The sequence below is a fragment of the Amborella trichopoda genome, chromosome 1, assembly GCF_054954075.1.
Source record: "Amborella trichopoda isolate Santa Cruz 75 chromosome 1, AtrichopodaSantaCruz75HAP2 v2.0, whole genome shotgun sequence".
Taxonomy (NCBI): Eukaryota; Viridiplantae; Streptophyta; class Magnoliopsida; order Amborellales; family Amborellaceae; genus Amborella; species Amborella trichopoda.
The window spans coordinates 12805664-12877752 of record NC_142336.1 but is presented as its reverse complement, the minus strand read 5'-3'; the positions used below and the strand labels follow the sequence as shown (position 1 = coordinate 12877752).

The 72089-nt window shown below is 35.7% G+C and overlaps 2 protein-coding genes and 1 long non-coding RNA gene across 4 annotated transcripts; all 3 read left to right on the top strand.

Moving 5' to 3' along the window:
- The first annotated feature begins 20471 nt into the window (after nt 1–20471).
- LOC18444568 (ankyrin repeat family protein) lies at nt 20472–41350 on the top strand. 2 transcript variants are annotated; one of them, XM_006854735.4, is made up of 5 exons: nt 20472–20551; nt 36713–36800; nt 39505–39569; nt 40759–40877; nt 41053–41350. In XM_006854735.4, exons 1-5 carry the CDS (start codon nt 20507–20509, stop codon nt 41162–41164), a joined length of 429 nt encoding a protein of 142 aa, XP_006854797.1. In that variant the 5' UTR covers nt 20472–20506; the 3' UTR covers nt 41165–41350. The 2 variants fall into 2 exon arrangements, with proteins under 2 accessions (XP_006854797.1, XP_088708769.1); XM_088852643.1 differs by lacking the exon at nt 36713–36800.
- A 16568-nt stretch (nt 41351–57918) lies between these two features.
- LRP1 (Lateral root primordium (LRP) protein-like protein) lies at nt 57919–61048 on the top strand. The gene is made up of 2 exons (XM_088852649.1): nt 57919–59556; nt 60472–61048. The coding sequence occupies exons 1-2, from the start codon at nt 59046–59048 to the stop codon at nt 60783–60785; spliced, it is 825 nt and encodes a 274-aa protein (XP_088708775.1). The 5' UTR covers nt 57919–59045; the 3' UTR covers nt 60786–61048.
- A 425-nt stretch (nt 61049–61473) lies between these two features.
- Nucleotides 61474–62818, top strand: LOC148783559 (uncharacterized). Its single transcript, XR_016045108.1, has 2 exons — nt 61474–61524; nt 62548–62818. It is a non-coding gene; the product is annotated as an uncharacterized LOC148783559 (long non-coding RNA).
- The last annotated feature ends 9271 nt before the right edge of the window (nt 62819–72089 follow it).

Here is a 72089-nt window from a genome sequence, read left to right as displayed (position 1 = left end):
CTTACCGGATTGAACTTCCACTGCATATCTGTATTCACCCTACGTTTCGAATACAAACTCACGGACGAATTCTCTCGATTCCAGGGAAGATGATGCAGATCAACCTGAAACCCAAAAGTCCATTAGGATTATTAGTTCCTATAAGTTTGAACGGGAAAAGAGCTAACTAAAATTAATTTCTAGAATTGGGAGTGAGATTATACGTTTTTTTTTTTTAATAGAAAATTGGGTAGCTTTAAGAGAGCATTGAAAATGTAACATGCATAAAGGTTAGAGTGTGCCATTTTGAACTCATATTATTCCCTTTGTTTTAAAAAAGTAGAACGCTGGTACCTTTTGATAGAGCTTGCACCATTTTTTGTCTCTACATTATTTTCTGTGATTGTTTTCTCTCACTAGGTTGTTGTGCGTCTTTTTTTGTGATTGTATTCTCTCATTAACTTTTATGTCTATAACTTATCCGCGTAGAGTTTGGACAAGACTAGCTTTTATGTGCATATCTTACTTGGGTAGAGTTTGAAGAAGAGGGCATGGAAGGGAAATGAGAGTTGAGTGAAAAAGGGCTTTAGAATACGATTGAGTTTGATGAAGAGGAGTGGATATGTAACTGGGGATATTATTCCTTTATCTTTTATTTTACGTTCTTTTTCTGCATAACATAACGAATATAATAAATAAGAAAAAACACATTGAAATTACACCATAACCAATATAGTAAATAATAAGGAACAAAGTGAAATTTAACTATGGCTTGGCCCGCATGCCATCCATTCCAACATTTAAGAAAGGGCAGGATTGCCATCCCAATGTGACGCACGAAGAAATAATAATAAATTAAAAATAAATAAATAAATAAAATTTTTAGAGTAACAATAATCATATTGCTAACTTCCACTGACAAAAGTGATTTTTCCATACAAAACCAAAAAGTGAAAAAATAAAATAAAAAGTGAAACCATCTTGAATTTTGCAAGAAACCACAATAAACCAATGTTGTTAGGAACGGATTGGTGTTTTGAATGGTTGACCTAGATTGGTCCACTTATGTAAGAACTTAAATAATTAATTAAAATAATAAAAATAATAAAATAAGAAAATTCAGAAAGATAGAGAAAATATGAAAAACTAGAAAAATCCAAAAAAGAAAAAAAGAAATATCAAAATTTTAAGCAGTAAAGAAAAACTCATTAATAATACAATAACTCAAATGTGTAATGAAGACCCAAATACTCTTTTTTTTAGGTACATAACACAAATACTCATTAATAATACAATAACTCAATTTTAATTTTTTTTTTTGGAGTTTATTTAGGATTCATCTCTTAAGCCCTAACAAATTACAACATTAATGGTTAAAATTGTAAATCTTTATAAAAAGAACAAAAAATATTAACTTTTTCCTATTTTTATATTCCAAACATGAAAAGAATAAAGAAGTTGAAAAACAAAATCAAAACAAGAAAAAAACAAAAAGTCAACAAAAAAACAAAAAGTTTTTTTCTATTGTTCTACTACTACTACACTGTATATCTATATAAAAAGAACAAAAAATATTAACTTTTTCTTATTTTTTATATTCCAAACATGAAAAGAGTTAAGAAGTTTAAAAAATTTCAAAATTAAAAAAACAAAAAGTCAATAGAAAACAAAAAGCTTTTATATTTGTTCTACTGTTGTTGTTGTTGCTACTACTACTAATGCTGCTACTATTTCCATCTCCATCATCATCATCATTATTATTATTACTATTATTTATGTTATTGTATTTATTTTTATTTTTTGAATTTTCTAGTTTCTCTTTTGTGCATTTTCTATTAAAAAAAAAAGAAGAATTGGAAAAACAGCAAAACTTGCCCCATATATATTTCCCTTTGATTTTTTGCAGTTTTTTTTTTAACCTTTTAATGACGTTTATAGAACATAAACTAAAAGAGAAATTGCAATTTCAATTTTTCTTTGTTTCTTTTTTTTCCAGATTTTATTAGGATTCACCTTTTAAGCCCTTGCAAATTATGACATTAAAAGCAGTCTGCATAAATATTGTGTCCTTTATATATTCCAAATACGAAAAGGAAAAAAAATCAAGAAAGGAAATTCCAAAAATATAAAACTTAAAAAAAAAAAAAAAAAAAACAAAATGCACCAGTTTCTCTGTTTTTGTGTGTGTGTGTGTGTGTGGATTTTCTAGTTTCTTTTTTATGCATTTTCTATTTACCATACCAAAAATTGACAAAAAAAAGAGAGTAGAAAAACAAAAACAATGCCACATATATATTTCTATTCTTTTTGCATTTTAGAATTTTTGTTTTCGTTTTTAATGAATACAAACTAAAAGAGAAATTGCAATTTCAAATTTCTGTATTTTTTCTCCATATTTTATTTACGCTTTTTTGTATACATGGTTCACCAGAGATAGGCTACGTCCACGGGCAAGACGGCAAAGATGATTCACTATCAAGAGGAAAAATTTACAATATTGGGGTTATGTAGAGTTATCTCATACAATCTCAAGGAAAACTCAACCAAAAAAACTTCTTACCATAAAACCACCTACAATCGACTCCTTTCTTCCATTCACCCATGCCCGAAGAAATGCCGACAAAAATGGCCCAAGATGAGCCCCAAATAGTGGTGTTAGGGTTTTGTTGCAAAACCCCTAATTTTGAACCCCAGGCTTCTCTTGACAAGTTACCTTTTTTCTTTGCAATAACTCCCTCACTCTGCCACATGTTTCTCTCTCTAGAAAAACCTTTTATGAGCCTCCACTAAAAAAGCTTCCTTTTATTGAAAAAAATACCTCTCACCATAGTGAGAAATACCACATGGGGTGGTGATTTGGCATCACCTCCCAACAATCTCCACCTTGATATAAAATCACATACTTGCCTTGCCAAACCATTACTTCTTTCCTTTCTTGAGACCTAGAGAAGTTAAACTCCATTCTAACTTCTCTACTTGGATGGGCTTCGTAAGCATATCTGCAAGGTTGTCTTCAGTCTTGACCTTAACCAATCGAACTCTTCAATCTTCAATAACTTGTCGGATATAGTGATATTGAACCAATATGTATTTTGATCTCTTGTGGTGAACCGGGTTCTTGATCAAATGGATAACATTCATATTGTCACAAAATAGTTCCATTAGCTTGCACACAATGCACATCTCACATATCAATCCTTGAAGCCACACGACTTCTTTTGATGCCTCCGTTGCTGCCATGCACTCGGCTTTGGTAGTTGACAATGCTACCATGTCTTGGAGCCTTGACATCCAACTTACTGGTCCATTTGCAAACCAAAAAACAAATAAGGTAGTCGACCTACCTCTATCAAGATCACCAACAAAATTTGAATCCACAAAACCTTGCATTTGGGTAGAGCCCTTGCCAAATGTGATTGCATAACTAGTTGTGCCTCTTAAGTACCAAAGCACCCATTTTGTCGCTTGCCCATGAACCCTTCCGACGTTTGTCATAAACCGACTTAAAACACTAGCCACATGCGCGATATCCGGTCTTGTACATACTATGGAAAACATTAAAATTCCAATCATATTTGCATAAGGAACCTTAGCCATTTTTTTTCTTTCTTCTTCCGTCTTCGAACTTTGCATTGAAGACAATTTGAAGTGAGACGCTAAGGGTGTCTTCACCGGCTTTGCATCTTACATGCCAAATTTTTCAAGCACCCTTTATATATAATCCTTTTGAGAAAATGACAAAATTTCATTTTGTCTATCCCTTTCAATTTCAATCTCGTAGATTTTCCTTGCCAGCCCAAAATCCTTCATCTCAAATCTTTTGCTCAAAGAAGTCTTGAGTTCATCAATTTTTGCCTTATCTTTGCACACCAAAAGCATGCCATCCACATATAAGACTAAAATCAAGTATATATCATCATCAAAGAACTTTAAATAGATGTAATGGTCATACTTATTTCTTGTGTACCCAAGGTTCATCATGAACATATCAAATATTCTATACCATTATATTGATGCTTGCTTGAACCCATATAAGGACTTCTTCAATTTGCACACAAGTCCTTCTTTGCCCTTCTATATGAAGCCTTCCGGTTGTTGCATGTACACTTCCTCTTCAAGTTCTGCATGCAAAAAAGTTGTTTTTACAACTATTTGCTCAAACTCCAACTAACCCAAGCGCCAAGTGAATTGATACCAACTTGACAACTGGTGCAAAAATTTCATCAAAGTCAATACCTTGTTTTTGTAAAAAACATTTTGCCACCGATCTTGTCCTATATCTTTCATGCTTGCCATCAAAACCCTTCTTTATCTTGAACACCCATTTACAACTAACGGCCTTTCTACCTTTCGGTAGCTCCACCAAATTCCACGTCTTGTTTCTTTGAATAGGCAATATCTCTTCTTCCATTGCTATTGTCCAATGCTCTGTACCGTTGTTATCGATGGTTCACAAAATGATGTTGGCTCTTCATTTTCGACTATCAAAGCATGCAAAGTATTTGGATCCACATAATCTCTGTGTCACCCGGGTGCACGAGTTTCTCTAATAGAGCACTTATGTACCAAAGGCACAACTTCATCATGATGATCATGTGGTTCTTCATCTTGACTTCCTAATTCTTCATGCTTTCACTATGATCAATGGAGATATTCTCATAAGGCATAGTTGCAGTTGGTGGAAGCATTTCGAAGTTGCTTTCAAATTCTTGCCTCTCTTGTTGCACTTTTTGACCATTGTCCTTCATCATCATCCATTTTGCCAATACCTTGAATTCATCAAAATGTACATCATGGCTAGTGATTATTTTTCGGATACTTGGATCCCAGAACCAGTACCTTGCTATAACCTACAAAGATGTACTTCTTTGACCTTGGATCCAACTTGTTCCTTAGGCAACTTGGAATAAGTTCATACACATCATAACTAAAAAATTTTAAATCAAAGTAGTCACTCAGAGTTCCATTATCACAACCCCGCCCCCGATCCCCTTACCGTACGTGGCGGAGGGTGGCCGAGTGAGATCTCGTGATCCGAAGGTAGCGCATGTCCCTCAGGTCGGAGCGGACTCAACACTTTTATCTCGATAATCAAAGCAAACCATGAAAAGAACCAAAACAGTAATTCTAAGTTCAGATGAATATTTAAAAATTTAGAGAAATTCATACACTAATAAAAGTGTACAACATCAATTTCTTCCCAAAATATTACACTTGAGTATGGGGCATCAAGGCCCAATATTACACATTTCCAAAATAAACATTCAGGGCTAAACTACCCAACCATCTACAAGATCTGAGTTTCTTCTCAAGTGAAAAGAAAAGACTTCAACTCCCAATCGTAAAACATGAGCTTCTGGCCGTCGACTTGGCGCTATCAATCTACAAGAGGGGAAAATATAGGGTGATGAGCTATAAAGCTCAGTAAGTAGATCTAGGCATTATGCATCATTAATGAGTCGATTCATGTATCGTAAACAATTCTTTCAATTATAAGAGATCACAATGCAAGTATCATGTAAGTCAGAAAGTAGATCAGTGCAACAGTTACATGCATCATATTCAACTGTCATAGTTATCATTCAATCATTACAATCATTATCATTCTCATTCAATATTCAAGTATTACCCACTCATTCCTTAGTTCACCTACTCCCGAAATAGAAGCCCTAAGCCAATCTCATTGCTTAAGACCTCTACCATCTCTCAGGAGGGAGGACAATGACAAGTGGGTGAATCCACTTCGTAATGCCCTCATACTCACACATACGGTCCGCAACGTACATTGAGGTTTTTGATAGGCACTTATCTTATAAGGCATTAGTCACTAGTCTCATCTCATGAATTTCGGGGGGTGCGACCCCCCACTTTACTTTTCCCTAACTCCATCCTATCGTTCAACAAGTTATGGAACATAGCCAGCATCACTCTTCTCAGTATAGCAGTGCCTATTACCGATGGGTATGTCATCGAGTAGCAGGCAGTATTACAATATCATAACATAACAGTAACTACTACCAATGTGTGTCCCATTGCGTAATGGTCATTATCACAACATCATAACATGTTCAAGCATTAAATTCATTCATGCTAAATTAGTGTCTTACGACGGATAACTCAATTTTTCTCATGCAGAGTATGAGTCTTACTCAGAGCTATTCAGCAGTCACATAACACTATGACACTTGCCATGACATATTCATCATATGAGAGTTATCACATGGTATTTACGCTTGGCAATCAACATTAACATTACAACACTTATCATGTAATATTCTTCATGGAACTATCACATTAGTATTGCACTTATCGAATTTCACAGAATGTATAACTACATAGCATCATTCACATAATACTATGGCATTTAGTATTCATCACGTGAAAACTATCACTTATCAAAGATCACACAGCGCCACTTGAGTTGCTTAGTGAATGATCCAGTAAAAGGTAACATGATACGTACATAGAACTAAAATTTTAGTGACATGTAACTGTGGCATATCCCTCTTCTCGGAGGCATAACTCCCAATCTAAAGAGAATTTCAAAATAGTTCAAACATACAACTTCAAGCTTACACTTGGATCTTTAAAATGGCGGTGGTTTGAAGATATTTGGATGATGTTTGATAGGTCAAAAGCTGGGCACAATGTGAGTGAGTTGCTAGAATTTCCTGCAACTGCGAACAGTGACGTACCCTTATATTTCAAGGCATATCTCTCAATCTACAGGGAATTTCAAAATGCTTCAAACATGCAACTTTAAATTCATTCATGGATCTTTCAAATATTGGCACTTTGAAGGTGTTTGGACATCGTTTGGTCGGTCAAAATCTCGGCACAAAAGGCATGATAGTTGCTGAAAATTACAGCAACTGTGGACAGCAACATACCCCAACATTTTAGGGCATATCTCTTCATCCATACGGAATTTTAGCATGATGTAGAGAGAGAACTTAGAATAGACACGTATATCCTTCATTCAAGACTGATTTAAGCCCATTTGGACCTCGTTCGATCACTGAAAAGTTCAATACAAAAGCCTCACAGTTCCTGGAAATTTCCCCATTTTTCAAGTTTTAGCATGCTTTCAAATAAAACCCCTCACTTCACAAACCCAAACAAATTTCAGTGCAAAACCTCATTCATGTTAAACAAATTTTGTAAGTGAGCTGCATCATTAGCTTCTACAACTAACAATTCCATTTATAATACTCAATCAATCATTCAATCTCATTTTAATTCAATTACATCCATACTTTGCATCCTATCATTCTACTCATCTTCATTCCTTAAAATCGATGGCTACCAATTGCAAATAATGCATGACACCAAATCTACTTACATAATGTTCACGGTGTCTTTAAACCTCCTACTTGTGGGCGTCCTCAAGCTCCATGCGAAGGCTTCTCTAAGGACGGTAGTTCACCCTATCACTTTGCTTCTTAGAGAGAGAGGGTATGAGGCAAGTGAGGCAAATGAGGGAAAACAGTGCTGAAAGGGGAGGGGAGAGGCTTAAGTACCCACGGTTGGTGGGGGTTCACTGTGGCTGATGGGTAGGTGAAAGTCACTGTAGCTAACATGTACAGCACTGACAGGTGTCATGCTGACACATACGACACTGACAAGTACGGCGCTAGCAGCAGTCACATCTTCTCCTTATACCCAGAGCAGTGACACGCATGGCGCTACCCATTTTTCACCTTCACGCGCGGCGTTACTCCTCTTACACACGCGACGATACCTCCATATATGTGCGGCGATGCTCACTTCACGTGTGGTGATAGCCTCTTACACGCGTGCTGATACCTCCATTCACGCGCGACGATGCTCACTTCACGCACGGTGATAACCTCTTACAAGCATGGCGATACCTCCATTCGCGCGCGACGATGCTCACTTCACGCACAGTAATAACCTCTTACATGCGCAGCGGTTCCTCCATTTGTGCGCGGTGATTCTCACTTCGCGTGCGGCGATAGCCCTTTACACGCGTGGCAATAGCTCCATTCACAAGCGGCGATAGCCTCTTACACACACGGTAATAGCCCTTCCTCCTCTCTCTTCTATACACACAAGGTGCTAGGCCTCTTCTACACACACGGCTCTAGGCCTCTTCTACACGCTATTGTCGTGCGCGTACACTATTGCTGTGCGCGTCTCATGACTGGGAAAATTTGTGGTCCTTGCATCCATACCATACTTCAGTAGAAATTTTGCTTCCTAATGCTACCAAAGGTGATCGGTTGATAAGATAACAAGTCATTGACACGACTTCCGCCCATAATTCTTGTTCTAGTCGGCATTGCTTAACATGCACCTCGTACGCTCCATCAAATTGTGATTCATCCTCTCGGCCACACCATTCTATTGAGGATTGTAGGCATTTGTGTAATGCCTAGTAATTCCCTCGGCCTTGCAAAAATTTTCGAACTCCTTTGACACAAACTCTCCACCATTATCGGTCTGAAGAACTTTGATATGATGCCCTGTCGATTTTTCAACGTCAACTTTAAAATTATTGAATGCACAAAACAAATCACTTTTACACTTGAGAGTTTTAATATATAATTTTCTTGAAAGTCATCAACAAATGAAACAAAATATAATGCACCTCCATAAGATGTAGTTAATGAAGGACCCCATACATTTGAGTGAATGTAATTAAGTTTGCACTTGCTTGTATGCTTCCCAGTCTTGAAAGGTTGTCTATGTTGTTTCACATAGACACAATGCTCACAAAATTCGGATCCATTAATTTTAAGTGTAGGAATAAAATTCCTCTTCATCAAGACCTCTATACCCTTATCACTCATATACCCCAATTTTTTATGCCATAGGCGAAATGGAATTTTCTTACCTTCGACCACAGAATTCACTTCATCATTGATTATTGTGCTTCCCAATAACTTGTACAAGCTCTCAACTAGGACTCCTTTCATCACAATTAAAGCCTATTTTGATACTTTGATTGCTCCACCTTGACTGGTAAACTTATAACCTTCCAAATCTAGAGAAGAGAGGAAAATCAAGTTTTTTTTAGTTCCGGTACATGTCTAACATCCCTAATTGCCCGAATAGTCTTATCAAACGTCCTTAGGTGAACCAAACTCATTCTAACCACCTTGCTATTGGAATTATTACCCACGGATACCGATCCTCCTTCACATGACTCATATGAGTCAAACCATAATCTATGGGGGCACATGATAATGGGTAGCTCCACTATCAGGCATCCAATTTTGATAGAATATTGAATTATGTGTCACCATCAATACTTCATCTTTAATAAACCCGGATGTAGACTCTTCAACTTGATTTGCTTCATTCTTAGATTCACTTGGCTTTTCACCTCTCGTATTCGGAGCTTTGGAAGAATCCACTTCATTTCTTTTAAAACAATTATTCCTTATATGACCGGGTTTCCCACAATGACAACATACATTCTTATTATTGAGCCCTCTAGATTTTGATCGAAATCTTGAATTACTTCTTGAATGATTCATCGATGAATCACCATGTTCATTCGATCGACATCTTGCCACAAGAGCTTCCGCCTTTGATTCTATTGAAGTTTCCAAAGACGTCTTCTTTCGAAGTTCATCGGCAAGTAGGGCACTATACACTGAGCCCAAATCAAGAGAATCATCTTTATTACAACTCAATGTAGTAACAAGGTTATCATAGGATTCCAGCAATAAACAAAGTAAGATGACTGCCTTATCTTCATCGTCCATTCTCGCACCAATACTCTCAAGTTGACAAATGATGTTATTAAACTCATTCTAGTGTTTCGACACATTTGCACATTCTTTCATTCTCAATGAATACAATTTTATTTTTAAGAACTTCAGTTTTTTAGAGATTTTGTTTAATACAAACTTTCCAATTTTTTCCACAAATCTTTTGTCGTCTTTTTGCCAACAATATTAAACAAAATATTCGTTAAACACAAGCGAATAGTGGCATGTGCCTTCATATCGAGTTTGTCCCAATCATCGGTCATATTTACCAATTTCTTATCTTGTCCAAGTTATGTTTTGTGTTGCCTCTTGATGTTTTGTGTTGCCTCTTGATTCAGGCGGGAGAATAATATGTAACAGTTTGAGGAGAGTCTGCTTGTGTATACTCCACCACTTGTGAGTACCGACTGCGCGTTTCGGGATAACACTTGGTAGACATGGGAGAACCAACCAAATTCTGCGTGGGGTATTGGGATAGTATTCTGCAGAAATGGGAGAACCAACCAAATTCTGCTTAGGACTAGGTATCGAGAAAGTAGTAGGGCAGAGTTTCAGATTCGCGTGAGTACCGTCAAGTTTTGGAATGTGAATCGGATTGTATATCGGTTAGTAATAGGGAGTTTGGTTCGGATTAGGTATCGAGAAAGTAGTAGGGCAGAGTTTGGGATTCGGGTGAGTACCATGAAGTTTTGGATTGTGAGTATCAGGTTAGTAGTAGGGAGTTTCGGATTCCATATCGAATTTTGTATCGGGTGAGTACCGCATACTTTTGGATTCTGTATCAAATTCTGTATCAAGTGAGTACAACGAAGTTTCGGATTCTATTGTTTTATTATTATTATTATTATTATTATTATTATTATTATTATTATTATTATTATTATTATTATTATTATTATTATTATTATTATTATTATTATTATTATTATTATTATTATTATTATTATTATGCTTTCTTTTTTTTTCTCTTTTTTTTATTTCTATTATTTGGATTTTTCAGTTTCTCTTTTGTGCATTTTCAATTTCCGAGACCAAAAATTAAAAAATTGCCCCAAATATATTTCCCATTGATTTTTTGCATTTTCTTAATTTACCTTTTAATGAAATTTACAAAACATAAACTATAAGAGAAATTGCAATTTCAATGTGTCTTTATTTCTTTTTTTTCGAATTTTATTTAGGATTCACCTTTTAAGCCCTCGCAAATTACACAATTAAAAGTTAAAACTATATATGTATATAAAAAGACCAAAAAATATTAGGATTTTGTGTTTTTCTTTTTTTTTATATTCCAACATGGAAAGAATAAAAAATTAAAGAATGAAACAAAAAAAGAAAAATTCAAAAATATAGTTTTCTATATTTTTTTATTTTTTATTTATGTTATTCCTTTTTTTTCTATTTTTCGGATTTTTTATTTATCTTTTGTGCATTTTCGATTTCCCAAATCAAAAATTGAAAAAAGAAATAGGAAAACAAACAAAAATGCCAATGGTATATTGAACCTTATTTTTTTGTGGTTTTTTTGTTTTTTGGTTTACTTTTTAATGACTTTTACAAAACATAAACTAAAAGAAAATTTGCAATTTTAATTTTTCTTTATTTCTTTTTTTTGTCCAGATTTTATTTAGGATTCACCTTTTTAACCCCTTACATATTATAATATTAAAAGTTAAAACGATACATGTATATGAAAAAATATTAGGGATTTTCCTATTTTTCATATGGTAAAGTATTTCATGCAAGCTAGTGGGCAAGACTGCAAAAATATTCTTTTTTATATTCCAAATAAGAAAAGAATAAAAAAGCAAAAATAAAATAAAAACAAACATGGGTGCAGTTTTTATAGAGCCTAGGCTCTAAACAATCAAATTAGAGTCTACTTCAAATAGTGTCAAAAAATGTACTTTCAATACTGGAAATCTTTGTGATAGCCTTAAAATGTATTTTCATATTTATTTATAAATTTTAAATGTTTAAAAATAGTGTAGATCGACATATCTATGAACACTTGAAAATTGACAATCTAAAAATGTGTTACGAAATACACTATTTCCAAAACTTGAAATCCATTGTTTTCTCATGTCCATGCATCTTTATGTCAAGATGATCAATTTGAAGATATTTGGGCATCAAAGCAACCTCTTCTAGTGAAAGTTATGAGGTAGGCTCAAATTTGATTGTTTAGAGACTCGGCTCTATATAAACTTTTCCCAAAAATCATTTGTATGGCTGTTTTTTTTTTTTTTGGATTTTCTAGTTTCGCTTTTATGCATTTTCTATTTGCCAGACCAAAATTGAAAAAAGAAAAGTAGAAAACAAAAAAAAGTGCCCGATATATATTTCAATTCTTTTTGCATTTTTTGTTTTTTTCTGGTTTTTTGGTTAATCTCTTAATGAATATAAACTAAAAGAGAAATAGCAATTTCAATTTTCCTTATTTTATTTTTGTCGAGATTTTATTTAGGATTTTTCTTTTAAGCCTTTACAAATTACAACATTAAAAGTTAAAACTATAAAAAACGCAAAAAATATTAGGATTTTCCCATTTTTTGTATTTTTGAGTAATATTTTGACTCAAAATAACTTAAAATTGAGACCAAAAATGGAAAAACAATACAAAAGCATGAAACCCTAATTGTTGACGAAAACCCAAAATGAAAATGTAGTTTTTATTTCAAATATTAGATGCTAAAATAAATGAAAAAATTTAAGTTGTTAAAGGTGGCAAAAATCTTGCAAGAAGTGACTGTAATCTCGTCGGAGTAGCTTGAGGCTTGGGGAGTCAGTCTTGACTCTTGAAAATTGAGAGAGAGAGAGAGAGTGACCGAATAAAAGATAAACTTCTTTTTTTCTTTCTCGTATTTAATAGAAAAACTCTTAATTCGTATTTAACAGAAAATCTTCACCTGCTTAAGGTTTAAAAATTTTATGGTCCTACACTTGCATATATTTAATAGGAACACCCAAAAAAACCATCTTTCGGACCTAAAAAAAGGCAAAAAAATAAAAATAAAAATTACTTCTTGTGTTATATTATTAAAAATTGAGGTTTTAAAATGTCCAATCTATAACATAGCCTGGTATTTTAAAGAATTATTGTCTTGGATATGTCCCTTGCAATTGATACTAAAAACAAATATCCTATTTGAAAATAAACTACTGAAGTATGTATTTAGTGAATTTTCTTTGCTATAGAACTTGGCTAACTGTAAATTCAGTTACACAACAGGAATTTGAAAATAAAGAAATACTATAAAACAATTACCCAATGTAATCAAAATAAAAAATAAACAAGATATTTATAATATAAAAAATATATATTTTAAGTCATTATACCTCTTTAGTCTCTTCCAATGCTCCAAAATTTCTCATTAAGCCTTCTAATTTACGAGCCAAGCTCCTCCAATATGTTTTTGTAAAGTCTTTTATAACATAGAAAAAGAAAAACATAAACAATAAAGGCTTATCACACCCTAAAATATTCTCTTCACTCTATTAATCATTAAGCCATCTAGTTTACCAAGCAAGTTTATCCTAATATGTCTTTTGTTTTTGAATTTGGCATGAAAAATTAGTTTATATGGATAGAGATGCTTGAAAAAGCATGCTATTCCAAATACTTTCATGTTGAAGGTATGTGCTTCCAAGCCGAGAATCGCATATTTTGCTACATTATTGTGGCTAGCTCATATATAGGGGTGACAATGTACTCGGACCCGAACCAAAACCCACCGGGTATACTTGACACGGGTCGGGTATTGGTCTAGCATTTGGATACGGCGGGTCAGGTCTAGGTCCAAACTTGGACCCGAACACTATGCAGGTCCCGGTCTAGGTCGGGGTCTGGGTCTAGATGGACCCGACCCGTACTTATAAACTGCTAGAAACAAAATACTTTACTTTATGCCCTATTTATTTAGGTGTATTAAGGATCGCATATAAATAGAACGAATAATCATCTTCAGCTATTAAAGGATTAATCACACGGCTTAAAATCTAATAGAAGGTGATTGTGACCTTGTTGCCAATAATACGGGTATATGATGGTAAAAAAAAGGAAAAAAAAAAAAAAAAACCTCATAGTGGAGGGGACAATGGACCCAAGACCTGATGGGGTATACCTAAGACCCGGCGAGTATGGGTCCAATTTTTGGACCTGACGTCCAGGTCCAAAACCTGGACCCGAATCTATTCGGGTCTAGGTCCGGGTCCAACCGAACCCGACCCATTGCCAGCCCTACTCATATGCCCTACTCATTCAAAAAGTTTAGAGAAATTTACATATGGACCCTATTGGGAGGGTCAATTACAACATGGGATCATATTTGTCCCAAATTACGGGTGGCACCAACCCCCATCTATGGTAGTTTTGTTTTTCCCAAGTTACCACCTTGTTTAGTAAACTGAACACCAGACATGTGGTTTTTTTACGTTTAAATGAAAAGTAGTTGTCCGGTGTTCGAATTACCGAACAGCTCTTTAAGTTTTTAAATTTGAAGTTTGTTGTTCGGTGTTCGAAATACTGAACATGTGATTTTCACTTTATAATATTCAAACCCATGTCTGGTGTTTTGAATACCGGACGTGTCTCCTTTTAAGTGAAAAGAGCCTTGTTTCATTGCTATGCTCTCGCTTTTCTTTGTTTGCTCTCTGTTTGGTGAAGCCCGAGTCAAGCACTTATCTCGATTTGCCTTTCCGAGCATAAGAATTTTGAGCGTAATTCTTGGAGAAATCGCCAGAAGTTCAAATTTCAAAATTTTAAAATTACCAAACGTTGGATTCTGGTGGGAGGTTCCCGGAATCAACGTCATGCTTTTCGTAACTTATCAGTTGCCGCCATATGGCAACAAAGGGAGGGAAGAGTAATGTTGTCGAGAGTAGGGAGGCGGCTATCTCGGGGGCTACATACTTGGTCTCATCGAACGGCCCCCGGTATTCGCAGATCTTTTGAGTAAGTTTGTCCTTCCAGTATTACATCTTTTATACATGGGGCATGTTCAGGTGGTGATGGAAAGGCGGCAGGTTTGAATCCCAAGCAAGATCTACGTGATAGCAATATTTTTTACAGAGAGTCCAGTGCCTGCATGGCGATTGACCTTCCTTCATTCACTCAAACCGATATAAAGAAATCATTTTCCTTCTCCCTACTTTGGAAAGAGGTAGAGGATAAAAGGAAGATCTCAAAATTTCTATCGATGCTGGATCTTTTTCTGGGTGCTTTTGTTAAAAAAATCCGGCTGGCGGCTCTCAGTATAAAAAGCTTTGGTGTTTGGTGTTGGCTGCTCTCTGGAACTTGAAGATTTATCTTCTTGTATACCGTGTTGCGGCAGTCAAGGGTCAACCAGCTAGACCGAGATCTCACTTTGATCCACTGTTGATTGATCCTCTTGCTATTGTGGTGGTGGAGCCAAAGGAAGAGCCTTTGAGCCATCTGCTTTATGATTGACGATGAAAATCTTGTACTTCAGGAGGAGGAACCTTTTTTTAATCCGGAGTTGGCCTTGACTGAGTTAGAGGAAGTCATGTCCTTGAATATCTTACCTCAGGTGGAAGTTCATTCATTGCTCAACTTGGAGTTTATTTATGAGGAGATGCATACGAGTGAGATTCTAATGGTGGCCACTGTGATGGATGATATGGCGATGGACGATGTCCCTCTCAGTGTGGTGATTGAGAGGATATTAGGGAACGTAGGAGGGCTAGGAAAGCTGTTGAGAAAAGGGAATTGGAATTGTCAGCCCAGAACGAGGGTAAAACACCAGCCAAGACTGTTTCTTCTTCTCAGACCCCTGATAAAGGTTTTTCTACTGCTAAGAAGAACAAGGTTCCTGTGAAGGGTGTGCGTGCTTCAACGAGACTTGAGGCTCGTCGAATTCCTATGGGAGGTTCGTCAGCTGCAACAATTTCCTTATTCGACCCATTGGTGTTGGAGCTAGATTCCTCTTCATCGACCTCATCAACTTTGGATGACGAGATGAATGAAGCTCTGATGTTGGAGGAATTGTATTTCAGTGGGGGTCCAGATGGACCAGGTTCCTCCTCTAACTATCCCCCTTCTATTTTTTAGATGAACTTTTTATCTTGGAATGTTAGGGGTTTGGGTGACCCCAGTAGAAAAAAAGATGTTTTGTTGCTAGTTTCTAAGTATAAACTGGGGGTTTTGGTTTTACAAGAAACCAAACTCCCTAGTGCCAATGTTTCTAGGGCTATAGAGGTATGGGGGTTCCGGTACAGTAGTTTCTGTGGGATTGATACGATAGGCACATCAAGAGGTTTATGGGTTTTGTGGGACCCCTTGGTCCTTCAAAATTTTGATACCATTGTAAGGAATAGATTTATGTTATTAGGTTTTCAATGGACAGATGTCTGGTTTCTTATGGGGTTTTATGAATGTTAATGAGATAAATTTTGCTATTCATAGTTTTCTATTTCTTATGATGATTAGGGGGATTTTAATCTTATTCGTTGGCCAGATGAGTGTTTAGCTGGAACTCTTATTAATTCATCAATGAGGATGTTTAATAGGTTTATAGAAAGCAATTCTTTTATGGATCTCCCTATTATTGGATATAAGTTCACTTGGTCAAATAACAATATCAATAATCTATCTATGTCTAAGCTAGATAGGTTTCTGATATCTGTGGATTGGATGTAAGCGTTTCCCCTAGCGTCGGTCAGGTCATTGCCTAGATTATCTTCGAATAATATCCCTATTTTGCTTAATACTAGTATGGTGAGGGAAGGCCTGAAACCCTTCAGATTAGATGTTGGGTGGTTGGAGAAGAAAGCAGTCGTTGATATGATCAGAGGGGCTTGAGAAAATTCTATTTATATGGGCACTCTGGATTTTCAATTACATAAAAAATTGTTGAATATCAAACATAAGCTTCTCTCATGAAAGAAAGAAAACAATTTTGATATCAAATCAAAAATTGAGGGAGCTTTAGCTGATATTGAATTATTAAACCATAACATCCAAAATTCGGGTGTTTTAATAGAGCATTCAGTATTGGAACAAAGTTCGAAATTAAAAGCATTGGATGATCTTTGGAGATCAGAGGAAATTTATTGTAAGCAAAGATCTAGATCCAAGTGGTTGATAGAATGCGACCTTAATACCAAGTTTTTTCATGCGATTGCTAGTGTGAGAAGAAGGCATAATGATAACTCTGGATTGATCATCCCTGGAATAGATTCAAAGAATGATTCTGTTATGGAATCAACAATCGTAGATCATTTTATGAGGGCTTTTACAAAAGAAGTCAAATTTGCCCCTAAGTTAGACACAGTTCCCTTCAAAGTGTTGTCGGTAGAGATGAAGTGCCATTTGGAGAGGGATATTTCTTTAGAGGAGCTTCAGAAGGCAGTTTTTGCAATGTCGAGTGTTAAAACTCGTGGACCAGATGGTTTTCCTTTAGTTTTTTTTCATATATTTTGGAATATGGTTAAAGGTGCATTATTGGAAATGGTTAGAGGTTTCATGATTAGAGGACAAATTTATAAGGGGGTGAATTCTACTTTTTTTACTTTGATTCCAAAGAAATAGGTAATATATGATATTTCAGATATTAAACTGATTAGCTTGCTAACGAGCCTGTATAAAATAACGACAAAGGTGCTGGCAGTAGATTGAAAGTTGCTCTGCCTTTACTCATTTCCTGTACGCAGTCAGCCTTTATTCAGAATCGCCAAATTACTGACAACGTCTTAGTGGTGTAAGAATGTATCAATTCTAGAGTGTTGTGTAAAAGGCCTGGAGTTATGCTAAAGCTAGATATGGAAAAGGCATATGATAGAGTGGAGTGGGGAGTTCTGTTAGAAATTATGAAGATCACAGGGTTGGAGATAGGTGGAGGAGTTGGATTTTTGGATGTTTATCCTCCGCTTATTTTTCGTTTTTGTTTAAGAGGACTCCTATTGGTTTCTTCAATGCCTCAAGAGGACTTCATCAAGGGGATCCTTTATCTCATTTTTTATTTACTATTTATGCCGAATGCTTCAGTTTGATGATGAGAAAGGTAGAAAGTAAGGGACATTTCTTGGGATTTAAGATCTCAGAATCAGGAATGAGTATTTCACACCTCAATATGCAGATGATACTCTAATCTTCTGTGATGCTAAGATATCACAAGTGAAGAATATTGCCACATCTTTGAATGTTGTGAGGTAACCCTTAACTTGAAAGTTAATTTTCGTAAGTCATTCATAATTGGTATAAATTGTTATGAGATTGAGGTAGAAAATCTGGCAATTGCTATGGGGCATAAGGTTGGTTCTTTCCCGGTTACTTATCTTAGCCTGCCTATTTCAGACTCGAGGCTTTCCATTGTTGCTTGGGATAAAGTTTTAGAAAGGGTCCAAGTCAAATTAGATCTTTGGAAGCCTAAATACCTGTCTTTAGGAGGGAGGGTCACGTTACTGAGATCATGTTTGCCCAACCTACCTGTCTATCAAATATCGATGATAAATATACCTACATCGATTGTTAAAAAAGTTGAAAAGAAGATGCGGGACTTCTTATGGGGTTCTTTTGGAGATGAAAGAAAATATCACCTGTTAAGATGGGATAGAGTATGCACCCCAAAAAGGGAAGGAGGTTTGGGTATTCAAAAAATTAGAATTGTAAACCAAGCTCTAATGTGCAAATGGTAGTGCAGTCTCAATCTGAAGAATCAGCTATGATACCAAGTTTTATCTTCCAAATATGGCATGGACAGGTAAGATCTTTGGCTTTGGGGAGGACGGGGAAGGAATACTTCTCTTGTTTGGAGAGATTTTTTTAAATGTAGGCCTATGATTGCAGGATACTTTAGATGAAACCTAGGCTGTGGTAATTAAATCGTTTTTTGGCACCATAAGTGGCTAGGAGATTATCCTCTAAAATTGGTATTTCCCAATTTGTTTGCGATAGTCACTAGGCCTAATGTAAAGGTCAATGAAGGGGACAACATAATTCGTGGAATATTTATCTGCCTTATAATAAATTGAATAACTTGATGTTATCCCAATGGTGTGAACTGATAGAAATGTTGGATAAGGCTCATATATCACATAATGCACGGGATGAGATTATTTGGGAGATTGAAAGTGATTGTGTTTTGATAGTAAACTCCTCTTATATTCATTTCTTTCATGATAGGTGGAGATAGTCATTTGCTCAAGCCACTCAAATATAACAATGACTTACTATCACAAAGTTCAAGTGGTTATCTGGTTGGCTGCTCAGGATAAAGTACTGACAATAGGATAACTTGATAAAAAGAGGTAAAATGCTGCCTAATGTATGTTTGATGTGCAAGGTAGATGGGGAGAATGATGTGCATCTATTTATTCATTGCCCTTTTACTATGCGGATTTGGTCTTGGTTGTTTGGTTTTTTAGGGTTGAATATAGTGCTTCCTCAAAATGTGATTGGGATTGTAATGCAATTAGCACTACCCCATCTGCCTAAGACTGGAAGCGTAGTTTGGAAGATAGCCAGATAGGTGATCCTTTAGGAGATATGGAAGGAGAAGAACAAATAGGACGTTTGAAGGGACTTCTATTCCCTTTGATAGATTGATTTATTTAATCAAACAATCAATTTGGTCGTGGCTATCGACTACAAAGAAGGGATGGAGTATCTCACAAGTAGATGTGATGATTAATTTGATAAATCTTTTTTCTGTTGGACTTAGTGGGGCTAGACCGAGATGTATTGGATTGCACTATGTCAAGGGAGTTTTAAGTTGAACTTTGATGGAAGCTCCTTGGGAAACCCTATGTTAGCTGGTATTGGTGGTGTGGTGCGTGATTGATATGGAGAGGTTATCTTCACCTATGCTGGTCTAATAGGTACCGCAAAAGCTAACTACACAGAATTGTGTGCCTTGTTATAAGGATTGAAGCTTTTCATCAATAGAGATCTTAGCAATTGCTATATGATTGAAAGAGACTATTTGAACACGATTAGATGGTGTAATAAGGAACAAAGAGTCCCTTGGGAGCTCAGATCTTTATAGTTATAGATCATGGATCTAACAGCATCTTTATCGATCTCATTTAGTCATGTTTATCACAAAGCTAATAATGTGGCTGATCTTTTGGCGAAGGGAGGTGTTTCTTTGCTTTCTCTTGTTGTCTCTAATGATGTAATTTCCCTTTTGTAGTTATTAATAAATGTAGTAATATTTGTCAAAAAAAATTGTTGTATTTTAATTTTATTCTTTTTTTCCATATTTTCGATTAAACTCAATTGTCCATCCTTTCTCTTCCTAACTCACTCCTAACTCACTTATAAAGAAGTACTAAAAAATCTGAAGTTACCTAAAAATAAACAAAACAGCCCTATAGATTTTAAAATTTGAAAGTTATTTTGGTTATTTTATTTATTTTAGAATATTTTTTTAACAAATGTGAGATGATGAGAATTATTAACTCCCCAAAACTCGAGCTTAATCAAATATACAAAAAGATAATAAAATGAAGATAATTTACATTCTTGAAAGTGAGACTCCAAGACAAAATATAGCATATGGATGACATGTTTTAATTTGATAATACAAATTCCTCATAAAATTCCCATAGAATATAAAAAAAAAAACAAACTTTTTTCGAACAAAAGAGGGTGATTTAGAGGGATATTTGGCAAATTATTTTGGGTAATTGATATTAACGCAAATTAGCGTGACCATGCCTAAATGCTCAATCGAAGTCTGCCTACTAATCGAATTTTCGTAGTTTGGCTTTTCGATTGAACCAGTTGCAGCGTGGAGATTCTCGGTCAGAGAGAGAGAGGATCGCTAATGGATTCAGCAACAAAGGAGGAGATGGTCAATGACCTAATCCAGGTACTATTTCTTCTTCTGGCCTCCGATATCTTCAGAGTAACAGCATTAAGTGTTCCTCTCATCCGCCGTTTTGGGTTGAACTTTACTCTCTCACTTTCTCTGTGAAGTATAGCCAAGTGTTGTTTTGATTTTTTGAGTAAACACTTTTACATAAGTAGAGCAATGTCAGCTTAGCCCTGGACAATCTGCGAAAGTATCCAATGAAACTTGCTGCTTTGTGAATAAAAAATTATTCCATATTATTTTCTTTTTGAGGTTTTGAAGACCCATACTGATCATATTTGGGAACTTCTAATGCTTCCTCTAATTTGCTTTTGATTTTGAAAATAGCCAGCTTGAATGATTGCCAATAGAAGTAGATGAGTTCTTCTTGTCATGTGATTAAATCAGCCGCAGTGTTTGCATAATTTCGTACTCAGTCTTTAGTCTTGAACATGAGCCATCCAAATCAAGATAGTGTTTTACCCCTTTTTTATGAGATAAACTATGAAACCCATGATGCAGCTAATCACCAACATCTGAATCTTGATGGGGAAGTCTCATTTCAACTTTCTTGTTACTTGTTGCGGATGATTATGATGAATAACTCCTGGTTTATGGTAGGTATTTTGGAGATTACATTGATATTTCTGATGCTAAACTTGTCAAGCTCGAAATCATAACCCCATAATACAAAATGTTCGAGAATAAATGGGTCAGCAATTACTTAAGGACAGTAGATAGCTCAACTTTTTAAGAATTATTGCATGGATGATGGATAACTCATTGGGACAGTAGATAGTTATTACCCAGATGTGCTTCATGACAACCAAAGGAGTATGAAGCTCGAAACTAGCCTATATTTACAGAGCAAGAACAGCCATTATTACTGATTTGAGCAAACTTTTTGTAACTAATTTAATGGTCTCCCCGTTTGTTGTTGAAGTACATAATACACATGTTTAAATCGAACAATAAATGATCTGAGCTTGAGATCTTCTAGTGCATCAACCTGTAAAGCATTTTTCACTTGCATTTCAATAACTCCATGCTTCAAACTCAATGCAAGTATTAATAGCAATTTTCTTTTCCTACGATTTTCACACTCGAAGTAACAGTACCATTGGCTAGCTAGATTTGATATTTGAAATAAATCCTTAATAAGGATTGCTATTTATCTTGATGTAATTATCGTAAAGAAATAGGCCACATGAAATTATGCGAGTTAATGAATGGAACGACACACACATAGTTAACATGCCATAAGAAACGGAGCAACACATGGATCTAGTCATAAACCCGATGAGTCTGCCATAAACATGCCCAAGTACCTCATGATACATTTCTTCGATTGATTTGGGTACCACTACCTTTTTTTCTCTTGTGAATGCTTCTAGTTCCTCTCCAGGAGGCTTTTAGCCATGAAACATTGCTATCCAACAAGTTCTACATGGTACATCTTTATTTTCTTTGTCATGCTTATCATGGATAAGGGACATTGGTGCCTCTAGTTATGTGCTTGATGGTGCCCGTCACCTGTCACATTCCCACCTCATTTCAGGTAACTCTACATTGTACACTACTGTTAAGATGATAGGGGAGTATCACAATGCTCATTCTTATCAAAATGGACATTTGATAACTCACAACAGGGGATCCACAAGGATTAAGGATATCAGCAGAGGAGTGTGCAAGTTTGCATGTGAAAGATGGGGAGTATTGTCACTTTCCCTTTCGCCATGGAAAGATGTCAAAACCACACAAGACTTTGTGACGGGTATCAATATAAAATACATAATTTTCTCTTACAAACCATGGTTTTGAGCAATTTTGGAGCCGCTCAAATCCTGCTGTCAAGGCTTCCAAATTAAATGGAAATTTCCCAAAAATATGCCACAGCGGTTAGGACTACCATTCCAATTTCATTCTCAATAAAAATGTTGAAATGGTCTCTAGATATGGTGAGACATGCCTGCTTATGAAATCGGTATTATGTTGTATGTCATTTCTTTCCTATTATTTATGAATGTCATACATGTTGATACCACATAAAATTGCGTCCCATATTATATTTTACATGGACAGATTTTCATTTAAAAATGGGGAATGACAATGGTATCTTCCTTATATAGAGGAACTCAAGAATGGAACAAAAAGATAGCAGACTCTCAAGCACAAAATATGTTCATATAACCAGAAAGACAACACAACATATAGTCTCTTAACAGAACACTATTTCACCAACAAAATAAAGAACTCTTTACTTCTAACATCTGTTTTCCAACTCCATAAGATTGGAGTTAGGTTAATTGTTAGGACACCTTGAAGAAGATTTTATCTTAGGACACCTCGAAAAAGATCTTATGTCAACTAGAGATTTTGACAGGGGACAGTGAAATGAGATAGAGCGTCATTTCTCAATTCTTTTCTAGGAGCTGGATATTTGGGTAGGGGTTTCTCCTGGATGTTACTTTTGAAGAATCTAAGCACCACCCATCTTTATCTTTGGATTGTTAGCCAAACATGACAAGATTCTCACTGTGGACCATCCCCAAAGCTGTGGCTGTAGATCCTAAATGTTTTCTTTTGTAATTGTTGCTGACCCCAAATTTTTGTAGCCTATGATAAAAGGCATAACAAACATGGATGCATTCTCTTATTAAAAATAATTTGTCAGTTTCCACCTCATCTCATCATTACTTCATCATGACATCATACATCCATCGTCATGTCATCACTTACATCATGATTCCTCTCAAACGTTCTCTCCTCTCTCTAGAACAATGAAGACTCTAAGAAGTCAAAATCGATGAAGAAGTCTTATAAAAAATAAGACGATGAAAGTGTAGAACAATATGGAAAGAGTTAAAGGCGGTGGAACAAGTGGCTCATCTAGAACCATATGGATGGGTGGTTGAAAAAAGTTTATAAATAAGTACGTAGAAGTTGAGAGAAGTAGGAAAACAAGAGAAAACCTTATGAAAAATCTTGTAATAGTATGGATCCTTCCGTCTATACTACTTCTATGTAACCCATGTTTTTACTATTCTAAATGCAATAGTGAAATTTTCTAGAGTGAATGCTGCTTCCTCTTCATCATTTCTACCATTATTTGCAAATTTCCAACAACTTTTGGTATCAAAGCTTCCTCAAATTCCAACACTTAGTATCAAAGCCTGGTTCATGCCCTAAGGGACCTCTTTGCCTAAGCTTTGCCTATGGCATCAATTTCGGGATGAATTCTACTCAAAACCTAATACCCATCCTAGATGGAGAAGATTACGATTCATGGAGTCTCCAAATGAAGACTCTCTTTATCTCACAAGATTTGTGGGATATTGTTGAAGAAGGCTGTCCAGAGCCAGAAGATGCAATTGCGCTTGAATCATGGTCACAAGCGAAACAAAATGAATACAAGGAAAATTAAAGAGTGATGCATTGTTAGCCTCACTCAAAAAAAATTAAAAGAGTGATGCAAAAGCCCTTCTCTTCATCCAGCAAGTTGTAAGTAAATTTATCTTTCCTCGAATTAAAATTGCTTCAAAATCAAAAGAAGCATGGGATATTTTGAAAAAGAATTTCAGGGATCTAAAAAAGTGATTTCTATCAAACTCTAAAATTTATGTAGAGAATTTAATAATTTGATGATGAAAGATAGTGAATCAGTTCAGACCTTTTTTTTAGCGTTGTTGGAATAATAAATGAGATTAGACGTTATGGAGATGTTTCTTGACAAAACAATTGTTCAAATAATTCTAAGAAGCTTGCTTGTAAAGTTTGACCATGTTGTAGCTGCCACAGAAGAATCGAAAGATTTATCTAAAGTTTCATTACAAGAATTAAGTAGATCTCTTTAAGCACATGAAAAAAGAACGAGTAGATTTTCAAATCAAAATGTATGACAAGCTTTTCAGTCGAAAGTGACAGTTTCAAAAAAGAAAAATATTGAAGAAAATAAAGAAGGGCAAGCTTTATATCCTTCCCCTAATGTATAAAACTTATATACTTCCCCCTATCCAACCGTCCATTCTGAATGGATAGTTGAAATGGCCCCAATCACAATGTCACGCGTCTACACTATTTTATTATTAATTTTTTTATACAAAACATTTTCATACCAAAATTTGGGCATCTACTCCTCTATTAATCCCACACCTATAAAAAATACTAAAAAATATTCTCAATAAAATAAAATGACCAAAATGCCCTCTAAAAGTTTCAAGGGTATTAAATGGCTATCTCTACATTCTGCCATCGATCTGCTAGTTCTAGACTCAGGAGCAATGCGATTACTCATATCTCTGTTGGAAACCATTCCTTCTACCAACAGGACCATATTAAACGATTTTTTTTAAGGTATTTTAAAAACCTTTTCTCTAAACCTCAGAACCCCTCCCTTTCCTTGGGAAGTCTCAATTTTCAGACCCTCCCTTCATCTCAATATTTTGCGGTTGGAAAGACCCTTCACCCTAGAAGAAATTTGTTTGGTTGTTTTTGTTCTTCCCAAAGACAAGGACCCTAGGCCTGATGGGTTTCTCATCGCCATTTTCCAACTTTTCTGGGACACCATTGCCCCAGATCTTTTTGCCTTCTTTGGTGAATTCTTCCATAGGGGTTGTCTCAATTCGGCTCTTAATTCAACCTTCCTTGCCCTTATTCCTAAAATAGAAGGTGCGCACAAAGTTAGAGATTTTAGGCCCATCAGTCTCCTAAATTCCTCATACATAATTCTTGCCAAAGTTTTGGCAACACGCTTGCAAGAGGTCCTTAGCACTGTGGTCTCCCCCTCTCGGTCGACCTTTGTTGCTAATAGAAAAATCTTAGATGGGGCCTTCATGGCTCATGAAGCTATTCACTCTAGATCCATCTCAAGTCAAAAGGGAGTTATATCCAAGCTTGACTAGGATAAGGCCTACGATCGAGTGGACGGGGATCTTCTCGAGTCTGTCCAATCTCGAATGGGGTTTGGATCCACATGGAGAATTTGGATCATAGCTTGCATTTCCAATCCCATTTCTCTATCCTCCTTAATGGGTCTCCTGTGGGATACTTCCCGGCATCTAGGGGCCTCAGACAGGGTGACCCCCTTTCCCCCTTTCTCTTCACCCTAATTGGAGAATTGTTTTCCAGATCCTTATTGCCCCTCTATGATGGGGGCCTCCTTACTGGTTTTAAGACCTCTCTCTTAGGACCTGTCATTTCTGATCTCCTTTATGCTGATGACACTCTCATCTTTTACGAAGCCCTCCCCAATGAAATTGACAACCTTTGGCTCTTTCTAAGGACTTTCGAACTTCTTTCCGGGATGAAAGTTAATATGTCAAAACCAAAGATGTTGGGAATTTTGGTTGATTCCCAGGAACTCCACAATCTATCTCAACACTTGGGCTGTAAAACGGCTGACCTGCCATCCTCGTACTTGGGCCTACCCCTTTGCATAGGTAAACTGAGAAAACACCTTTGGGATAACCTAATCGAGAAGTTCAACTGGAAATTCGCCTGCTAGAAAGAAAGGTTTCTATCACAAGGTGGTCGTCTTACTCTTATCAAAGCCACTATTAGAGGTTTCTATCACAAGGTGGTCATCTTACTCTTATCAAAGCCACTATTAGAGGTTTCTATCACAAGGTGGTCATCTTACTCTTATCAAAGCCGCTCTAGGTAGTAACCCTATTTACTTCATGTCACTCTTCCTTATTCCTCTCTCTATCATCAATCTCTTAAAAAAGCTCATGAGAGATTTCCTTTGGTCTGGTTCTTCTGATATCGACAATTTCCACCTTGTAGCATGAGATAAAGTTTTCTTTCCTAAAAGTGTAGGAGGATTAGGCATTAAAAAGCTCAGAACCATGAACCTCGCTCTGCTTGGCAAATGGTGGTGGAGGTCTCCTCCCCTCACCCTCTCCTTTGGAAAGTTGTTTGAGCCAAGTATGGCATTGGACCCGATGGGTGGTGGCCTAGAACCCCCACTTATAGATCGTCAGGGGTCTGGAAAAGTATCTTCTCCATCAAAGCTGCCTTTCTTAATTGTATCCGTTTGAAATTGGGCAATGGTCTTAGAATTAGATTCTGGCTGGATATTTGGTTAGGTGATTTCCCTTTTAACCTTCTCTTTCCCTCATATTTCCTAGTGGCCCTTAACCAGGATGCCCTTATATCGAACTATGTTGAGTTGAGAGGTTCATCGTTGGTCTTGTCTCCCACCTTTAGGAGAAATCTCTCAGATCAAGAACTTCTTTCTTTTCAATCTCTCCTTCAAACTCTTTTCTTCTGTTTTCAGCTTGCTTTCAAACCAAGACTCTATCATTTGGTCTCCTATCCATTTGGCTCTTTTACAGTATCCTCATGGTACTCTTTTTTACTTCCTGTTCTTCCTTTTGCTCCTGCCTTGAACGAAATCTGGTGTCTTGCTACCCCTCACAAGATGCAGGTCTTTCTTTGGGTTCTTCTCCACGGAAGAACCCTTACCTTAGATCAATTGTAACGTCGGGGGCTATCCCTTCCCAACCGTTGCATTCTCTGCCTCCATGATGAAGAAACTATTCCCCATCTTTTTATTCACTGCGGGGTTTCCTCATTCATGTGGTCTTCTGTTCTCAACCTCTTCGGTTTACAATGGGTAACCCCTCCCTCTTTAGACAGCCTTTTCTTAACTTTCTTATCCCCTCCTTTCCCTAAAATTGGTAGGAAACCTTGGCAGTTGGCAGTAGCTACTACCCTCTATAGTATTTGGATAGAGAGAAACTCTGGGACTTTTAGAGGCACTTTTCACAGTAACCACTCCATTTTAGATTTGTTACTTGTCCTTATCCCTCTTTGGGCCAACCTTATCCCCTCTTTAGCCTCTCTCCCATCTCACACCTTCATAGCCTATTTGAAACCTATCCTTTACACCTTCAGGGGTCTTTTGGTTATCATATTTTATTGAAAATATTTTTAAATTGTTTTTGAGGCGCACCCCATGGAGGTGATGACACATACCAAATTTCATATTCCTATAATTTGTAGAAAAAATTAAAATAAAATACTCTGAAGTGTCGGATCTAGATCAAACAGTCATTGGCTCACTTGATCAAAATTGAACGGCTGGATGGGGGGAAGTATATATCTTCCATGCAGTAGGGGAAGTATGATGTGGGTATATTCCTCGGACAAAAATCAAAAGCCTTTTCAGTATTTTCTTAGTTTAAAGCCCATGAAGAAAAGCAAAGTGGTTTTCCATTTAAATTTTTGACAATTGACCAAGGAGGAGAATTCACATTAAAAGCATTTTGGAATTTTTGTAAGAATAATGGAATCAAAATAGAATTAACAGCAACATATATTCCATAGCAAAATGGAGTAACAGAGAGAAGAAAAAGAACAATAGTCGAAATGGCTTGGAGTATGTTGAAGGGTAAGAATCTTCCTAATAAATTCTAGGTTGAAGCTGTTTATATTGCTGTTTATATTTTGAACAGGTCTCCTACTAAATCTCTACAAAATAAAACACCTTTTGAGACCTGGTATAAGAGAAACCAAAACTAAAATTTTTCAACGTTTTTAGATGTATTGCTTATGGAAAAAGCACTTCCCAATACAAAGAAAAATTTGATGGAAAAGCCGAAAAATATATCTTTATTGGATACAGTGAAGTTTCAAAAGCTTGTCTTTTCAATAAAAAACACAAATGAAATGGTGATTTCTAGAGATGTTATTTTTTATGAGAAAAGTGAATGGATCTGGAATGAAAAATCTGGTCAAGAATAAAAAAATTTACAGATTGATGATAGAAATATAATTTGAGAAACAAGCTCTTCAAGTCCAAGACAAGAAAGTCCAAGTTCAAGTTCTTCAGATTCAGAGACTCTAAAAAAAAGTAAGATCTCTTTCAGAAATTTATGAGTCATGTCATGTTGCATTCTTTTCTAGTGAACCAGAAATTTTTGCAGAAGCAACTAAAGACAAAAGTTGGGTAAATGCCATAAATCAGGAAATTTCCATTATAAAAAAAATAATACATAGGAATTAATTGATCGCCCATAAAGGAAAGAAATAATTGGCTGAAATGGATCTACAAAATAAAATATAATGAAGATGGTTCCATTAAAAAACACAAAGCTCGACTGGTGATGAAAGGTTACTCCCAACAACCTAGAATAGATTTCAATAAAAATTTTGCCCCTATTGCCAGAATGAAAACCATTCGAACTGTTTTGGCCATAACTACCTAATTAAAAATTCTAGTTTTTTAGTTGGATGTAAAATCTACATTTTTGAATGGGGAACTTGAATAAGAAGTATATGTAGAACAACGTTTTGTTGAAAAAGGAAAAGAAGAAAAAGTTTATAAATTGCAAAGGGCTTTATATCGGCTAAAATAGGCTCCAAGAGCTTGAAACAACAAAATTGATAAGTATTTTCAAGGAGCCCAAGCGACCTTCACTGTATGTAAAAAATGGAAGTGGAAATTCATTCCTAAGTGTATGCCTTTTTGTGGATGATTTGATTTATACTAGTAAAAACAAAAAAATTGTGGAATAATTTAAGAAAGGCATGATGAAAGAATATGAAATGACTGATTTGAAAATCATGAAATATTTTCTTGAAATCCAAGTACAACAGTCAGAAGGAGAAATTTTTATATCAAGAGAAAATATGTTGAAGATCTCTTGAAAAAATTCAGAATGTCAAATTGCAAGCCAGTGAGTACTCCAATAGCAGTGAATGAAAAACTGTCAAAATACAATGGTGCAGAAAAAATTGATGCATTAATTTATCAAAGCTTGGATGGATGCTTAATTTATTTGACTAATACAAGGCCAGACATTGGGCATACAATCAGTATTTGTTCCACGTTCATAAATGAATCAAGTAAACTGCATTTTACAGCAGCAAAAGGATTTTGAGTAAATCCAAGGAACAAAGAAACACAACATCAAATATATTTCTGAAAACGCTGCTAATCTTGTTGGAATTTCTGATAGCGATTTGGCTGGTTCTATTGATCATCAGGATAGAACTTCTGGCTATGTATTCAGCCTATTTATAAAAATGATATCGTGGTCATTGAGGAAGCAAAATATTGTTGCACTATCATTAGCAGAAGCCAAATATATTTCAGCAAAAAGCACAACATATGAACCTGTCTGGCTCAAAAGAATTTAATCAGATTTGCAGCAAAAGCAGAATTCCCCCACAATAATTTTTTGTGACAATATTTCAGCATTTGTGACGAAAAACCTAGTATTTCACCACCAATCGAAGCACATAGAAAGTCGGCATCATTTCATCAAGGAGCTGACAAAAAAAAGAGAAATAGAGCCGAAATTCATCAACACAAATGAGCAGTTTGCACATACATTCACAAAGACAATTTCTACAGACAAATTGATCCAGTTTAGAGTTACCATGAGAGTGATAAATTAAAAAGGGATGTTAAAAATAGTTTGTCACTTTCCACTTCATCTCATCATGACATCATACATCCATCATGTCATCACTTGCATCATGATTCCTCTCAAACGTTCTCTTCTCTCTCTAGGAGATTGAGGACTCTAAGAAGTCAGAATCGGTGAAGAGGTCTTATAAAAAATAAGATGATGAAAGTGTAGAACAATATGGAAAGAGTCAAAGGCGGTAGAACCAAGTAGCCCATCTAGACCCATATGGATGTGCGGCAATGTACAATAAGTCGGAGGCGGCTGCCTAGGCGGTGGGGGTGCTAGGCAGCCCCGGCAGGCGCCCAAGCCCAAAACAAGTTGATGATTTTTTTTTTAAATTTGGATCCCCTACACCTCCCCCAATTTTATTATATATAAAATTGTCTGTTTTATTGTTCAATAAGTAAGTTTTGTCTGTATTGGCTTTTTATTACAAATAGGAAGTAACATGGACCCTTTAATGTATTGGCTTCTTATTAAGCCAAAAAACAAATCTTGGTAAAACAAACACATCAAAATTGCAATGATATAACACAAAATCGAAAAAGAATATCACACATGGAATTATTTAATAAGCATTAAGCAAATATTAAACTAACTAATAAAATAATTATGCTTTATGAATCATACATCGAGAAAACACATCACACATACAATTATTTAATAAGCAATTATTAAACTAACTAATAAAATAATAATCCAAATAGACAATAACATGTCAAATATATATCACAAAATATCAAAGAAAAATACAAATAGCAAAAAATAACATCATTAGACAATAGACATTAAGGGAACAAAATTCAAAACATAATGAAAACTATTGAAATATACCAACCTTCTTGAAGTGGACTCGATTTTAGGCCAAACTGAAATGTTTGGGTTCCCAAATCTCCTCTTTTACAGCAGCTGTAAGCCTAAAAAAAGATTGGGGTTGAGTATCCTTTAACATCGTGACCATTCGAGGATTTTGAAAAAAATTTCGACCTCTCAAAAAAACTTCAAATCTAGTTTTTTTCAAGTTGTTTCTCACTCTAAAGTTAACTAAAATTGTTTTGGGGGGCACGAATGACCCCACAAACCCTTATCCCCCCTTTTAATGTGGTAAAATGACTTTTTTTGCTCCTTTTCCACCATACTCCTGCAGGCAGCCTAGGTGGGCGCTTAGTTCCAGCACTTAACAGTGACCACCTTAAGAACGCCTAGGCATTTTCTTCAGAAAGCAGCCTAGGTGGTCAAGCGGCATACTTTTAGAACATTGATGTGTGGTTTAAAAAGTTTATAATTAAGCATGTGGAAGCAACATGGAAGTAAGATGGAAAATAAGAGAAAACTTTATGACAAATCTTGTAATAGTATGTGATCCCTCATTCTATATTACTTCTTTGTAACCCATGTTTTTACTATTCTAAATGCAATAATATAAATTTTTTGAGTGAATAATCCTTCCTTTTCATCTTTTTACCATTCTTTGCAAATTTAAAACAAATTTTGGTATTAAAGCTCATTCTCAAAAAAAAAAAAAATATTTTGGTGTCAAAGTTTCCTCAAATTTTTTAATTTATAAACTTTTTTAACTGCCCATGTTGTTGTATACTTTCTTTGTCTTCTTTTTTTATGAGACCTTTTCACCGATTTTGACTTCTTAGAGTCTTCATTGTTCTAGAGAGAGAAGAGGATGTTTCGAAATCATGATGTAAGTGATGTCATTTGTTGGATTTATGATGTCATGATGACATAATGATGAGATGAGGTGGAAACTGACAAATTATTTTTAACATCCTCCCTTAATTTGTCACTCATGGTATCTTTGAACTAGATAAATTTGTCTGTACAAATTGTCTTTGTGAATATATGTACAAGATGGTCATTTGTGTTGATGAATTTTGGATCTATTTCTCATTTTTTTGTCAGCTCCCTAATGAAATGATCCCGAATTTCTATTTGCTTCGATCTGCTGTGAAATATTGGATTTTTCTTCATTGCAATTGTTGACATATTGTCACAGAAAATTGTTGTGGGGGAGTTTTGCTTTTGTTGTAAATTTGATAAAAATTCTTCTGAGCCAGAGGGCTTCACATGCTACGTTTGTTGCTGAAATATATTCGGCTTCTGTTGACAATAGGGCAACGATATTTTGTTTCCTTGATGACCACGATATCACTTTGTACCTAGGCATAATAAACGGCTGGAAGAGTTTTACCGATCATCAATAGAAGTTGACTCATCACTATCGGAATATCCAACAAGATTAATATCCTTTTCATAAACATATTTGATACCATGTTTCTTTCTTTGTTCTTTGGATATATCTCAAAATCCTTTCGGTGTTGCAAAATGCAGTTTACTCGGCTCATTCATGAATCTAGAACAAATACTAATTGATTGCACAATGTATGGCCTTATGTTAGATAAATTAAGGATCCAACCAAACTTCAGTAAATCAATGCATCAACTTTGTTTGCACCATCGTAATTTGACAATTTTTCATTCACTATCATTGGAGTAGTCACTGGTTTGCAATTTGACATTTTGAATTTTTTCAAGAAATCTTCAACATATTTCCCTTGAGAGATAAAAATTTCTCCGACTGTTTTACTTGGATTCCAAAAAAATATTTCATGATTCCCAAATAAGTTATTTCATATTATTTCATCATGGTTTCTTAAATTCTTCTACCATTTTTTGGTTTGTACCAATATAAATCAAACGATCTACATAAAGGCATACAATTATGAAGGAATTTCAACTTCCCTTTTTTACATACAGTGAATTTCCACCAGTTTTTGGTTTGGGCTCCTTTTGAATCCATTTTGCCAAAAATGTTTATCAATTTTGCTGTTCTCAAGCTTTTGGTGCTTGTTTTAGCCCATGTAAAGCCTTTTTCAGTTTATAAACTTTTTCTTCTTTTCCCTTTTCCAGTGTTTTAAAATGTGGCTGCCCAATGCATCGAACTTGCCCGCATTTGTGGTGTGGAGAGATGCGCCCGCATATGCACCACATCTCACCGCATCTTGCATCAAAGCCACATCAGGCCACATAATCTATCTATGATTTTTTTCAAAACTGTACCCTTGGGTAAGGATAATAAGGTCATTTTGACCTTTGAAAATGGCAGGAAAGGGTTTGAGGGGGTATTAAACCCCCCATACAACATTTTTCAGCCACATCCGTGGCTTTTATTTGATCGATTTGACTTCATAACTTTTGCTTGTTGATTTGAGGAAGTTTAGGCGAACATTTGACAACAAATCGAGGGTTTCAAGAGCCATGAAGATGATGATTGTAATGACTCTTCTTGAGTTTGACTTTAAAACTCTTTAATCTTCATGGACTTTTGGTTTGTAACTTTAAGGTTTGTGGTTACAGATTTGTGCTTATTGTTGTTGATTGTTGAATGTTTTATGAAGTTCGTTTCAAGTTTCTAGTTTCTATCAGGGGATAGTGGATACAAAATCTCCGATAGCTAATACTTTTGGAGTTAATGAATAAACTAAATACCTACTATCACATATATCACCTCCATATTTTTTCCTATGCATTAACCTATTTTTTTAGATTTTTTAGAACTTTTTTATTTACTGACCGCATCGCCGTGATGCACCCGCATCCAGACCGCATCGAGCCGCGTTGTCGTGTTGGCCCCCCCACCACTTTTGGCCGCATCCAGCATTTTAAAACATAGCGTTTTTCAACAAAACCCAATTCAAAATCGATTTCAGTCTAATTATTTCTTTCCCTTTTGGGCAATCAACTAATTCCTATGTATTGTTTTTCTTTGTCACAGAAATTTATGAATCATGTCATCTAGCATTCTTTTCTAGTGAACTCCGCTCAGATGAAATTCTGATGTAGGCAAAATTGAGGGAACAATAAAATTAGCAATAAACAAGACAAACACAAGAACAAGTCGAAGAAACTTAGGGTTTCTTCTCCATACCCCAAGTTAGGGCTCCAAAAGCCTAAGCTTTTCTTTCAATTTCTAAAAATCATGTGTAATATACCCTCTCAAGGCCCTACACATCTTTATGCTATAATTCAATATTCAAGGACATTATAGGTCTATACAATGATTAAAATGATCTATATATCCTAACTTAAATTTAAATTTTGTAATGTCAAATTTACCCATATGAATAGTACCCATGAATACTGCTCATGTATAGTACTTGTGAATAATATTCATGAAATAAATAAAAAATTTGTAAAAACCCTAGAATTCCTAGAAACTAAAGAACCCTAGAATTAAACCTTAAAACTAAAATCAAATATACATCCTTTAAAATTTAATAAAAATTAAAAATAAGTATAATTTTTCCCTCGATCATTATCCTCTTGTTGGAGAAAACTCATCCTCGAGTTTTCAAGTGTGCTAAGATGAACTCAGCATAAAAAATACCTTCTTCAACCTTCTTTTTCGTTGTTGGCTCAAATACTATTCGTGGTAAAGATAGTTCTTCAAGAAACGGATCATGATATGTATATTAAGGAATCAGGGCCACAATGTGCAGATTCTAAATCGACCATGCTTCCACTGCACAACTCTGATTCCAATACCCTGAATTTCTTGAATGCATTACCTCATCGATATTAATGAGATCTTCAAAGGCCATGATTTTGTTCAATCCTCCCGTTGCCTTCTCTCCATATTCTTCACTCATCCAAAATCTCATGATCATCATCTAGATCCTTATCATAGATCGGATCTCCTAAGAAATCTTATTGTTCATCTGAGTATATCGAAGATCGGTGGTGAATCCCAATATACAATTTACTGACTTTCCATGCAATCTATGTCAAAATAAAAAATCTCATCCTCCAAATTGAAAACCCTAGAGTAATGTTCCCCACATCTAGGTCTTCTATCACTATCCTCATCACTCGACTTTACACGCAAAGCGCAAAAGTGAAAATGCGTGTACTCTAGATCCTCTTGGGCTAAAGATCACCGTCTTGCCCATTATTGAGGCTCGCGAATTGTTGTGCCAGCTGTTGTAGTTGCCTTTCAAGTTCCTCAATTCTATCATTTATGGGATCACATATTGGATTTATGAAAATCCCCCTTCTACGGCCCCTTCTCGTTGTCAAAGGTTCGTTAAAATCACAAACCCTAGGCAATTAATCAACATAAACGGCTGAAATCAGCAAGATCTAATTTGTTTTGGCAAAATTTTTGTCAAAATCAGCAAACCCTAGACCCCACCTGTAACTTCCCCTCTTTGTTCTTGATCTAGGGCACAAAAAATATTCGTTACAATGATGTCCGTACACTGCTACAGTAGATTCCGTACACTGCTACACTAATTTTGTGCACTGCTACAGTATATTTTGTGTGGATCGCGGGCTCTAATACCACTGATGCATGGAAAATTGAGGGAACAATAAAATTAGCAAGAAACAAGCCAAACACAAGCACAAGTCAAAGAAATCTAGTCTTCTCCATACCCCAAGCTAGGGTTCCAAAAGCTTAAGCTTTTCTCTTTTCAATTTCTAAAAATCATGTGTAATTGACTATCGCAAAGCCCCACACACCTATATACTATAATTCAATGTTCAAAGACATTACATGTCCATACAATGATTAAAATGACCTATATATTTTAATTCAAACTTAAATTTCGTAATGATAAATTTACCCTTGTGAATAGTACCCATAAATAGTACTCATAAATAGTATTTGTGAATAATACTCATGAAATAAATAAAATAACTATAAAAACCCTAGAATTCTTAGAAACTAAAAAACCCTAGAATTAACTAAAACTAAAATCGAAATATACATCTTTTAAAATTGAATAAAAATAAAAAATAACTATAATTTTTTCCTCCATCACATTACATGCAGGATTCAACTATTCTTACTGAATTCTATTTGAGGTTTCTTGGGTCATGGACGAAATTTTGAAGGGTCTTATGGATCACTGGCCCTCTCTTTGGTTGAACAAAAAAGGCCATGTACTATTGAAGTTTTTATTATGTGTGGCTTGGTTATTTTTTGATGTATTTGGAATGAAAGAACCAACATGATCTTCAAGGATGCTTTGTGAATGTAACTTAATTTATTATGTTTTGGTTTCTTAGATGGACTGCGTGAGATTTAAGTAACACATTTGCGCTAATCCTGTGGGCCCTTAGCCTTAAAAAGTTCTTCACTTTCAAGGCAGGGTACCTGGTTTGTTAATGTAAGCTGATTTATTTTGTCTCATAACTTAGGCTCAGACCTGGGGTCTTTATGGATTGAGGTAATTAATGTTCCTTAATCCTTAGTGTCAATGATAACAAGAAGAAACTCCATCCTTCCAGTACGGGGAATTCTAACAGTCACAAGCTTGGTGGGGGTCTCAATACCTTGTTGAACCTATTGGCATTTGTCACTTAACTGAGGTGGAAGAACTGGTTTGCACCTTTTTGGGTTTCTTCCTCTTTGTTCTTGAGCCCCTAGATTGTGTAGATCCTCTTAGGTAGGGTGTTCATATCCTATACACTGAGCAATATTCTGTGTTAGAGTAGTTCTCAAACTTCGTTACTTATTGCATCCAAGGATTATTCTTTAGTTTCTGGCTTGACCAGTTTTGGCCTGTTCAACGTGACACCATATTTAATTCTTTTTTGCTTCTTAACTTTATTGAGGGTGAGGAAAACGGCAAATTTATTTCTGGCCATATGCTTGTACGTATTTCGTTAATCCCTCTCCCCACCTTGCATTTAGTGTCATTATTCCTTTGTGTTTGGTGACTGACTCATTCATTGTTTTCGTTAGGCTGCCAGATACAACGATATTGATGATATAATAAACTTGGCATCGGAGGGTGTCTCTCTGGATTTGAAGGATTCACAAGGCCGCACAGGTTATGTCTCATCTGGATTAAAATATATTTGAAATACCGGACAGTGGGTAGAAACCTTTTTGTACAGACTATGGCAAGTGTGTGAAAGTTAGTCTTTAGCAGTAATATTATTCCACTGATGACAGTGATTCTTATCCATTTGATCTTCACATTTGATGGTTTGGATGATAATGGAATAAATTGTTCTATTGCTTCCTTGATATAAAACATTTATGGGTGCCCCTGTAAAACTCTTGAAATATTGGGTATGGTATGTTAAAAGTTATTGAACTCAATCATTGTACTGAAGAGGCTCAAGATGAGCACCTCCTTTCTACAGATGAGGTGCTCCCTAGAGTTTGAACCAAAAAAATGTGTGCGCGTGTGTGTCGGGTGGGTTTGTGCTATGTGGTGTTTTTTTTGGGGTTGGAGACAGGGGGGGGGGAGGAGAAAAGTGGGGGAGTGTGTTGGGGTTTGGGATGGAGGGAGGGAGGGAGGGAGAGACTAAGGGAGGGGGAGAGGGAGGGAGATCGTAGATTTTTTATTTAAGAGATCATAGGTTTTGATACCTATACACTCATAGATGTAGTTTGTTGTGTAAGAGATCATACGTGAACTTTTGTTTTTTATATATAAAAGATAAAGGTAAAAGCCCAAGGCAGAAAATCTGGAAGGAGTTCTAGAAAACTGCATTTTTTTGCAGAAATAGCATGTCTTTTCTAGCCTTGGATCCATTGATCCACCTTTCTCCCTTGGAATGAGGAGCAATTTTCAAAATCCAAGGTGAAGAAACCTGTGTAGAGCCTGAGATTTTTTCTATGCATGGAAACCCCAGATTTTTTTTTGAGGAAAGGTTAACTTGTATTAACATTGTAAGAGATTACAAAATTAGAGTTCCGAAGTCACCCACAGCTGGGGCCTCGGTAAAAAATCGTATGACCAAATTTGTACAGTGGCTTATAACAATGCCCAGTTGCTTGGTTTTTACAGTGTAGTTAAAAAAACAGGAAAGAGGGCATATAGAGTCACCCTTGTACAAAGATATTCCAAAAGCTTTCAAAACACTCCTGTGCTAAAATTAGACTGCTGTGCAAAAACTCAGACTGAGATGTGGAGGTTGTATGCCCCTAGTCTTGCATCAAAAAAGGTGGACCCGGGTTGCACTTCTAGCTCCCTCTTTCGCTAGCCGATCTGCAGTGTCGTTGGATGTCCACCAAATATGCATCCAGGAGACGTCCATAGCCCTGCCAATGTGATGTATCTCATCAAATATAGGAATAAGGTGCCACGGTGGAGGGCTAGAATTACTAGCCCAGGAGAAGACATTCTTAGAGTCCCCTTCCACAATGAGGTGTGGGCCCCACACAAGATTATAGTTTTTCAAAGCATGCAAAAGGGCCAAACTTTTGGCATGGGTGGAGTCCTTAAGACCTATGTACTCTGAAAGAGCAAGGAGGACGGTGCCTTTGTGGTCTCTATAAACTCCTCGAACCCCTGCTGCGGGTTGCCTAAGAAGCACCCATCAAAATTAGCTTGATCATTCCTTGAGGGGGGGGCCTGCCAGTTATTAGGTCTAGTAATAGATTGAGGTCGAAGATGAAGGAGGTTGACCCAATGGGGGAAGAAGAAACTCCCTGGTATGCCTTTAAAAGTCTTTTGGTTTGAAGCCTGAAATGTGACCAAAGAAACTGCTCTGTGAAATATAGCAGAAGGTTAGAGTTTGCATCCACGAAAGTTTCTAGAGTTTCTTTCGAGCCAAATGGACCAGATAAGGAAACCCCGGATTTTGAATGTAGGAAACTCAAGTACTCTGGATTCTATAAAGCACATTCTAGAGGAAAAGGTTATTTTATTACTCTAGTTCCCAGCTTAAATATTAGAAATTGTGGATAACTGTAGAGTTGCGCATTGGATTTTGAAGCAAATGACTGGAAAATATAGAAGAGATATAGGATGTTACTGGCCTCATATGAACAGAGTAATACTTAAAGTTTGCAAAATAACTGAACCAGCACTCAAATGACAGATTTTCCAGCTTTCCAAAGCAATTTCTTTGCACCACTAGATTTGCTCTCTAAAGATTTTTCCTATACTATACCTGTAAAAACTGTACTAGCTCAGCTTTACTATTTTTAGGCAATGATTGAAACTGCTGCAATCACTGTTGTCCTGACTGATGTTATATTCTAATTACTCACTATCTATTTACTTCATGGCACCATTGAAGCATGTTTTCCACACCAAATATGATCATTCAAATTGCTTCAACGAACTAATAAATAAATATTTCAATTGGGATTTTAATTAAAAAATGTAAAACACCCATAAATGATCACTAATTTAACACTCCATCAATGCTATTTTTATTAATTTCAAAGTCGCCATGGTCAGATGTGTAACAATATGTTGGAGGGAAAATTTCCAAATTTGTCCCTACACAAAGGTTAAATACTGCACAAACTAATAACTAGTTTTTTAAACGTGCCATGTATTTTTTTTTTTTTTTTTCTTTTTTTTTGTTTTTGTGGGGTGGGGGGTGCGCAATATTGTACATTTTACCTCATATATACTCTGTCAGATCTGATTGTGGTCTGTTTGAAATTAGTAAATTGTGTACAGGTGAGATTTAGAATTACCTCTTTTTTACGAGTTTTTTGATAGCAGTCCTTTTCAATATACATATTTGGACTCAGTTGACGAGAGCTTATTCTTGTTTACTTTTCAGCACTTCACATGGCTGCTGCTAACGGTCATCTAGAGGTTGTGGATTATCTCATCAGAAATGGAGCGGTAATGAGGCTGTCTTCATTACACACTGAACTTCTATTCTTTGTGCTGTAGCATGGTGCCTTGAAATCTACCATCTAATATTAGATAGTTTCCCTAGAGACAAGGGTACTTTTGGTACTTTGGTTCAGTGTCTTATGATTAGTCATGTCACTTTCACTATTACATATGTCATGAAAGTTTACTCCCTTGGATTAATGGAGAATTTTATTGAATTCATTCATTTCTTCTAAGTGTTGAAGTTTCAAAAAGAACCAAGAATTTGGATTTCCTGTTTGACTGATTTGTTGTGCAATCAGGGTTATAAGTTTTCAGTGAATACAATTGTTTCTATTTTGTAAATGTACATCATCGGTTGATTCATGATGGTATTCTGTTTGAAAATGTTGACTCAAAATGTTTGCAGATCAGCTGAGGCATTCTTGTGTTTCTCTATATTTTGTTATTTTGAATTCCTTTATGCATTCTGCGTTCATTCTGTGCCCTCTTTCCTGAGGGCAATTGTTTCATATGGTATTGTATTGTGCTACTATTTTTTTGGTTATGTATTATATTGTAGTTGAAGAATTTCTCATTCATCACCATGGTTCTGCACCCTTCTCATGTACATTTCAATTTATTTTGCTATATGAAACGTACTTGAGAGGAGCACGGAACCATGCTGATGAATGATAGCTTCTTCAACCCTGTGATGCCCTTCAAATTCGTCTTTCTACTTCTTCACGTGTGCAATGATTTCAAGTGCTAACATGGGTTAGGAACCGCCTGAAACCAATTTGCCAGGGCTTGTGATTCGGCAAAGATGAAATTTCAGTAGGTGTCTTTATTTTGGTTCCTTTTTACCCTTTGTTTCGTCCGAGATATTAAAGGCTGCTTCCTCAATAGATAAAGAGATTTTTGAAAGTTCGTGTTTTTTCATTGGGTTTCAGCAAGATCTTAGTGTCTGTCATTATCCATTATTGGACTTTTCTCCATTTGACATATTTGTAATTTAGGTGGTTATTTCTTGGAGAAATTATACCTTCTTTATTCATGTAATGTTCAGTGAGCTTTGGTAGCTGCATTGGAGAGAGTCAACAAATCTTGTTGCCTCCAAATGCTAGCTGTTATTGGAAGATTTTATCCATTGTTTTTATTACATGTTTGCTGCTGATATTCTTGGAGTCAAAATACTTTTTTCCTTTTCCTGCAGGATCCCAACGCTTCAAACATGGAGAATAATACCCCCCTTCATTATGCTTGTCTCAATGGGCACACCCAAGTGGTTACGAAATTGACATTGGCTGGAGCTAATGTCGCTGCCTTGAATAGGTATATTATCCTGGATTTGTAATTTTTTATAACATTCTCTCATTTACCCGACCCAAAATAGTATGTAAAAAGCTATGATGATGATGATGATTCTCCATAAGTTGTCACTGCTTATTTGTCTTTTTCTCCTTTAAGCTAACCTTAGGACGATTGAAATATTTGTCTTGTTGATCAGTCACGAGAAATCTCCAGTTGATGAGGCGTTGAGCAGGGGGAAGATGGAGGTGGTTGCTGCAATCGATGCCGTATCTATGCAAATGGAACTTGACAGCGCTAAAATATCATAACTTGTTCTTAACGAGCTGCTAAGTCCTCAAAATTTTATCTTCTTGTAATAATCTATCTAATATAATTAAATTTTCTGGAAAATCGTCAACTCAATGTTGTTAGTGTGCACTTTCTTTGAATTTTCCACAGATCTTAAGTGGTTATCTTTTCCAGTGGAACCTTAAGGTTCTCCAATGTTCTTTTAACTTTCTTGTGATTTTCCTGGTTATTTGATGCTTGCTATATAGTGTTGGGAAGGCCTCTTCTTAGCTGCCTCCGTTAGGTCTTGGACTTTTGCTTTCTGACATTACAAAAAGTTGTCAACGGTTTTGCTGAGGCAACAGAAAGCAAGTGGAACCCAAGATAAGCAGCAACTAATAGGCTCTTACAGGAAATTTAAAGCAATTAGTCTTTTGTCAGAGAAAAATTAGATTTTGGGGTTATTTGGATCTTTAGTTTTTTTTAATCGTATTCGTGTCTTGAATAGATTATTTTGAGGAAAAAGTTTATATAAGGTCTCAACCTTATATTGTACGGGTAAGGTGTACTTAAAGAACCGCTAGTGAAGGTTGTTCCTATGCTGGAAAATCTCCCAATCGATCATCTCGACTTCGAGATTAGTTGACATGTAAAAAAAAGGGGATTCTAGGCCTAAAAATTGTTAATCTTCTAACATCTTATTTGGACCGTCCATTTTTAAGATTTTCAAGTGTTTATAAGTCAGCTTGTCACCATTTTTAGAATTTTAAATTTCATAATTAAAGGCAATAATAAATTTTCATATCATTGCAAAGCAAATTGCGTTTTCGACATAGTTTTGAGGTGCACCTTAAGTCAATAGTATCAGGTTGACACCTTATGCAAACCTTACTCTTATTTTGAAGCTAAAGGTTGAATGGATGAAGGGCTAGGATTTAATGTGATTTGGGTTTCTTTGGAGCAAATTAGGATTTAGGGTTTCTTCTGTAAGTATGTAATTAGACAATAAAAATAATAGAGCGGAGAATAAGAGTTTTTTTGGGTTTTGTGAAAATATTTTTAGGCATGGACTCTTTTGCAGATCTTGAGAGGTATAATTTTACATTCTTTATTGTTCGGTATTTTTTTTTTTTTAGTTTTGTGGTTTATTTATTTATTTTTTTGCTCTTTTTATCAATTGGTACCAAAGCTTTAGAGGATCAATCAAAATGCCACCAAAACCTATTATTTTAATTGAGAAAATATTTCCACAAATAATGGACCCGTGAATCAACAAATTAAAGAGCATAAATCAAGTGATGGAAGAAATTTAAAGTTAGATTTGCGGAATTTGAGGATAGGGTCAAATTCATGGAGAGATCAGTTAAATAAATGTGGCTGCAACAATTAGATAATACCCATCACTGAAAAGAAGGTACTTTCACTCTCATAGATCTGGTGCCAAATCTTTTTCCAAAGGATGAATTGATATTCATCACATGCTCTAGGTGTTGAGCCTATACGTAATGAACAAATTTTGAAGCAAGAATCACAACTCGAGGAAGGTCCACATGATATCAGTGTCAAGCTCGACCTTCCCAAGTTTGATGAGGAACTCGAAGGAGAAACTAAAATTAAGATTATACTTTATATTGCAAAGTTCCATTATAAGTTGCAATTCAAGTGTTTGATTAATTGATTTATTGAATAAGATAAAGTACCCATGCCAATTATGGGACTTTATGACCAATTATTCAAGTAGCTTGGGACTTTATAACCAACTATTCAAGTAGCTTTTAAAGGATGTGATGTGCAAATACATTCAAAGTCGAGCTTCTCCCAATCAAGTGAGAATGATGCCCTCAGTTTATTTATTTATTATTATCATTATTATCATTACTATTATTATTACTATTATTATTTTTATTTTTATTATTTTCAAGTGATGGAAATTAGGTATTGGGCTTATTTGGATTTTTAGTCTTTTTTTGGGGTATTTGTATATTTTTTTGTTGTAGAGAATAGAGAGGTATAATTTGAATATAAATGTCAAATAGATGAAGGGCTAGGATTTATTATGATTTGGGAGTAAAGTTAGAATTTAGGGTTTTTCTATAAATATGTAATTAGCCAAAAAAATATTAGAGAAAAGAGAAGAATAATTTATTTTGGGTACTGTGAAAAAATCTTTTAGGGGACCTCTTTGCATACCACGAGATATGTATATTGTCTTATCCTTTATTTCCATCTTTATTTTTTTTATTTAATTATTTTTCCCTCCCCTTCTCCCGCATTAGAATGTCATGAGATTGGAAATCGCAAAAAGCCTAAAGTTTTTCAAAAGAGAAGAAAGTCGTGAACGCTCTTTTGCAAACCTTCTCTTTTACCCTCTTTATATCAAAGAGAAGACTAATGTTTAGATTCCTAACATGCATTTTAAAAATTACCCTTGTATCTTTATATCAAAGAGAAGCCTAATGTTTAGATTCCTAACATGCATTTGAAAAATTACCCTCGTAGAAAAATTGGCTTACGTTCATTACCTTCATAATCATTGAAAGCAAATATTATCTAATAATCATTTGTTTACAATAGTATATAGGAGAATATTGTTCTTGAGTAAACAAGCATACAATCAGTACTACAGGATTCTTCCCATAGGAATAAGTGTGTAATGAGCACGCATTTAAACATCTTAACTTGGCCATGAGGACCAATGCCATAGTGTGTCTAGAGAGGTTTTCTACCACTTTTTATTATAACATTTTTAACCACCACTTATTATGAGGTTTTTGGTCAAGCCCTCACATTTTTTGTGACAAAATACTGACTTTGTTGCTCATGACTTCTCTAACATTTTTAAATCTCATTAAATGATATGCTTGAAGAATAGTTCTATACCTAGACCTTTTGAGGTTCGCAATAGCTCAATCATTTCGCTCATGACAAATATCCATAATTTATGTAATGAGGATCTTCATGCCAACACTGATTTTGTCACTCATGACTTGTCAAATATTTTTTAGTCTTATTCAATAATATTCTTGAAAAATAGCTCCACACTAAAAACCTTTGTCAGGAGTTCGCAATCAGATTAGATGATAGAATAACTTAGTCACCTTGTTCTTCTCAATTATGTCTTAGATATGGTGGTTTTGCACTTTAATGTTGTTAGCCTTGGAATTATTTACCCCACTTTCTAGTAATCTAAATTTAGCTTGATTATCATAAAGCATTTAAAACTGGCATGTTGATTATATGTAGCTTCAAGTCATCCATGAATTGTTTTATCTAGTGACAGTAGTACGTCTAATGCTGCAAGCAATGTACATCAATTTTTATATAAAATGAACATTGCTCTTTACAAACTCAAAAAATAACAAGGTATCAATGTATTTAACTCCCTTTTTTCAAGTAGAGTATTTGCTACTATTTTTTTTTTTAAAACTAACTGACCTTAATTTTTTTTAAAATGCTCATTTACAAATAATAACCTTCTTAGGATCGGACAAATCACATAGATGTCAAACTCGATTCCTCTCTATTGAATCAATCACTTCTCTAATGACATTGAGTTAGTATTGAGATTCTTGTGGTCAACACCATTGAAATAAGGATAATTCACCTCATCAAGGTCAATATTATTATTTATTTTTTCATTTACATAGATATAAATTTCATCAAGATATGATGGGGAGCTTTAGACCACTTTTGATCACTTAGCATAAGGTATATTATCACTTTAAAACTGTAATCCTAGCCATGGTCATTATTATCTACAGTTGTTGATGGGTCTGATCATCTATGGTCTTAAGTGGATTATTATCAACATCTATAGGTGGTTTTTTTTTTACACTAAGTTCATTTAAAAACTCATTATCATTACTTTCAATGAGACCCTTATCCTAATTTTTCAAATTTTTGGGGTATCTTATGAATAGACACAGTAGAATTTTAAGTTCCAATTAAGTTCGTTGTTGATATGGGATAAGAACATGAGCTATTGACCTCACCTTTTTAAGTTGCTCAAATTAGGCTTCTACTAATCTATACTTCATAAAGAGTAAAATCTATGGCTTTGTTGGAACCCTACCAAAGAGATTCACAACTATGTTCAATGCTTTGATAGAGCATCATGGGCTATCATAAACGTAATCATCTTTAAGAGGATTCTTTTATTCCTTTTCAATACACAATTTTGTTATGGTGTTTGGCCGAATAAACATTTTCCAACCCTATTTCCATACAATAATTATAAATGTCTTCTATGGTAAACTCACCTTTGCTTATTAACTAAAAGCAATTTGATATTCTTATCCAGTAGAAAATCTACTTCTTCTTCTTCTTCTTTTAATAGCTTAAATGTTTCTAAAGCTTCTAAATTATAATGAATTAGGCAAACATCTGCAGACCTAGAGAAGTCGTCAATGAATGTAATAACATATGACATACCTTTATGAGTTTTAATAATGGGAGGTCGATAAACATCCAAGTCTTGTCAAATGATTTCCTAGCCATATTTCATGACAAATAGTGCTGATGAGTTTGGAATTCAATGTTATTAAGGTTGACACATTTTTTGTTAGTCTATTTATTTTTATCTTTGCCACATATATATACATTGATAATCATTACACAATCGGAATAATTAGTAAAAGAGGCAATCTTATTAACGTTGTTATCATTTTCATCAAGACAGATCCATTTGTGTGGATCAACTAAATAACCTCAATATAAATTCGAAATTTTTAAGGATCAGAAGTGAACCTCAAGCCCTTTTAAATAAGTATCAGCAATAGGTACAATATCAAACCTCATATTAGGTATAAATATTATATTTGTTAATGTTGGATAAGAAAGAATAAGAAGGAAAACTTTTCCACATATTTTAGTCGTTGGACTGTATATAGTGGAGATCAAGGTTTGTCCAAAATGATAAAAAACTAGTTTCTTGGTGCCTCTCACAGCCATGAAATCCTATCTTATAGAGAGAGAGGGAGGTTGATTCTAATGTTCAACTTGCCTTCCTGAAGTCTTTGAGAAGTGATCCGTAAAATCTGGGAGCACGGAATGTGCATAATTGACTGTTGTAAACAAAAGACTTTCTTTCTCTTTTTTAAAAAAAACTCTTCTAATGGTAAATAATAATAAATAAATATAAATTTTTTTGAAAAAATATTAATCAAGATAAAACATAAAATATAAGGCATGTGTGAAGCCCCATTCGACCTTTATGTGTATATCTTTGTCATAAGGCTTTTTACACTAGTGTGGTTATATATCTTATAACCAAAAAATCATACATAGTCTTGTTATGGGCTTTTCTAAACTAACACGGTTTCTTCTCATGACCAAGACATAAAAAAATATCTATTTTAGGATTTTTTGACTTAGATGTTCGTAAGTCTCATCAAAGTTACATGTTTTGAAAATATTTCAACACTTAATCTCTTTGTCAAAGGGGGATTATAATCATATTAGCTTATGGTGAAAAACTTACAGTTATTTTATCATTTTCAATAATATTATAAATATAATGATAGTCATTGTGCTTGCCGTTGGAGTTATAGGGTCTACTCTTAAGTAATGAGATTGTAGCCTGATTATCACTTACCCAAAAAATAACAGCCTGATTATCACATAAAGTTTTAATTGGTCCATCACCTAGATCTAGCTTCAAATCCTTTGTGAAAGGTCTAATCCATATGGCATAAATAGCAGCAATACTACAAACAATATACTCAGCTTTTATAATATATCAAGTTATATGGCCTTGTTTCTTGCTTGATTAATAAATACAGGTACCTCCAAAGAGAAATGCAAGTTTTGAAGTTGATTTTCTATCATCTAAAGATATTACAAAGTCTACATCAGAGCATCCAACAATATCTAAATTATTAGATTGAATGCACAATTTGTAGTTTTTATATTTCTGAATATACATGGGTATCCTTTTTACAACTTGCCAATGACCCATCGCATGATTGTTATGAAATCTGTTGATAAGACGAATTGCACTCAAACCAGGTGTTGTGCATAACATGTCATACATTATAAACCCTACAACTTGAGCATATAGATTCTTTTCATTTTAGCTTTGTCATTGTCACTTGATAAACACATTTTCTTTGACAATTTCAAGCATTTAGAAATGATTGCATCTATTGACTTATAATTTTCCATCTTAATCCTATTTAAAATGCTATCTAAATAATTTTCTTGAGACAAACATAAGAACTTTAAACTTCTAAATCTTGTTATTTTAATGACTAAAACAAAAGAAGCTTCTCCCATATCTTTCATCTCAATATGGGAACTAAACCAAGTTTTTGTATAGTTAATCATGCCAATGTCATAACCAGCTATATATAAAGATAAGATAATAAACTTACTGCCACTATTCCAGACTTATACATAATGATTTAATTTATTGATTACATAACCAATCTTGGTTATTATATTGTGAAAGATGCAATGCCATTGCTAGAAGACTATTTTAGAACATATAAAGATTTTTAAAATTTGTTTACTTTGTCTTCTTAGGCTATCCTTCTATTGCTTTATGTAAATATCCTCATTTACTTCTCCATTCAAGAAAGCTATTTTAATATTCATTTGAAATAATTCCAAAGCATGATATGGAACTAATACTAGGATGATCTTAATAGATATAAATATGACTACTGGAGAGTAGGTCTTCACATAATTTGTACTTTTTATTTTTTGGATAAAGCCTTTAGCTGTCAATATAGCTTTATATTTTCTATGAATCTATTTGCATTAAGTTTTTTTTTTTTTTTAGGATCCATTTGCAATCAATGACTTTTCTATCTTTATAGAGATCAACCAACTCGTACATTATATTCCTTTTAATGGAATAAGTTTCATCATCCATTGCTTGTATCTACTCAATGAAGTCATGTGAGCTTGTATCTTCATTGTAGTTTTGAGGTTCATCTATTGTATCCTCAATTTTGGAGAATAGTTATCTTCATTCATAAATACATAAAATTAATCTAAGGTAGTAGGTGGGCTCTAGTTCTTTTGGGTTTATTTGGTACATTAGGTTGAATGGAATTATCCCCACCAATTGTAGAGGGAGATGCGCAATAAGGTCTTGGAGAACTATATCTTTACCAATTTTATGTAAGTCAATAGGTTTATTTAATATATGTTTATTATCTATATTTTCTAAGAAATAAGCATCATGACTCTTTACTAAAAGATCTAGTACCATGATAATAAAATTTATAGCCCTCACAATTTTTTGAATACCCTATAAAGGAGTATTTAATAGTTTTTTATGATGGTGTAAATAAAGGTACTTAAGAACCCCAAACTTTCAATATGTGATGGTCTAGTTTCTTACCAGTCTATAATTTATTAGTAGTTAAGTCTATGGCTTTTGTTGAAATACAATTAATAATATATATTACAAATTTCAAAGCCTAACCCCAAAATGAGGTGATAAATCTAAATTTATGTTAAAAGAGTCAGCCGCCCATCGTCTGGGTAAGTCACCTAGCCGATTGGTATGCCTCACCACCTTGTACTGGGACTCTTCTACCCAGAGCAAGACAGTGGCCATGGGTGGTTGATTAATCTCCCAAGGCAGCCGACTAATCACCCAAAACTCGCAAGCCCCCTGATGCCCCAACAACATCAATACCACAAGAAGAGATAGCCCTTGAACCCCATTCCTCCCTGATCCCAGATACATTAGGGCTAGGTCAAGATTAAAACAACAATCTTAAACTTAGTCAACAAAAAAAGAACATCCATTTTCCGTCTAGGATCACTCAGACTCTTTACATTCCAAGATAATAAAATCATTAAAGAAAAAGTTAGAGGAAGAACCTTGCACATCAGGACCTAGTCCAAAATAAAACTCTTTCAGCATTAGTGCTTCTTCCATTACAGAAGAATCTGAAGAGTTTGAAATGACCGAAGAAGATGTGTCACTCGTCAGATCAACATTCATCGGCTCCTCAAAAGCAATTCCTTTAGAAACAACACCACCCTTGATGACTCCACGGGCCTCCGAACGAGCAGAAGACCTTGGACCCTTAACGAGATCCTTATATATATATATATATATATATATATATATGTTCTTTGCTTTGGCTAGAGTTTTGTTGGATTTCACCTTAACTTTATGAGCTTCAGCAATCACAAACTAAGTAAGTTTCTTAGCCTTTCTTTGCTCTTCCAATTCCTGCCAGACCATCCCGAGAGATACATTAAGGTCCACCGCCATGTCATTCATCATTGCAGCAACTAAAGGTTCTTCAATGTTTTCGGCATTAACACGGACAACAGTAGGAATAGCTTCATGAAGCAGAAAAAGAGGAGCGTCACCTTGGAGGATAACATTCAATAGAATAACATCTTCAACCACCATCTAAGCCAAAGCAAGGTCGAAAAAAACCTCCTCCTCTTGGTCCCCTTTAAAGCCATTATTCAGCATAGGATCATCTTCGTCCAAAAGGGGATCTCTTCATCTTATTATATCACCACCACTGCCATAGGATCAATGTTTAAAGGGTCAAAACGAGTTTTAACCTTGGAGTGTTGGCCCTTAATTGTATAATGTGATAGGGCGAAAGGTACATTTCTCTTCTCCAAATCGTAACCAGAAATAAATTCCAAGCTTTAAGAGGAAGAAGGTCTCAGACGGACCCTGTTTTAGCAACACCCACAGGCGAAAGCCCCACACCACCATACACCTTATCCCCTCTAAATTCTTCTAGAAGGTTGCAAAAGAAAGGAGAGTATTTTTTAGGAAGAAAAGGTAGGTATTGGATATCGTCTGTCAAAAATATTTGTCTATCATTTTTCAAAAACAAATCATCATATGAGACCCTGGCACGTCCATATCTTTTGAATCACATTACCTCTAAAACTTGATGTCTCCGAATGACCACAACCCCAGTTAAACCTCTTTAAGGGCATCGAAAGATACAAGGCCTTTTGAAAAGTCATAAAAGTCAACTGACTTTTTCCCTCCATCCTCAAAATTACACATCCCTTGTGCCTCCATATGAAGATGAATAAATCCAAAACCCTATCGTAAAATCTGGGAACTTACCAATTGGAATCCAACATTTGGTGATTTTCAAATTAATTAAATTGAAACTAGATCCGTTGCTCCTATGAAATCACTTCAAACGTTTTCGATGATGCTTTTGTTTCGGCTTGCCATGAACAACATTTCCGATTGCACCAGTGGGCACTTCCGACAAAATCTTAGGATGTTTTCGATGATTAACCAAACTTCATTCATGCTTCTTTGGTACTCGTTGAGGTTCATGCTTAACAAGACCTTTAACAACATCTTCCATTGTAGCAAAAATAACAAAGAAATTCTTATCAACTTCCAATCAAAATTTACCTTGCAATGTAGCATCAGCATATTCAAGATTATAACTCTCACATAACTACAATTCGCAGCAAAAAGAGAATCCCAATCTACATCACTGTAAACCCTACAACATTTGATCAATTTTTGAAAGACAGTTAGGTTCCAAACATGCAGCAAGATACCCCACAACCTAATCTAAACTTTTTTGTATGTGCAAAAAACCCATGATCTGAAAGTTTCCATAAGTTCAGAGACAACATAGAACCTCTAAACCTGCAAAATCTATTACGAAGCACTCTTGAAACATCCTCTTCTAATTGTAGCTTGAACCACCTTATTCCCGCCAAGAAATTTCACATCTGGCAAATACAGTAGATCTCACCCTTGTTTTCCTCAATTACTTAGACCAAAAATCTCTTTGATAGGGGTGAGAATGCACCAGAAACAAAAAACTTCGATTTAATCTCCAAGCTATCTAAGCTCAATCTAAATATATTGACGGAATGAAACTTTCAACACCCTCTACTTCAGTGCTATCACTATCTTCCACTCCTACCTGCATCCTCTCTCTCTCTCTCTCTCTCTCTCTCTCTCTCTCTCTTGATGCCCACAACCTTCAACTAGTAATTAAGAGGCAACTTCTTACTTCACGCTCTCTCGTCTCCTCTCCAAAAGGAAGAAAAGTGGGTTCCTTCTTCATACTTCTCCTGATAATTTGAAACGGCTAAGTTTTCCTGCTCTCTTGCCTCCTCAAATCTTTCAATAAAAGCTTCAAAACAAACTAATTTCCTAAATAAAAGAAAGCAATGACCATTGATCAAGAAAGCAATGACTATTGATCCTTGGGTCGCTCTACACCTCTAAAGAGATGATTTGGTTGCTGATTTCTTAGTACGGATGTCACATGGCGACGCGCAAGCCATTTACCCCCAATCAATGCACACCTCCTTCTCCACCATCACTGATGTTGTTACCACCGCATTGTGAGCTTCCACTTATGGCATCTTCTTGAAGTTGAGGGGTTAAGAGGCAACAGTCAGGCAAAGAGGAGGTTCAAATCTTACTCATGGGCCGGGGCGAGGCGAGGCGGGGCGGGGCGGGACGGGGCGGTCATGCAAAGAGGAGGTTAGAAATCTTACTCGTGGGCTGGGAATATGACCTGTAGAAAGAATGAGGTCGTTGTGAACAAGTCATTGAGTCATTCGACACCGCGTCCTTGGAGCCTTGGTGATAGTGGTGCTACTGTTGATTGTGGTAATGGAAGGTCAAATTCATTGACCCATCACAGTGGCGTGCTCCTAGGAAAAAATATTATGTGGTGTTCAAGGGTTGTCGACTAGGAATCTTCACTTCTTTGAGAAGAATTCTAAGTGCACCTATGTTTCTTTGGATTATCTTAAAAATCTATTTTCACATCTAATTATAAAATTGTAAACTCAGAAAATGGTTAAAATCAAGTAGATCTATAAACATATGAAAATTTGAAAATGGACGGTCTAGATAATGTGTTCCAAGATGCACTATTTATGGGACTCAAAATATATTTTTTTCCATATTTATACATCTCATTGTTGAGATGATCAATTAGAGGGTTTTTTAACATTACAACAATATTTTCCCATAGATTTTTGAGGTGCATATATAGTTCTACATTCTACGGTTGCAACCTTATATAATTTTTTTCATATATATATATATATATATATATATATATATATATATATATATATATATATATATATATATATATATATATATATATATATCTTGTAATAATAACTTTGTGTGTCTCCTTATTCTATGTCGTGTAAAATGACATGTCTAGTTAGTAGTGGTATCGGGTTGAGTCTATCCTATTTTTAAAAGACTTGTTTTTATGTTTTCGATAACTATAAGACTGGTATTTTTTTATGGACTTACATGTAGCTTTAATCCTTATATCATTGTGGATTACATGACTAATATGTCTATAATGTGTAATAGCTTTGTTATGTTTTTAATCATTCTCATTCATAAGATGAGCAAAAATTAGAAATCATGGTCACAGTACAATATTCAAAGTTTGAGTCAATGCCCTTCGACTACCTTCCTATAATAACATAGGGATTAAATACTTTATGTTCAAATAAAGGGAAAAGGCTTGCACTAGCATGATGTAGCCATGGTACAAAAAGGTAGATTCCAAATAAAATAAATTATAAAATTTAAATAACAAATTTAACTTTTTTAACTTTACTTTTCATGATCTAAACCGTAAATTTTGTTTTACATATGGTAGATACGAGTTGATTTTAAGATCTCTATCAGTTCGAACAAATAGCACTATGTCATGATGAAATCTTTAATGAACTGTTAGAACTGGCCCATTTCCAAGTCTATCTGTTTCTCGATTCCAAGGTTTAATCAAACATAGGTTCCCAAGCTTCCCATGGTTCTAGGCAGGTTATCGAACACAACATTTATTGATTCCAGACATCACAATATCCAACTTCAAGATTAAAAAAAACCCAATTTCCATAGAACTTTAAGTCCCTAGTTATCAAACATGCTAAAAAAGATTGTGATATTGAATATGGAACCCTTGAACGCTGTAATCAATGTTTAAAATACTTGAGTTCGAATTGGGAATTCTCGATTGGGATCGAGAATCAATCCAGACACCATATTAATCTTGTTCTTTGTTCAAATAAGTAATCGGTCCAATTCCTATGGATACCCAATTCCATCAGTGGGCAATTTCACACATTATATTATTATTTTTCCTTTTTAGTTTTTTTTCAATTTCTCTCGTATTTTAGTGGACTGATTCTTACAAAAAGAATCCATTCAATTCGTCCTTCCAAATCGACAATTAACTGGACTGGTTTTTCAGATGGCCGATTTGCTTAGCTGATCCTGTTATTCTCAATATTGATTGGAATAAGATTATTCAAGCTACCATTTGGGATTGAGCACTTTTAAGGCTATAGATCCATTCTATTGGAAAATTATACGTGAGTTGAAAAATCAGTATAGAACTTCATGTATGCTCGCTTATTCCTTGCTAAATAGTCACCACCATTATTTTCCTTCTAGTGTAGTAATTGTATGCTTTACCCGATAATGTTCCACAAATTCATCATCCTACTCCACTAATGGACAATGACTCACTCTTACCTTAAACAGGTGGTGTACCATAGCGATACACTACAGGTGTACTATGTAACAATACTCCCACGGGAGCACATAACACTTTGGTATAATTTTGGTGTAAAAAATTATTATGATTATTTGAAAATCTAAAAATCTATTTTCGTTTTTAATTATAAAATTCTATAACTTCTAAAATAATTAAAATCAAACAAATCTACAAATATATGAAAATCTACCAAATGGATGGTTTAAATAATGTGTTGTAAGGTGCATAGTTTCTACAACTCAAAATCGTTTTTATTTATTTTTTTTACATTTATATATTGTGATGTCGAGATGATGAGGGTTTTTCAACATTAAAGGGAAAAGTTTATATAAGGATGCAATGTAGAACTACAGATGTACTTAAAAAATCTATCGAAAAAGGTAGTTTTAATATTGAAAAACTATTGATTGATCATCTCGAGATCGAGATGTTCGACTATGAAAAATAAAAATATTATGAGTCTAAAAAATAGTGCATCTTATAACATATTATTTACACCGTCCAATTTCAAAAATTCCATATGTTTATAGGTCTATTTGATTTTAACTATTTTTGAAATTTAAAATTTTATAATTAAATGTAAATATAGATTTTGAGATAATTCTAAGACTATTTTACTTCAAAATTATATATTCTGATAAAATTTCAAGGTGCACCTTAGTTGGAGTGTTTAAAATTGCAACCTTACATAAACCACACCCTTAAAATAACATTTTTCCATAATTTTTTGAGGTGTATCTTTAATTGTAATTAGGTGTAGTTGGCATACGGATGCATCCCTAGCTGGAGAGGTTGGATGCATCTTCAAATTTTATTATGGTATATAATTTTGATGGAAAATATTTTTAAGATTATCTCAAAATTTATTTTTATGTTTAATTATAAAATTTATAATTTAAAAAATAATTAAAATCAAATAGATTTATAAACATATAAAAATCTTGAAAATAAATAATATGTTGTAAACTACACCATTTATGAGACTTAAAATCTTTGTATTTTTCAAAGCCATACATTTTGAAATCTAGATGATCGTTTTTCTTTTCAACATTAAAACTTCATTTTTTCGTTGATTTTTAAGGTACATCCGTAGTTCTACATTTTATCCTTATATAAACTTTTTCTTTTAAAATTAGAAGTTAATATAAATTTATTTCTTTAACATTTTCTAAAATAAAAAAATTTACTTCCAACGAGGGGTATTTCGGTCATTTTTTATGGCACAAGGAGAGTAGGGTGCGCCGTGGGTTGAGTCGAGAGCCGACACGCAGACAGCGAGCTGAAATCACGGAGCGGCGTAGTGTCAGAGGGCGGGGCTCAGTGTACGGAAGGGCGGCGGCGTGGGCCCACTCTACTCACTCAATTATTTCATCCCTTCACCAATTATTTATTCATTTTTTTAGGGCCTGAATTACTAATTCCCTAATTAAATTACTTACTTTTTTCTCAAAGGGCAGGGGGAAAGAATATGCCCCCCTTTTGGGGAAGACGAACGCCTTTGCCCTTTGCTAAACCAAAAAAGGAGCCCCACTCTCTCTTTTGCCCTTCGGAAGAGCTTTTAATTACTAATGTAACCCTTCCTTTTCACAGAAACCCACAATGAAATTCTTTCCCCCTTGATTTCAACAAAATCAAGGGGGCTCGATGCCTATTGTTGGATCTGTTTCATTTAAAGTTTCTTTCATTTATTTTAGTTTTTTAAAGAATCGACACCCGCTCTCTCTTCCTATATTTTTGGTCCTCTTTCCCTCCCTCATTATACATGAATGTCTTTCATATTTTCAACAATATGAAGATCTTACATGTCCAAATCTTCATTAAATAAGCCTGGCGTCTCTTTCTTTAGTCATATCTAAGGAATTTTTTCACAAACAAAACGGCAACCTCGCCCCCCTCCTACCTTTTTATGCTTATGTGACTTTAATGCCTCTCTATGTACTATTTATCTGTGTGGAAAAACTCCGGCGAGCCAAACTTAGACTCGTTTGAGTAATTCGGACTCGCCATCCCAGTCTCACAAGCCAACTTATACTCGTCCGAGTGATTGGACTCGCCACTCTAGATTGGCAAGCCAACTCATACTCGTCTGAGTAATTCGGATTCACCACCCTAGTAAATTTGAATATTTCCTAGTTGGGTTGTTCGACTCAGGGATTTTAAATTTTTTTAAAAAATTACTAAAATCTATTAAATAAGAAATATATTTTTAATATGATTTTTAGATTTTCGATCATTTGGTAAATATACAAAGTGTTTTGGCCATGAATACTTATTTTTACATTTTTTTCCTTATTTTTGGATTATTTCAATAGTACCTCCAACACGAGCTGATTTTTTTTCAAAATCTATTATTTTTAGTACCTTTTTAACCTCATTTAGATGTTTGTTCAATCTGAATTTTTTCATTTTCTAACATTGTTTGACTTGGGCAAACTCTACCCGTTTTGGGCTGAGTAACTCTAGGGGTGGGAATGGACCCGAAACTGACCCAGGACCCAACCAGGGTCCGATTATGGGTCAAAAAATTGACACCGCGGGTCTTGTGCAAGTCCAAATCTTGGACCCAAACACTGTTCGGGGTCTGGGTATGGGTCCATGTATTTAAATAATATTTAAATAAATATAATTATATATATTTTATTATAATATTTAAATAATAAATGTATATGTTTAATATAATACTTAAAAAAAAACAATACAAAATGCTTATAGGTAAATTTCTACAATACTTCACCTACGGTTGTATCACTATTCAAAGTTTATCACATGGACGCAGATGTCTGATAGTGTTTGAATTTTAATCTTTTTTCTACAAATCATTAATGATTTGAAATTTTGTAAGTATGTATGCCTTAGTGAGATGCACATGAATAAAATATAAAACAAATAATTTGAGTGACAAAAAATACACAAAATATCCTTATAAAAGTTTTAAAAGTAATTTTATCATTTTATTTTATGACTATTATTTTTTAATATTTTATTTTGATGCGACTTGATCATATATACACACCTCAAATTTAGATAAACTTGATTAGTAAAATAATTATAAAAATTTAAATACCACTTGATAATATTTAAATATATATATATACATTTTTTGGATGGGTCCAAATTGTCACCCCTAAATACCTCGCACTCGGCCTAATTGACTCGCTCGGCGAGCAACTAAATCCGGTCCCATGGTTTTATTCGTTGCATATAGAGGAAATGTATAATACTATTTTTGGTAATGGGAATTTAATAGTTGGCCTCGAAGGTAAAAGCTCTTATGTCTCTCTCTCCCTGCTCTCTTCTTAATTCCCCAACGAACTCTCTCATTTAAAAAGTCGTGCTCCCTCTGGTTTATTATGGGTAATCTTTTTTAATTCTCTCTTCTTTTCCATTTGGAATTCTAAAGAAGATCATGGTCATAACGGTAAAAGTTTCGAAAGGGGTAAATAACGTAATTTTCCACTTGTCACCCTTATGGGGTCAAGTCGGTCACCAAATAAAGCAAACCGAAAGCCTAATTTCGTGTATTTGCAAGGTTCCCAAAGGGGGATATTTTGGGAAATTTATCTTGTAAATTTTCCTTGGTGTTACCAAAAGCGGGGGACCTGCTCCGCTGCCCGCAATTTTCCATCACGGGTTTTTTTAACCCTCCTTTGCCTGGAGACCATGTAAGACGCAGCCTGCAAATTAAAAAGTTGTAAACTCCCCCTACCCTACTTTCTCTCTTTCTTCTCTCTTTTTTCTTTTCTCTCTTTTTTTTCACCTTATTTCATGTATGTTGCCCTTATTCTCTCTTCTCTTCTCTTCTCTCTTTCTTTCTCTCTCATTACATGTACATGTATGTCCCCATTCTCTCTCTTTCCATTCTCTCTCCTTTTTCACTCATTTCATGTATGTTCCCCCACCTTCTCTCTTTCTTCTCTCATTACATGTACATGTATGTCCCCTCGCTCTCTCTAAAAGTGACTTGCTCTCTCTTTATTACATCTCTTATAAAAGTTTGCTTCTTGTACTCATTTTAAAGGCAAGCCCCCCCTCCTCTCTCTCAAGGTGCGTGTCTTTCATCTCTCTATTGCAAAAGGTCGTTTCTCTCTCTAGGTCTCACGCCGACACGTGTGTAGTTGGCCCCTCTTTGAATAGTTAGTTCACTCCTAAAGGACTAGTACACTCTCTCTCGGCTCGCATGCCTACACGTGCCCGGTTGGGAGAGCATCTACGAGAAAATGAATATTAGGATGATGATAAATAATAATATATAAATGATGGGTCAGTGATAATGCAGTGGGGGCAGTAACAAAATTAAATGCGGGTAGTTTGTAGAGAGAGAAAGGGAAGAGAGAGAGGGACGAATCGTGAGAGGGTTGGGGGTTAGGGGCGGTTTGTTGTGGGCCGGGGCTCAGAGGGGTTCAGAGAAGGGAAGAGGGGAGGCAGAGAGAGCAGAGAGAGATCCAAGTTGCAGGGGAATTTCAGAATGCGCCAACCCCCTCCCCCCGCTCTCTACTGTAGGAAAAGGGCCAGAAGAAACTGAGGTAGTCAGGCATAGAGAAAAGAGGTGAGAGAAAGGAAGATTGGGTGGGGACTTGGGAACCTAACTGAGATTGATTAGAAGAACCCAACCCCACCTTGGGAGGAGAGAGAAAAAAAGGGTTCAGACTCATAGAGATGGGAGAAAAGGGAGAGAAAATCGAGTGAGGGGAGGGAAAAAAGAAGAGAGAAAGTAAGGTTTTGGTGGGTGCCCCATCTTTAGATTTCTAAGACTTGGGTTGCGAAAAAAAGAGGAGAGGGAAAGTGAGATTGGGGAAGTTTGAAGGCTATGGATGATGGCAAAAAGAGGTGGAGACATGAAGATTACTGCACTGGTGACCTAACTCCGAAGATTTTGGTAGAATGGGGGAAGAGAGAGGAAGATTGGGTGGATACTAGAAAGCCAGCTTTGGGTGTAAAAAATTGAGTGAGAGAGAGAGTGATTCTGTGGGGAATGCGAATCACAGATTAGAAGGCGCAGGTGCCACTGCCAGCCCTAACTTAGATAGAGAAAGAAGCTTCAAATTAGAAAGAGAAACAATAGAGAGAGAGAGAGAGAGAGGGGAAAACTTTTGGAAAGGAGCGGTAGAGAGAGAGCGAGCTGAGAGAGAGGAACATTAGTGAGAGTGATTGGAGAGAGAGAGAGGAAGATCAGTGAGAGTGGAGCCCAACTTAGATCCCGGCGGTGGCGGCACCGAGGAGGCCTGGTGAGGGGGTGCCGGACTGGGGCGCCGGTAGCGGCCCCCCCTTTGATCTGCGCTCTGCCGCTGCTGGTGAACTCTGCCTTGGCTTCAATGGCGGCTCGGCTTCTGCCCCCTCTGCTGCTGGTAGCAGCTGGTTGCGCCCCCTCAACTACGGTGGCATCCCCCTTCTCCAGGACATTCCCATGGTTCTCCTCAACTCCCCCTTCCATGACCCCACTTCTGCCCCCTCCGGCCCTGCTGGTGGGCCCCCGTATTCCCATCACCACCAGCCCGGTGCTGCCCTCGGCATGATCCCTCTCCTCACTGCCGGCCCGCACCATCAGCTGGTGCCTGAACACTCTCACTCCCAGGGACCGGAACGGCGTGGAGGAGAGAGCTCCGGGAGCACGGTGGGAGGAACGACCACATGCCAGGATTGCGGCAATCAGGCTAAGAAGGATTGTTTGCACAGGAGGTGCAGGACTTGTTGCAAGAGCCGGGGGTATGATTGCGCCACCCACGTGAAGAGCACATGGGTGCCGGCAGCTAGGAGAAGAGAAAGGCACATGGCTGCGGCGGTGACCGGTGAGGGGGCTGCAGGAGTGGGCGGGGGAAAGAAGCCACGGCTGGCGGCCTCCTCGCAGGGGACGTCGCACACATCTACGTCCGCAAACACGCCGCCAAGGAGCTTCGATACTGGGTCCAGCCACCAAGGTTTCACCCATTCGGAGAAATTCTCTTCCTCTCTCCTTCCTTCTTCCCTGCACTTGTTTTTTTTTCTTTTAATGTCTGATTTTTGTGGGCTTTTGCTGTCCATTACCATAGAATTTTCGACCTCTATCGCTTCAAGACCGGGTTTTTCATGGCGAATAACGCTTCTAATGATGTGATTCCATATGATAATCCCTCTAAACGCTGTGATTTTTGGATAGGCACACAGTCGACTGCCATATCTCTCTCCTGAATATGGTGGTGCATTTCTCTTTGAATATCCCAAACTGCACCTCTTTCTCTCTCTTCCCTATTCCCATTTTTGTCCTTATCGGAGGTACAACTACGATCTGATTGTTACAGAAGCTACTCTTCGCTTCTTTTGTATCGAAGAGACAAAATGTAGCATTTTTCTTTGACGATTCCAATGCCTCTTTCTCTCTCTAATGCCTGCATTTTTTTTTGACGACTCCAATTTCTCTCTCTCTCTCTCTCTCTTATTAGTCAGCTTAATTCTCTCTCTCTCTCTTTCTTACTCCCTTTGGGTCGCTTACATGCATTGTTTATGGCATCAAGCTTCCGTTTTTCATGGCTTTAGCACCTCAGTCACCCCCCCATGTAAAGCGCTGTAGTCTCACCAATCATAATTCCACCTATGCGGTACCACACGAAAAGTCCCCATTTCCTCGCTCACAAAAACTCTCAAACAGTATCATCTCTCTCTTTCTCTCCATACATATTTCTTTCTCTCTCTACATCTCTATATCTTGTTAAACTGAGTCTCTCTATCTCGGTCTCTCTCTTTGTCTTTCTAATGCACCTTACCTCCTGGATTAGTGAAGCTCGTGAAACTAATCTTCCCCACGTAACCTTCTCACAAAACCCTAATCCAACCCGTTAATGTCTCTCTTCTCGCAGATGTTAATTACAGTACCGGCAGTGGATCCCTGCCTAGTCGTGTGCGAGCTCCGGCCGTGTTCAAGTGTGTGCGTGTGTCGTCCATTGAGGATGATGGAGAAGATGAGTATGCATACCAGGCGGTCGTCAAGATTGGCGGTCGCATCTTCAAGGGCGTCCTATACGACCACGGTGCGGCCACCGCTGCCTCCTCCTCATCCCGAGAAAACCTCCCCAATCTCTCTGATCTCCACTTGGGTGGCAGCTCCACGCCTGTGATGGATGCCGCGGCTTTGCTCGAAGGTACGAGTTATGGAAACCCACCCATTAACTGAGCACTGAGGTTCTGGTTTTAGGGATTTTTAGAGTTTCCTCTATGACTTTAGAGGTGGGTTTGCTCAGGAATTGTGTACTTGATTCATGTGGTTGGGTCATGAACTAACCATTTACTCTTGATTATTGTATGAGAGTAGACGTCATGTCACCTATCCTAAGTTTTACTTATTTCCCTTTTACTGGTTTTCTCTCTCTTTAACCCGGCCTCATCCCTCTCTCTAGAGTTTAGTGCTGAATAATACATCTTTGCTGTTAACTTTTACTCTTCTTCGTTTTCTCCTCTCTCTCTCTCTCTCTCTCTCTCTCTCTCTCTCTAGGAGATACATTTCTTGATTTTGCATCCGAGCCTTGATGTAGCATATGATAACGTTTTGTTCTTTTGTTTATGTCTTGAGAGTTTCATTTCCTTTTAGAGAAAGAAATGTTTTGGGGCTTCATAACTGCTGCGAAATCTGACTCTGGCCATATTAGAGGACAAGATTATTCTCTCACTGCAATCTCTTTCTCTCTCTAAGATTGCGTGTGTCCATGGAATAGATTCTTCAGAAATCTCTTGATTTGCATGTCTGTCTTCCTCATGACGTTTCAATTCCCAAAGAGCAAATCATGCAATCCTTTGGTGACGTGAACCATTTGTTTGTTTTCCTTTTTGGTGAATCGTCCTCTCTGATATCTTACTGCACTTACAGTTCTTTTCCTTTGAGGAAAATTCACTGGAGAGCACCACCTTGAGCAATGGTATGTATATGCATGATTGGTTTCTCAATTGTATGTACAGCTCTACACACGTGCAAACCTGCGCGTGTGAAATATACATATGTATTATTGGCTAATATTCTCATTGTATCTGAAGTTTGTTGTTGTGTTAAATCTCTTGGATACTTTGCCAAAAAGAATGTTTCTCCAATGCCTCAGAAGCCTTTTTTTTCTCAACCATAGTAAATAAGAATTTTTTGTTTTTTGTTTTTTGTTTTTATTTTTTATTTATTTATTTTATTTTTAACTTAGCATATAAAATTATGGGCATCTTATGACATTTACCAGATTAATCGAAAACCTAGCATAACTGACTAGCATTCAGCTAATATAAAGCACAAGTGAAATGAAACTTGAATTTATGAAAATGAAATTACGAGATAAACATAAAATTAGAAGGAAAAAGAGAGAAAATGAGAAGTAAGAGAAAGACCTCCAACATGAGATCCTTCAAGTCTTATTACCCTACAAGAATGAAATAATGGCAATTTCTTTGGAGAAAAGTTTGTGAAATACCAGAAAGGTATTTCATTTACAAAATGGGATGGTAATGTTGAGAGAGGAAAGATATGACACTGTTCTTGTAAATGTCTTGTTAATTAGTAGTATTTTAAGGGAGATTATTTTTTTGGGAGGTTTTGCAACCATTCTCCCCACATACAGGATTTGTGACTTAATAAATGCAATTTATTGAGGGGATATGTTATTCATGATATATTAATGGTTTTAAATCAAATTTTTTAAAATCTAGATCTTTTAAAGGAAAAAAGGTAATTTTTGACCTTGAGTTGCATGTGTTATTTACAGGGAAATGCATATTAGTTAGGTTGAACTCTTTTAATTTTAAACTTTCTTTCGAAGTAAACATTAGAAGTCCTAAAGAAGTGAATCTTACAGATAAAGAACTTACATCTAGTTTGGATGTACCATTTATTCATGAGTAATTCCATCTTCTTTCCCACCCCCATTCGTGTATACTAATGACAATTGTTTGGTCTGCTACAGCCATTCATGAGTAAGCCCTTCTTCTGCAGGCGTATTTGAAGAAAAGCCACAAAATGTTCAGCACCTATTTAAGAATGAAATCAAAGCTGCCTTGTCATATTCATGGATTTACCCATTCATCGATATATTCATGTAAAAGAGTTTTTCTTATTGGGTTAGTGGTGGGCTTTGAGCTTGGGTTGTAGTATTGCGATGGTCAACACCATAGCCAACCAACATAGTGCCCTAAACCTCAATAGAATAATAAAGATATGGAAGTTCATCAATAAGATACATTTAGTGCATATCAAAATCTAACAAGTGCCTATCTTCTATAAAAAAAATTTGCTTCTCCATGACAAACAATCATGTATGCCCTCGTTGGAAATGTTGGAAGAAGGGAATTAGATACAAGACTAAAACCTTATGTGCAATGACAAAATTCCCTGTAACGTAATTACGTGTTTTGTGTGTATTAGGTGTTTTCTTAAGCTGTAAATCTTTGACAGTGAATTGCACAAGGAAAGAATGCCCCTCACCTTCGGTTGCCTAACAATCATGGATTGGGGCATATCTACTATGTGTGAAGAACAGTCTTGAAAGTTCTTCGTCAAATATGGGCTGCATTTCATTATATAAAGAAACGTCTAACCTTTTGTTTGGCTTGATGTTACCTGGTTTCTATGACACTTTCCATTTCCCATAGCAGATAATAAAAAATTAGCCTAAGTAGTATTTTGCTACACAAGGGTAGAGGAATCTATATCCAAAACATCTGGACTACATTTGTGATATTCACTGTTAAACATATACATAACAGAAACCAATAGACGTGTGTTGCACACGTCATTATTTGGTGGATATATTACGTTTTCTTTTTTTTTTGTATGAGATCATATACTTAAAATCAATTAATTTGATACTAGAAATGTGATTATGGGAAACGTATAGGGGCAAAAGTTTCTTATATTTCCAAAAAATGACCTAAAAGCTTCCAATGAGTGAGTGTGACGGATACCTCCACACATATATATATATATGTCATAAGTTATGGGAACCATGAGGGTAAGGCCACGGTCCCACCTTAGGAACTGAATCGTATGGTTCCTCTTAAGTGATCTTAAGTGATCTTAGAGGGAGCTGGATTTAGAGAAATTGGGATCTTGCTCCCTATAATATGGGATCTCACTCTAAATGCTTGTGTGCTCTCCCTCCATGGAGGAGAACTATACCATTAATAAAACTATTGTTCCTCTCCATGGTATTATAAGTCAATTTCTTTAGAGAATGTTAAATTGTGGTGCATATCACGTTGTGGTATACTAGAATTATGGTATCAAAATATGACAGTTTAATACCATAGTACGTCAATTTATGATATTATTAAATTGTGCTATTGTAGTAAATTGAAGCAGTGTAACTATGGCAAAGGTAATTTGTAATCTGCTAAGGTGTATGATAATAGATCGAATGGGCATGGGCTCGATCTTAATTTTATCATGTACTATAAATTGATCCCGTTTTACGTGTAGTTGAGTTTAGATCCCTCTTAATCAAAAGCTCGATCTTAGTGACATGGAATCTCGCTCCTAGGTATCCTAGGATCTAGCTCCTTACGTTGTTGAATGTAGGTACATTGATCCTAACCCCCGCGAACTTCCTACCCATGGGGGTTCAGACGTTCAGTGTTCCCTGAAATGATTGTGCTTCCGAATCTGCTCCTGCTCCCAAGACCTATGATACATGCTTACCTAGGACAAGAACATGGATATCAGTGTTAGTCATGTGTCATAAATCACAACCCACAATTGTTATTTTGTACACTAGACATCCTTACATAATTTACAGAGGGTTCACAGGTGGGAATGTGATAGTGGGGATTTTCATATTAAGATTCTAGTGACAACAGTGAAGCGGAAATTTCTCATTTTCTAAGGTATCTGATATGTGTATGGAGTCCTTAGCGTGTAAAACCACGCTGAGAATGTTGAACATGTCTCTCCAAGTTGCATAGATATACATGGATCTATAATCTATAGTCATATAGGATGTTCATCTAATTTGAATGTTTGTTCCTATGTGTATGGCAGCATCATGTAGCCCAAGTTGATGAAGAGCTATCAACTTTGTCTTAGGGATGTAGTACAATTTGTTTTGTTTGGATTATAGGCTTGTATGCTATATTTCTAATACAAAATGTTTAATTTGCATACACTAGCAAATCCACATGGCTGCTGAAATTCTAAGGAACTTGGCAACACCTTCCATAGAATTGACCTAGACTAAAACTTGAAAATGCACCTTCTTCCCGTCATCAAAATATCATACCAAAAAGACCTTAGTTGTTGAGGTTAGGCTTTGATTCATTTCTTGTCTCAAATATTCACTTGTAGTATTATGAATGATAAATATGATTTCTTGAAAATTGCTAACACACCATGTTCATTGTTGGAGGAATGGTTCATTGCCTTGTTGAGCTCACCTTGGAACTTGATCCTTATAGCTCAATTCATGAATGTGCCCATTCAAGACAAACACATGTCAAGGTTTGTGTATATTTGGAATGACATTCATTTAGATCTCCCTTTCTCATATGAAATTCTTGTATGATTATTGTTTTAGCAGTCTTAGGTGCCATTTTTTTTGGGTGAATCAGTGGGGATTTGGTCCCCTACCCTTAGTGAGAATGGAGTCCGAGACTCTATCTTGGGGCTCGGTGGTTCTAACACTTAGGCCCCGGCCCATGCACGTCTTAGGTGCCATTGAGGCTTCACCTCCGTGATTCATTTGCTAATGTATGGTAATTGTACCACTAAAAATGATTATCTAGGATCTTTTCTCATTGTTATTGTCTAGTATATTTCAATGGTCTCCCTGTCCTGATCTACGCCTGCTGACATTTCAATGGGCCTTAAGTGTGGAATTGTATGTGGTTTTCTGGATGCATCTTTGGCTATGGACCAGTTAGAGGTACTTCTGTTTGTATTTGTGTAAGCTGCTTCTCTAGAATCTCTCACTGTTAGTTTATATGAATGCTTGTACTTCTTGACTGATTGAATCCTTTTGAATATCAGTGACTGTTCAATTCTTCCTTTGTTACCACTTACCATGATTAGCATTCTTACTTTCAGTAACTCTTTATCAACTTAGGGATAGAGATTTTAGACTGATCTTCAATTTGATAGTTCTATTCTTCAACCCGGGTTGGTTCCATATAGATAGCTCAGGAGCTAAAACTGCAAAGACATGTTTCAAGAATGCATTCTATTTCTACAAATGGATGCCACTATAATATTTCAGTAAATATCCCTCTTCATTAGAGCCTCAGTATGATAGCGAGAAATGACCATTTAACGGTGTCATATCTTTTTTCTTAGGTCTTAGTGATAGGAGTGATGTTTTTACTTGAAAAAACCATCATGAGGTTTTGGCAATTTGTGTTTTTCGGGATTGTTCAGCAGGGAAGGGCAGCCCTTACCAATGATAGGATTGGAAATCAGGACGTCTTGTGTGTCGCCCTGCCGTCCTGACCAGCTAGCTTTGAGCTCATTACTAATTTTTGACACTTTGCTAAAATTTGTGTAGGGAGCCTTGAGCTCATTACTAATTTTTGACACCATTAACTCGCTGTACCCTCATTTTTGTGCTTGTGGTGACTCATGTTTAGATGTAAGAATGGCATTTTCTCATTTTTCTGAGCAAAAAAATCTGCCTAGGTTATTTTTTTGTGTTGATAGCAGCAAGGTAAATTGCTTGTGTGCGTTCTGTCAATGGTCAATCTTCTGTTATATATATTGCAGTGAAATTTTCAAAAGATGAATTGGGTGTCCCCGACATGCAGCTCCTTGTATTGTTATTGTGGTTGTTGTAGTTCATTGCTATTGTGGTTATTGTAGTTGGGTTTCTCTTAAATTAGAGGAGTGACTAGAAGCTTGTGTTTGATAGTAGCTCATGGAGATGAGAATTAAGGGTTGCATCTTGTTTTCATGGATATGCCAATTAATAGTTGTTCTTTTTAATGTTATAAAGTTTCCTCTTTTCAAATTTGAAGGTCTTATGTCATTCTATGTTTTTGAATGCGTATCCGTAACTCCTATGGGAGCATATTGTGTCCATTTGCTCTCTTGGGCCAAAGAGGTACTCGGAGGATTTTCTGGATTTAAGCCTTTTATGATCCATCTCAATGATTATTTTCCCAAAAAAGAAAATTTGAGTTTTTAAACCCTGGGATGTGTCTGAACATTAGATCTTCCTTTTCAATATTTTGGCATCAACTTTTTCACACTTGTGGAGTCGGCTTGTTGGAAGTCGTTGGGTCTTCAAAATTTGAGGTCTCGGCAATACCTGTAGTTAGGGTCAGAGAGAGAGAGAGAGAGAGAGAGAGAGAGAGTAAAATGAGAAGATAGTCCTGCTGCAGCAAAAACTATTTTTCAGTTTTCTTTTATTTTGGGTATTTAAGCATTTTAAACAGAAGGTGAAGCTTGAGATTAAATGTTTATAAGTGTTAGAAATTCAAAGATGAAGTAAGAAGCTTGAGCTTAATAGTAGCTGATATGGATGAAAAATAGATATCTTTCTTTCGTCACTATCTGTTTTCTTTGCCTTTTTCAAGAGACGGTATATGGTATTATTATTTTAATGCATGAAGTCTCCAAATCACCATCTAGATGAACACACATGATCTCCGTCCATTGTATATCGTTGAGAAAGGACGCCGGACACTACATGCAATGTGCTACATATTCCCTTATTAATGCTATCTAACCAAGAAAAAGGAAAATCAATGGTCCTGAACTTTGTTAGATATTGGAACGCACAAACTTTTCATAGTTGTAAAGCATAATAGCCACGGGGCAATGAGTGTATGCATATCTTGATTTTTTAAGTGAACAAATAGAAAGAGAGAGAGAGAGAGCATTTTCCAAGTTCATGATTTGAGAGCTACCTTTTTTTTTTTGTTTTTTTGAACAATTGTTTTATGTGGGTTAGACCGCATTTTTACAATATTTAGTCTAGAGGTATAAAGCATCAATCTTAAAGATGTTACAAATAGGTGGCCCATCTAAAAATAATTGTAATTAACAATTCAAATATTTTTTTAATATAATTATTAGTTTTAGTTTTAAAAATTTATTTATTTTTTATTATTCATGATCCCCATATTAAAGGTTATATATTCTCTTAAAATTAGGATTAAATTATATTAAAAAAACATAATTATTGCCAAGCCTGCATTTTTACATGTGCAGACTTGGCTTTTGTTTTTCCCTTGAATGGTGAGATATTTTTTTTCGTTTTTTTTTTTTTTTTTTTTAAGTGAGGAAGAGAGATCATGTTTCAAGTTTGTGATTGTGAAGAGAGGGTGAGAGCTCATTTTACATGGTAGTGATTTGTGAGGAGAGAGCTCAAATACCAAGTTCGTGTTTGGTGAGAGGGAGAGTTCAAATACCAAGTTCGTGTTTGGTGAGAGGGAGAGTTCAAATACCAAGTTCGTCTTTGGTGAGAGGGACAGCTCAAATATGAAGTTCGTGTGTGGTGAGAAGAGAGAGAGATAGCTCACATACCAACTTCGTGTTTGGTTGAGGACGAGAGAGAGAGAGAGAGAGAGAGAGAGCTGCTTTAGCAATTCATGTTTGCTGGAGAGAGAGAGAGAGAGAGAGCTGCTTTAGCAATTCATGTTTGCTGGGGAGAAGGTGGGTGCCAACCAAAGCTCATTGCCCAACTTCATTTTTGAGGAGAGAGAGAGAGAGAGAGAGAGAGAGAGGGGTCATAGGAAGGGAGAGGAAGGAGAGAGAAAGAGCTCATTAATCAAGTTTGTAGAGAGAGAGAGAGGTCATTTACCCTCTTCAAAGAGGAAAAGAGCTTATTTACGAGGTTTCCCTTTTTTAGCATTTTACCTTTTTTTTTTTGAAGCTTTTGACCTTTTTTTTTTATTATAGAAATGTGAGAAGACAAATAGGTGTGTATTAGCAAAAAAAAAAAAAAAAAAAAAAAAAGAAAAAAGAAAAAAAGAAAAAAAGGAAGGGTATTGAAAAATTTGTTAAATATCTTTTGGCCTAGAAAGGAAGGGAAAATAAATCTCTTCACATGAGAAAGTAAGGCCCAGTACGAGTGGGCATGTCGTGAATAGATATCCTCTCAATCAACTGGAAGGTCATTTTCTTCATATTTGTACGCATCTTCACTCTGCATGCGTGCATGTGTTATGTGACGTATACGCTTTGATGGTCAACAAGTCTCACATCTAAGCTGTAAGAAAGTAGGTGCATTTGGTGGTGGGGTGTCCAAATGCAGTGGCCCGAGTAAAAGCAACTTAACCTAATCATAATGGCCTCACCCAAAGTTAACTATTAAACGAAAAGATATATACCAAACTTACTTTAGGCTGTCCTCAATTGAGGAGGCGTTTATTGCATGGGTCTTTGTGCTTTAAGGACATTTGACTACTAGGTCATGGGTTGGAACGAAACTATTTTAATCGTTAACCCTCTTTTGAACTCTTATTAGACCTAGGCATTGATTTAAAAAAAGGCCGAATTGTTCGGGTCTATATGGGAATCGGTCATCCCTTATCGATTCTGATAAATATATAAAAAACCATTCGGGTCTAAAAGAGAACCGGTGATTTGCTATAGTAGAATGTAGATTCACTTATCAAGAGCTTTATATTTTGTTTTTATTTTTTGTTTATGTTTTTTTTTTTTCTCCATATAGTATAACGGCGATCTGCTGATTTACCAACCGTTTTATAACTAGTGTCGCGTTGAGCCCATTCAGACCTACTTAAGCTTGGTTGGGATCGACAGAGAACAAGCTCGAGTTCCCCTAGAGTTTGCTCAAGTTCTCCAATCAGGGTTTTTTTATTTGGGTGGGGGAAGGAATTGAAAATTATGGATGAGGAAGAAAATCATGTTGGTAATCGAGTCCGTTATTTCTTAAGCAATTTTGTATGACTTGAAACAAAATAGACCAAAGGAATTTTTTGATGGATTTCCGGGCGGATGTGCAAATCACAATTTTTGGCAAGTTTTTAGACCATCCTGGTTAAACAGATTTGATTAGAAGACCCAATACAAGTTCAAAACAATCTTTCATTAAAAATAACTAAATGTTTTTCAACCAGATTGAAAAATGATTTAAATGATTAAATCACTTGTTAACTACATTCAAATGATTGAATCTCTTTCCAAATAGAGATTTGAAGAAACTGTTATGAATCATATCTAAAATGAGATTTGGAAATTGTGTTGAATCTTTTGCTTTTTTAAAATTTTTCTTGCTTTCTGAGTTTATCTAGCAGACTCACCAAGTTGAATTCTTGGACTCGGAACTGGTGAGTGAATGGTTGAACCGCACTAGTCCAATTGTTTGAACCCTAGTGACAACCATAGAATGGTGACAATTATGGAATTGAAATATCAATCATTTTGATCCAATGCTTAGCTTTGGTAACTTTTAAAAGGTAAAGTTTACAATGATAACATTTATCTTTAGTATAAGGAGATCACTAATAATCTTGGCCGTTAGATGCAAAATCAAGTGATTCGGGGTATCCTATTTCCCGGGCTTAGATTCCAAGCGAAAACATTTTCAAATTTTGTGATACGTTTTAAGCTATCAGATCATATATAAATGCTATGAATGATTGTGATCTTTGTGCACCAAAAGTACATGATCTTACAATACACGTTCGCTTAATAAAATCTGTGATACGTTTGGAAATATAGCTCACTTTAAATGGTTTCCAGGTTGTATTCGTGCCTAAACAATTATCCATAGAGAGAGCATTCTCCATGGGAACTTTGTTATTTTAGATAAATCAAATTAAGGCAGTATACAAAGTATTGCATGTTGAAACCTAGAACTAAAGAATGGTATAATTTGTTCCTGGGACAACTAGAAAATATCAATTAAATTACTTATTCGGCAAGCCTTTCGCTTTCTTATCCAAACTTGTGTTTTGTCTCCACTTGATGTTTGTGGTTTGGATCTCTCAGCTATCACTTAGTGTTTGTGTTTTTTAATGCGTGAAGGATTATCCTACTTTTTTTGGTCATTATGGGAAGAGAATGGACATGAAAGAAGACCCCAAAATTTATCTTACATTAACCACTATATGCTTAAAGTCACATTTCCCCTTGTCTTTGTGACAAGTTATCTACTATTTTGACAGTTGTTTGATACCCTGAGTCCACATGACTCTTGTCACACTTCCTTCACAAAGTGATTTCAACCCACATGTTGGATTGTTTGGAAAAAAAATGTACCCACAGTTCCACATTGAATGGATGGCTATGGGCATTTGAGCAAATTTAGTTTTCATAAATGTTGCATTGATTTTTTATATGAGTCGAATTTATCCGAAGAGAACTTTGTATATTATCGATTGTCTTTGGAATATACAACCTGTATGTATATACATCCAATGAATGGTAACAATGGAAAGAAATCATGAACACTCATAAAGCACTAACACTTACCATAAAATACATGATACCCTTTCCATACATATTGACTATAATATGCACTTTCTATAGATAATATTCACTTTCTTTAATACCCCCCCCCCCTCAAACTTAAGATACGTTAAGAGAGAAGTTAGAGTTTGGATAATAAGTAGCGAAAATAAACAATTGGGTGAGCCTTTGTGAGAAGATTATCAACTTGATCCTTTGAAGAAACAAATGGCAGTAAGGGTACCATGAAAAAAATGATGGAGAATAAAGGAGCAATTGATTTCAATATGTTTTAAATTGTTCATGGAGCACATCATTATGAGCAATCTAAATTGCACTATTTTTATCACAAAAAAGTGGGGTAAAACCAAAGTGAACAACACCCATATCTTGAAGAAGCCATTGTATCCAGACAATTTTCATCACAATATATCCAAGATCCTGGCGCTCAGTTTTAGCACTAGAATGAGCAACCACATCTTGTTTTTTAATTTTCATGTGATAAGAAAATCATCCAAGAAAATAAAGAAACTTGCAGTAGATTGGTGATTGATAACATCTCCTACCCAATATGCATTAGAATAAGCAGGTAGTTTAAAAGCAGTTGTAGAGGAGAGAAGCAAGATTTGAAGCACAACAATATAGTGAGCAGAATGGGGCAAATATATAATTGACTCACTATATGAACAACATGTCTGACATCAGGGCGAGTAATGGTTAAACAATTAAGATTGTCAACAATATGTCCGCATCAAGTAGGATAAAAAAGTAGTTCTTTATGTGGAGGTCAAAGCATGACATTCAATTCAAGAGGAGTGTCATTATTTTTACTGTCTATAAAAGCAGCCCACTTCAAGAGATTTAATGTATAGTTGGGAGAGAATATGTCCACGAGCTTATGAATGTACTTTGATACAAAGATAACATCGAAGTTGGCCTAGGTCTTTCATTTTACAACGATTGTTTAGATGAAGCTCAGTATCAAGAATACTTAAAAAATTATTGCCAATGATCACCAATATCATCAATATACAAGAGTAACAAAGCAAGGCCTTGAGGCGGTTGTCAAACAAAAAAGGCAGAATCATGGGCACTTTGAATGAACCC

What these genes read in the sequence shown, in the direction of transcription:
- LRP1 (XM_088852649.1), top strand. Translation starts at nt 59,046, where the DNA reads ATGGTTCTCCTCAACTCCCCCTTCCATGACCCCACTTCTGCCCCCTCC. An exon ending in TACTGGGTCCAGCCACCAAG is followed by an intron (nt 59,557 to 60,471) that starts GTTTCACCCATT and finishes CTCTTCTCGCAG; the next exon opens with ATGTTAATTACAGTACCGGC.
- LOC18444568 (XM_006854735.4), top strand. Translation starts at nt 20,507, where the DNA reads ATGGATTCAGCAACAAAGGAGGAGATGGTCAATGACCTAATCCAG. An exon ending in ATCTCATCAGAAATGGAGCG is followed by an intron (nt 39,570 to 40,758) that starts GTAATGAGGCTG and finishes CTTTTCCTGCAG; the next exon opens with GATCCCAACGCTTCAAACAT. An exon ending in AATGTCGCTGCCTTGAATAG is followed by an intron (nt 40,878 to 41,052) that starts GTATATTATCCT and finishes CTTGTTGATCAG; the next exon opens with TCACGAGAAATCTCCAGTTG.